Source organism: Athene noctua, chromosome 4 (assembly GCF_965140245.1).
Source record: "Athene noctua chromosome 4, bAthNoc1.hap1.1, whole genome shotgun sequence".
In the NCBI taxonomy this organism is placed as follows: Eukaryota; Metazoa; Chordata; class Aves; order Strigiformes; family Strigidae; genus Athene; species Athene noctua.
In genome coordinates this window covers 67,805,817-67,877,905 of record NC_134040.1, presented here as the reverse complement: position 1 = coordinate 67,877,905, position 72,089 = coordinate 67,805,817, and the positions used below count along the sequence as shown (strand labels likewise).

The 72,089-nt window shown below is 38.1% G+C and overlaps 1 protein-coding gene across 4 annotated transcripts; it reads left to right on the top strand.

The window, feature by feature from the left end:
- The first annotated feature begins 34,281 nt into the window (after positions 1-34,281).
- Positions 34,282-57,974, top strand: MAP9 (microtubule associated protein 9). 4 transcript variants are annotated; one of them, XM_074905657.1, is made up of 14 exons: positions 34,282-34,528; positions 35,496-35,592; positions 36,831-37,256; positions 39,512-39,588; positions 39,969-40,080; positions 42,392-42,645; positions 43,468-43,526; positions 44,070-44,235; positions 45,323-45,412; positions 46,124-46,285; positions 46,728-46,873; positions 47,591-47,723; positions 49,764-49,773; positions 53,420-57,974. In XM_074905657.1, the coding sequence occupies exons 1-14, from the start codon at positions 34,472-34,474 to the stop codon at positions 53,530-53,532; spliced, it is 1,902 nt and encodes a 633-aa protein (XP_074761758.1). In that variant the 5' UTR covers positions 34,282-34,471; the 3' UTR covers positions 53,533-57,974. The 4 variants fall into 4 exon arrangements, with proteins under 4 accessions (XP_074761758.1, XP_074761759.1, XP_074761762.1 ...); XM_074905658.1 differs by lacking the exons at positions 39,512-39,588; positions 39,969-40,080; positions 49,764-49,773 and having other exon boundaries at positions 53,410-57,974; XM_074905661.1 differs by lacking the exons at positions 39,512-39,588; positions 39,969-40,080; positions 49,764-49,773; positions 53,420-57,974 and having other exon boundaries at positions 46,728-46,940; positions 47,591-47,724.
- Positions 57,975-72,089: the final 14,115 nt, after the last annotated feature.

Here is a 72,089-nt window from a genome sequence, read left to right as displayed (position 1 = left end):
TTTCCTTTCCACAAAAAGAAGGGGTGAGTCTTCTCAGAATGTAAAGCGTGATTCACCCCCACGACCACATACCTTATTCTCATGATCTTTTCTCTCTCCTCTCCCACAGTATCAGTAAGGGGATGACTTTTACTTCTTACTGATCACCTATAGCATTCAATTCGTACCTTTATCTCAGAGGAATTTAGTATTCAGAATTAACATTATTCCTGGAAAAAAAGAGCCTGGTGGTAATAACAGCAGTAATGTTTTATTCAGTACAGACTCATATGTAGATAAAGATACACCTACAGTTAATCCAACTGTCTTTTTATTTTTACTGTTACATGCATTGTTAGTTTTCCGTTCAGCTGGCAAAGTAGCAATCATAATCTACACATTACTGAGAAAGTGAAAGTTTTTATCTTCTATAACATTGTTTTATATGTTTGCTTTAACATAGATTTCAAGCCTTTTTGGAAGCAAGAGGCTTCTTGAAACCCTGTGAGCAGACCAACTGCTATTACACAAACTCATACACATAACAGAGTACAAAGCCCTGTATCTCAAAAGAGATAATTAAATTAATCACTGGAGACTATTGTAGCAAGTAGGAGTCTCTGGCTGCAACCAGTCTCATCTCCAGATATGCTCATATATCAGCTTCATGGACACTGCTTCCATAATATTGTTATGATGGCTCTATTTGTTGTTCCCATTTATGCATTCAAAGATCAAATAGCTTCTGAAGCTACTAAGTTTATAAAAAAATTTCCTGTACTTAATCTTATGCATATGTTTGAGATGTCTGCCAAAAAGAAGCGCATCAGATGCAGCACAGATTAGTTTAGAGCCATCTATTAAGCCTAACCAGTGGGGGCAGTTCAACAGCATCCTTTCAAACAATGGCTGAGATGCCACAGGCATAGAAGGCAGGAATTGATTGTTCAGTTGAACTTATTAGCTGGATTTTGGGTACCAAAGGTGTACCCAAGGGGAAAAATGCCACCCAGCAAGAGTCCTTTGAAGAAAACAAGGGATAAAGAGATGATTCATCTATCTCTGGTGCATCTCCCAGGAAGGCCCAGCCTTGGGGATGGATGAGGCTCTGGGAGCTCCTTGAGGCTCATGTCACAGACCTCTCTCTTGACCATAATCCCCATTCAGAGGGAATGAGCAGAAATGATTTCTCAACTTCACACTCTCTTCCCATCTTTTGTCTGGAAATGTTAGCTGGGGACAAAGTCTGAACTTCATTAAACATTTACAGTATTTTCAAACTGTACATCTGATAGCACTTAATTCATATCACAATAGCCAAACCTTAACAGAGGTTGCTATTATTATATAAAATTGCTATTATTACCCATTTACAATGTATTTTTAAAGAACGTATTGCTCTGACAACTGTGAAATGATTATCCATGTAAAACAAGATGAGGATAATGAGGGATTAAGAAAGATTTGATAACAGTCCTGTCCTTCTCTTACTTGGTCCTGAAACTGATTTCTCATGTACAGTGGCAGTAGTAGAACTGTAACACTGCCCATGTAGAGCAAATAAAACTGGGACAAGTTCACCATACTGTTCAATCTACTTTAAACATGATTTTTTGACACTACCACAAGCAAGTAGTTTAACCGTGAGGAAACTCACCTGCATTGATTCTTGCATTTATTTTTTTTATTTATTGCAAAAGACAAGAAAACATTAATGTTGAAAAAAATCAAGACATAAAATTTGTAGGAAATTCTTAAGGAGATTAAAGCTTTAGGTGAAGTCTCACTCATTTTATGTACAATACAAAGCTGTACAGAAAAGGTCTGTGTCTAAACCAGACTTACTCAACTATGTAAAACCCCACCAATATAATTTTACAAGTTTTCTGTCCCTACATATTCCTGGTTTTAATTACCATTTTAGTGTTCATATGAATTTTCGTTTTCCACACACTTCAGAAAGATCTTAAAAAGATCATTTCAGCAAATGAAAAGTAAAAAATACATAAATCAGTCTAATGGGATATAGAAAGCCATAATCTTTGGAATTCCACACTCAATTTAATTTCTAATTTTTTGAGATAGAAGTTCGTAATTTTTAAATAAATTGAAGGTTTGTAGATTTCCTCTTGTTTAGAAAGTTCTGCTTTGCACTCTAATTCAGAAAGGTTTTTTAAATTAATTTCTATGATTACTTTCAATCATCTCTATTAAAAATGGTCTTAATTTCTTCAAGAAAATAAAAAGATAAGAAGAATGGGAATTTTTACGACTTTTTGCCAGTATTTATTAGTCTGTGTCACTAGTAGACTACAGATTATATATAGTGCTTTTTAACTTCAGAATCACAGAATCGTCTAGGTTGGAAAAGACCTTGAAGATTATCCAGTCCAACCATTAACCTAACACTGACAGTTCCCAACTATACCGTATCCTAAGCGCTATGTGAACCCAACTCTTAAACACCTCCAGGGATGGGGACTCCACCACTGACCTGGGCAGCCCATTCCAATGCCTAACAACCCTTTCTGGAAAGAAATACTTCCTAATATCCTGTATAAACCTTCCCTGGCTCAACTTGAGGCCATTCCCTCTTGTACTATTGCTTATTACTTGGTTAAAGAGGCTCATCCCCAGCTCTCTGCACCCTCCTTTCAGGTAGCTGTAGAGGGCGATGAGGTCTCCCCTCAGCCTCCTCTTCTCCAGACTAAACCCCCCCAGTTCCCTCAGCCACTCCTCATAGGACCTGTGCTCCAGACCCTGCACCAGCTCCGTTGCCCTTCTCTGGACACGCTCGAGTCATTCAATGTCCTTTTTGGAGTGAGGGGCCCAAAACTGAACACAGGAATCAAGGGGCGGCCTCCCCAGTGCCGAGTACAGGGGTCAGATCCCTTCCCTGTCCCTGCTGGCCACGCTGTTGCTGACACAAGCCAGGATGCCATTGGCCTTCTTGGCCCCCTGGGCACACTGCTGGCTCCTGTTCAGCCGGCTGTCAATCAACACCCCCAGGTCCCTCTCTGACTGGCAGCTCTCCAGCCACTCCTCCCCAAGCCTGCAGCGCTGCTGGGGGTTGTTGTGGCCCAAGGGCAGCCCCCGGCATTTGCCCTTATTGAAACTCCTCCAGTTGGCCTCAGCCCATGGCTCCAGCCTGTCCAGGTCTCTCTGCAGAGCCTCCCTGCCCTCGAGCAGATCAACACTCCCACCCAGCTTGGGGTCATCTGCAAACTGACTGAGGGTGCACTCGATCCCCTCGTCTAGATCATCAATAAAGATGTTAAACAGGAGTGGCCCCAAAACCCAGCCCTGGGGGACACCACTCATGACCGGCCACCAACTGGATTTCACTCTGTTCACCACAACTCTTTGGGCCCGGCCATCCAGACAGCAGGAAAGAAGGGAAAGAAGAACTCCAAATTGTTAATTCACAGACATTTCGTTTCAAGTTTTGCATACTCTTCTGACACATGATTATTCTGTGATATATTAAAATGTAAGTCCCTCCTCTTTTGCTTTTCTATAATTTAAATAATTACCCGAATAAAGCATGTGAATTATGGCTTTCACATTTCCCAGTTCAATCATGCTAATTTATCTTCTAGCAGAGAATTTCAAACAAAATTATTGTCTCAGTCTAAGACATGATGTTAATAAAAGATACTACTTCTTAGAAGGCATATTTCTTTGTCCAGACCACAAATTTTAAAAGCGGCTTGCCAGAAAAGAACAAAATCTGCTTTAGTTCTCCCACGTATGACAAGCACAGAATTTCTCTCACTCAGACTCATACAATGTCCTTTATACTCCTTCTCACTGAAAACCTTTCCAATTCTTCTGTGTCCTCACTGACCGCTGGTGCCATCACTTTCTTTAATGCTATTTAGGACACATTTACTTTGAAAACTGATCTTCCTAGCTTTGAAAATGTACATGAAGATCTCTGGTGTCTAATCAAAGCAAATGGAGAATACAGACTATTCTACACTATTTTTCTTTTTGCAAGAAAGGAAATCCTTTCATATGCTATACCCTGCTGACAAACCAGGCAATTTTAACTAAAATTTTAATAGAAAAAGGGCATGCAATTAAAAAAAAAAAAAAAAAAAAGAGTGAAAATGTTGAATGCATGTCAAAGGTTTTACACAGCATGAATTGTTCACGATTTAGAAAGAAAATCTCTTCAGATTTAGTTATCTGTTTGTCGGTATGTCTGGGAAAGCATGGCTGGGTCAGTTTTGAAAAGCTAAATATAAATATGAAATACCTGATGAAGTTTGCAAACTCATTTCTGCTTTTCGATTGCGGGGTGTGGAGGAGAGCTGTGATTTTTTTAAGGATTATATAGCTTCAAATCACAAAATTGTCTGCATTCTAACTTGGAATCTTAATCCAAAACTGTCCTGTCCTATGAGTTCTAAAGAGTGTTCACTGCAGGTATGTAAAAGAATGATTGAAATTTGCAGATAGGAAATGTGTTTTCGTCAGAGGCTAACAAGGTTCTATTTCTATCAGTAATACTATAATGAGAGAAAAGGCACATTAGAATTCCAGTTTTGGGATGGATTCATTACCCTCTCACAAGGAATTGGAGGGATATGCTCATTTATGCGTATCACGTGTAGGAACATTGTTTACTCTAGCCAGAACTATTAAGTTCCTAATCTCCATCTAAGGGATAAAAATCACTCTGTTCTATCCCACCACTTGGGAAAAACAAAAAACCAAAAGAAAAAATAGAAAGTGTAAGTTTTCAATGCAATACCAATGTTCTTCTCTAAAATAACATCTTATAATGGAAACAAATAATCTGCTTTAAATGATATTGAGATAATTGCAAGTGGCAGAGACAGGGCTAACATTTTTTTTAATCTCTATATTCAGTGGAACATAGACATAGACTATTCTGGCTGCAGACTCTACAGCAATGCAAGAGGATTTATCACAGGCTGCTTCTCTCACAATGACAGAAGGAAACTAATTTACCTTTTGAAATAGTGTGGCCCAGAGATGCAAAGCAAGCAGCAAAGAGACAAACACATTTTGTTTTCAGATGATGCTGGAGTAAGTTATATTAGGAAAAAAAAAAAAAAAAAAAAGCAAATAAACCCCAGAAGGACCAGATGCTAAAAATACCATGATCTCTTATTTTCCTTCCACTGTTACCTGACATTAAAGCATGATCTGTTGTCCTCTTGTTTGCTTGGGCATCATTTAATCTCTGCATTTTGCTTATTCACACTCCTTCCAAGCAAAGCAGGCTCTGGACTGTACAGAAGCTTCCATTTATGTTGCTTATATTTGTGTCAGTTTTAACCTTTCTTCACAGTGTATTGCTGTACTTCTGCCCAAAGATAGCAAAGACTGATGTGTTTCCTTCATCACCTTTGCTCTTTTAGAAGAGTTTCACCTAACATTCTGTATTTTGATTGAGAATGAATTCAAAGCGCAAGTGAAAGTTGTGTTAATATTCTATCAGCTTTGTGTATTAATTCTAGACATAACTTGAACTTCCCATGGAGAGAGAACTGCCTTCTCCTGACTGTACCATTGACACTGCAATAAATGGTGCACATGCAATTCTTGCAGTGGAGCTTGGCGCAGCTGCCAGCAGCCTCACTTCTTCTGCAACAGGAATCACTGTGGCAGCTTCAGTGTGATGGCATGTCCAATTTCATACAGCCCCCAGCTCCTCCTTTAGTACAACATTTTTGTCTGAGACACAGTTTCTATTGAGGTACTTGTTACCTCAGAAAATCACTCTTCTCCTACATTCTTTTACAACACCACAATGAGGTTGACCTACCTACAGAAAACCTGATATGTTTGCATTTTAAAATGGAATCTATCTGTATTTGTATTTATTTCTTAGTTTCTTAAAACATTGATTATTCTTTTGACTTTTGCTCTTAGGAATTATCTTCTTTTTGTTGATTTTTGTTGTTGTTGTTGTTGTTGTTGTTGTTTTTTGTTTTGTTTTGTTTTTTGTTATCCTCAGCTTTGCTCACATCTTCTTCCATACTAGGAACATTAGATCCTGAAACTAACACTGGGCCTGATCCTGTCACTGAATAGTAAAATCAGAGTTAAGAAGAATGGAAAAAATCATATTATCATACTTTATCCTAAAAGCAATACAACTGAGGCAAATGGAAGCAGGCAGCGTTCTTCTCCAGTGTAAGCTCAAGTGAAACTTATTTGCTTTTCATGTCAATTTTAATTTAAATTCTTTAATTTAATTGTAATTTTCATTCCTTTCTACTTTCTGAATTCTTGTTAAAGAGTCACTTGTAGAAAAGAAAGCATGTCCTGCATGTTTAATTAATACATGGAGATAAAGGCATCATGCATGTATCCACAAGAAAACAGTTTCGGACACTGAGGGGAAGGCAGAAGCAGACTTTACTATTAACATTTTGGCAGAAACTTAAGATGAGACTTTAAGCTCAACTCAAATGTTTATTTTTAGAGGACACGTAATACAAAGTCTGAACTTATATGATGAGTGAGAAATAATTTTCAAAAGCCTGAAATTTTCCTCAGATTTTTTTTTTTTTTTTTTTTTTACAGGACACCTCAGAAGCATGTATAGGAACACTCAACATCAAAAATGTGAGAGAAATATCTAGTGAAAGAACATCAGCCATTAATTGACTCAAGTATCACATAACTGGGCAATGTACAGAGAAGGCATTCAGCAGCCTTAGGTAATCTCGGGAGAACTGGAGCCAACACCTTACACACAGTAGGAAAAACAATATTTTAAAGTAAGCACTGACTTCTAATGACGAGTGCACTGTGTGTCAGGTGTGTCAGTGGTGAAAATACAAGTCTGTGAGATGAACACAAGATCACATACCCTATAAAATGAAATGGCCTTTTAAAACAAATCAAATTCTGTCCTAGGCAGAATGATAAACAAAAGGGAGAGCTCCAAGCTGAAAGTAACCAATATTTGGTGTTAGAAGATCTATTTTTAATCTTCCTTCTGACCACATTTTGTAAATATGCTAAAAGATAGTGCAGAGGAATGGAAAACAATTCCAATTCCCTTAGACCAACAGTAATGATTTAATTAAAAATATTCCAAATGGCCCCCAAATCCAAGAGTGGACTGGGAAAAAACTAACTGCATCCTATTCTCTAACTCACTAGGGTCTCCAGCAGTGCTGAGACCAAAATTTAAAGGCTTACTTAGTCCTTCTGGATCTCTGGGCTTTCAGCTTTTTCCTCATGGAAGCCATTCCTCTTTTTATTCATCTGGCAACAAATGGGACTGTGTTTTGATATTTCTTTTTACTTTTCATTACTATTCCTGTGTCTGGAGTCTCCACGTACTGTAAAACTCTAAGAAGTTTTTAATTTTTAGATCATGTTCAGAATATTGTTCTATGTTCTCCGCAGAAGAAGTTTTCTACCCCACAGTGCAAATTCCAAATTGGAAGCAATATGAATTATTTCTGAATGCACCATCCTGCTTTCTTAAAAAGCTAGGGCTTTTAGCTTTACCATGGAAGTTAAACAACCAAAAATTCAGCCTTTTATCCCAGGTATTTATAAGTGCTAAGGACAAAATCAGTAAAGCCTCAACTTGATCCCAGATATATTATGTAAATATGGATTAGTTCCATTCCTATGGATTTGCTCCATGGATTGTATGGATTTGCTCCATTAGCATAAGTGAGACAGTATACTCACAAGAACATTTTTTTCCATATATTAATTTCCATTGTCGGTCATCAAGATGAAATGTTATATCTCTGAAATCAGCCTGTCACTTATATAATTTGAAAACCTACTTACTATAGAGCTTGCAAGCAAACTACTCCTACACACATGCACTCCTAGTCAAGTTAACCCTCAAGTCAATGAATATTTAATTTTGACATTATTTTCAGCATCTCATCTCTCCACAGTAAGTGTCTACTGGATTATAACATAGCTGATATGGTGTTAAATTCTTTGAGGCACAAGAGAAGTAAAAAGGCCTACAGAGCAATTACTTATTGAATACAGAATGCCTGAGTCCAAAGATAAAAAGGCTTTGTCAAGTGGTGAAATGCAGGCAGAAGGTAAGGAGAGAGAAACTTAGAACAGACATAAAACGTTATTGCCCACTTTGACAGCAGCACTAAAAGAGGGCTAGTAAGGAAATTAAAGCACTGGACGCCACTATAATACATTATGAACAGATCAATAGCATGAAATGTCACATGTATCTTCTTTCCAACATTTTCAATAACTAAACATTGACCTTTATGAAGAGGTACAGAGCTGTGAGAAATAATCTGATTCATTTTGGCTAATGCTATAAACCTAAAAGCATAAAAAAGAAAAGCCAAGCCAAGAGATATTACTTACATTCTAAATAAGCTAAAGGCTTTCCTTTGCTAAAAATGCTGACTTTTCAGAAGTGTAGCAGACTCCTACAATCTCCATTGGACAGTTCAAATTGTCAGTAGTATCGGGGGGGGGGGGGGGGAGGGGGGCAGAAAAAAATATCTGTGTCAAAATTACTGTTCCAGCACTATCAAAGCATTTTATGAAAATCTCTTTGTCTAATGAACATTTTACTGGTACACTTCCTCACATCTAGGTTCAAATTTTAACCAGAGAATGTGTCAGTCCTTAGACTAACCAAGAATGCTCCCATAAATTCAAATTATTTCTTTGTGTCAGGCAGAGGAGTGGTTTGAGAATGCCTCATTTCTCACCTGACTGGCCTACCCATCTCTTGCTTACACTGAACTGGGGCTCTCCCCTCTTCCTCCATGACCTCCAAATGGAGTCCCCTCCAAAATTTCAAAACCTCAGAATTTTTCTGTGATCAAATTATTTTCTAAGCAACCCCACTGCTACTGTACATAGGCTTGAGGACCAAGAGTAAACTGCTAGATTAAATATAAAATGGTGTTTCCACTAGTTCAGTGTAAAAATATTTGAGACTGAAAACACTAATAACTACAGCAGGGAACAATAGGATGTTCCTGCATTGCTGGGATTAGTGGTCTTAAGTTCCCTGTTGACAGTATTCTCTGTGTTTCTCTAAAATGTTATGAACCACAGTAAGCAAGTGAGAAGAAGAACAAAGAAGTACCTCTTTGTTTCCATCTGACTGCAATGGTTGACTATGAAACTCATGCAGCTCCTTAAGAAAAGCATGTCTTGCAAATAGCAGTGTATTTAAAGGATTTCTAAAAGGATTTAGAAAACTAATTTAAATCAGGCACATTCCAGCTAGGTTTTGTGTTTGGTTTTGTGTCTGCTTAGGGAGGAGGTTTATTTATACTATTATTTTGAATCTATTATTGATGTATTAGCTGCCCATGTGATGAATAGCATCTCAGGGAAGAGCTGATTCTGGGTCTGAAGAAGACATACAAAGCTAGATATCCATCTGTGCAGAAATCTGATTGTTGGGATTTATAGTAATAGCATCTTTCCTTACCAAATATTTTCCGTGAGGCTGTAATTCCATATGTTATTGCACAGTACAGCAAGATAAAACCTTTACAGTATAGAAATCAACATAGATCAACTGTGAAAAATAGCAGCAATTATAGCAAAAGTGGTAGTTAGATAAAACCAGACTATTCTCTTGTGCATTCACACATGACCCAAGACTGAAATCCAGCTCAATTATTTCTAGGTTTCCAGAAAAAAATGTTGAGGGAATGTGTCTAAAAAAAGACTACAGGTTGCTTTCTGTTGTAATACTTTGAATTGTTTTACTTTTCTTCAGAGAGGTACACTGCTTACACACAAGGCAATAGTATATGCTGGAGAGGGTAGTATCTGATGCTATAGCTTACACAAAAAGAAAATGTTCTCTCTTTCCATTCCTCTTTTAGCTAGCCAGGACAGCCACATATTTTATGGGTATCAAGCAGGAATACTGGAAGTATGATAGAAGCAGTGGCTTCTGAATTTCAACTGAAAACTTTTCAAGTCAGGAAAACCAGCTCCCAGCACCACTCTGAAAGAGCTGTAGTATGAAAGTAAGACCCAATATTATCTTAAGACCCAATATAGCCTAGCTGATGATATTTTTTCTGGGTTTGGGTTTTTTTTTTTTTGAAGTGGAATTTCAGTTTTACATGCCAAAGAAGATGGGTTGCTGATTAAAGTTGTTTGATCACATATCAGCAGACTGAGGACCTCCCACAGCCTGCTCTAACTGCTCCCTCACTTTCTCAAATGCATGTCTTTACTATTTTGACTTCATCTGTATCCTTGTATAATAAAAATGAAGTAATTTGTCTGGTATGTATTTATATCACTATGATACCAGTCCTCTGTTTTCACAAATTGATTTTCAGTGTGTCATTTCCATGTATGTTACCCTATTGCACATTCCAAATCTACCCCAAAATAATTATGATGATAGCTCGTCCTAATATAGAGCTGAAACTACATTCCTAACATGAATCTGCTTTTTAATTTCTTTGAAAACAGTAATACAGCGATGTAGTTGGCTGGTACTTTAATAATGCTACACACAACATCTGTCCAAAAGAAAAATTCATGTTAGAATAATTAACAATACATGTTGTGACTCATTAGGATCAGCACATGAAACTACTGCTGCTGGCGACATAAGTAACACACACAAGGCAAAGACCTGTCACTTCCTCTAATCACAGGAGGGGGGGACATGACATCTCTGATGATCACAAAGTACTTTCTCAATTTAAATTTAGTACTCAATGTTGATTGAAAGGTTTTCCACTTCAATCTTACTTAATCAGATAAAAAGACTTGGTACCGTGTGTATGAGGCAGTATCTATGACTCATGGTAAACTGCTTCTTAACAGAATGAATGTAGAACGCAGTTCTCACACAAAAAGGAGGAAATTATGTTTGTAACTACACCATTCCTTGAAAAATAGCAAGGTTCATCATAAACCACATAATGAAATAGTATCATACATTTTTATCATACATAACAAAATAGTGCAAACGTATGATACATTTTTATTAAAATGACCAGAGACTTATTGAAGGCAGCCAAAAACTATCCCTTTTTGAGGAGGCAAAATGAAATAGAAATAAAAAGGTAAATGTAACTTCCTCCAAAATTTCAAAATATTATGTGAAAGAAGGCATTATTATAATTTGTATAGTTTATGTGTATGTACAGTTCTTAGGATTGTATGAACAGTCAGCTCACTATCTAACCGGTTATTCAGCCTCACAGCAATCATGTCTATTTGGTTGCAAGACAGATGTTAAATTTTTACACACATAGTTTTGTTGCACAAATATTAGCCTGGGTTTCTTGCTGTAGAGGACTGAGGTCATGTCTACACCAGAAAGTTCTCCTGGCAGGACTTTGGGTTGATTACAGCTTGTACACATTGCACTGGAAGGACAGATACGTACTTGCTGAACTGCCTTTGCTAGTGCCAAGCATCCTCCCCTTAAAAGCCCGTTTTGGCAAAAGATATGTATGCACACATTCCATTGACCCTAGCAACTCTGCTGAGCGCAGTTCCTCAGGGACATCTTGAAGTGTGCTGTGGGATATCAACAAGGAGCTCAGGTTTTAATTCTCGTAATTGCCATTCTTCCAGTCCACTATGTTTTTCCCATTCTTTGACATTCACGTTTCTGTTTAAGATTTTTTATGATGCTTTTTCATTTTTCTGTTCAATCTTTCAATCATAAATAAGGCCCCAGAGAGATAGGTAGCATACCAGAGCCTGCTCACAGACAAAAACTCCCCACAGACTCTACTCCCAAGGTAGCCAGGGAAGCTGTGGTAGACACCAGGTGGAGTGGCCGATAGCAACAGTGCATGAAAAGGGCAAGGTGTCCTAGACTTTTGATGATCCTGCACAACAGAGCAGCAGGAAGCAAGAGTGAAAGAAGGTGCCATGTTCTACTGCGGTACAAATCCAGGAAAATTACCAGTGACCCCAAATTTCACGAAGGTTGAAATGTCCTCTGGCACAGAGACACTGGTGACAGCAGATGGAGATCATTCATTTGCCACCCCTTAGCCCAGATGCTGATTCACTGGGAGCAAGAAGGGCCAGGGAGTTTACAGCAGATATAATCCCTCCCTTAGCACTGTTACACAGGCTCAATCTGCTCTGGCATAGCACGATATCCTCACAGCTGTATGAATGCACAGCCTTCCTCTTTTTTTAATATCCAAAATTTGGCTCTGGCCAGGATAGTTATCAGAGGTTAATGAGGTTGTGGCTGGAAAGCCCAGCATGGGAACAGATTGTCAGTCAGGTGTGCCAGGACTGTGGCAACAGAACAACAAGCAGATTTGAAATGATGGGACACTTGAATTTTGGAAGAGGAGAAAGTGTGGTGCATAACCCAATCTGACTCACCACATTGTGCCTCTGAGTACATAGGAACAGAGGGCTGAAGACTTCCTCATTCAGAGGTTTTCACACCGTATTTCACAGTCTTTGATTCATTCCTTTTCCAGTAATTTGTGCTGTTGCGTTCTGAAACTCTCTAAAATTTTAGTATCCACAAGCTGTGGTAAGACGTTCTACAAATTTCTGGGAAATTGCCTATGGAACTACATTAATGAGTTTGCTTTGAACAGGTAACTAATTTAATCTGATGCTTATTATATTTTATAGTGAAGGAGACAGCAAGAAATTGCTTGCCATTTGCTGTTTCATGGCCATGTGGGACCTCATAGTCTTCTATGGTAGCACCCGCAGTTACACAATGCAGATGCTTCATGAACAGCATTCACTAGGTGGGGAAGGTATGCGATGCTGCAGCCTTGTAAATATAAAGTCTTTTCCAACAAAAGCAATAGGAATACAATTATGAGACCTACATTTGTGGATTTAAATGCTGATTTTAGACAACCATGTGCTTCTTTGGTTTATACTGATTAGCAATGGAGAACTGATTGCCTTTTTTCTCAACAGGGACAACAAAGCTGTTAAATGTGTACCAAACACTGAAAAATCCTGGCAGTGACTCACGGCTAGCCTGAACTGTAATGAGTAAGTATTCTTATTATTGCTACTGTACATTATGTTTTCAATAATACTCATGGAGTGAAAACTAGCTGGACGGAGGAGTGAAGTGTAAGGACTGCTAATTTTGAATAACCTGTCACAATTAGAAGAGCTCAGCAAGGCTGTAAAGATCCCTTTAACAGTCAATCAGAACTGCACAGCACGCTGCTTTTGTCTAGTTGCTTGCATAGTGGGCTTGGATTTGGATTCTTCATAATTTGTAAATCCCTGTTATGAACAGGGTAGAGGGGATGTTCAAGCGTGTAAACATGTATACATAGGAATGTCATACTCATTAGCTAGTTCATGATTTGAAAACAAAGTTATATCAAATTGTGATAAACAATGTGAAAACAGCAATACACTTCAGAGCTTATGAACTTGAACCTTAATACTTTTAAAAAAAAAAACCTTAGTCACACTAAGATGTGTGTGAAGTGTTTTCTGACACATCCTGTATTTTTTCCCACAAGTGAGTGTATGTTTCCTCCTAGCTATTTGTCTTATCCATGGAAGTCCTGTTACACATTTCCTAGACCTCCCGCAGCTTTCACCATTCTAATAGTTGTCTTGTATTTTCTGCTGTTCTTCAGCCATGCTGTACATTAACCCTTTGTGCTTCTCCTCAGACCCAAGCATGCTCAGCCATTGTACCATGCACTCCCGCTGATCCCTACTGTTACACTTAAGGCACTGGCGATGTAAGGTGCCCTGATTTTTCTGATTTTCTTTTCCTAATCAAGGGCAATTAGTAGGGCGCTCTGACCTTGCAAAAGGCAAATATGCACATTGAATAAAATATCAAGTGAGGAAAAATAAAACCGCCTTGGTGAAAATTTGAAAAGGCTTAGATTTTCTTCAGGGCTGTTCCACAATTCAAGCCATCACAAACCTGAAGGCACCCCTGAGAGCCTTCATGAGAGGTGTTTGTGGCAAGCAAAAGGACTCTCGGGGTCACTGGAGACACACTGGCACCAGACTACTGAAACAGTAGTGGGAGATGAGCACTGACTGCTGCCTGTAGTTGCGCTATTCAAGGCCCGAGTGTGGGTTCTTGCCATGGATCCTGTGAAGCATTGTACAGCCCAGATCTATGTGTTTTGGAGTCCTCCTGGTTATCAGAAACATTAATGTCACCTTCCCTCTCCTGAATAAATTCATCATTACTGGGTGCTGCCAGGAATCATTCCTTGTGGTCAGAAAGGCTGTCCTCTCTCACTTGTGTCAGCTGGGATCCAAACACAGATGGAAGCTTTATGGTAGCCAGAAATGGTAAATTCTGGAGGGAAGCAACAGATAATCCTTTGCCCTTCTTAATCTAACTGTGCTACTGAAACAGCTGATGTTGTCCTTGCTTGCTAAGAATTAAGCTGCTTGCAGAGGTAATTTTACTTTTTAGACAGAAATCTGGTTTAACCAACAAGAACTTTAGCCAAAAACTTTACAGTGCAAGCTAAATTTGACTAATGTTTATAAAAATTACTGCAAAAAGTCACCATCTTAAAGTACAAGCACAAAATTGAATTATTTACCATGCTGTAGATCACAACTGATCCTCTAACGATGCGCTTTGATTAGAAAGACATTGTGTGTTCTGAAGACAATATTTCAAGTGTTTCTTGATTTTTCTTTTTGTGAAGACTAGATATAATAGAAAAACAATCACATCAACACTAAACTGTGGAGTAAATACTGTAAACAATTAGCAAATCAACACTTTTATTTGTTTTACATGATAATGCCCACAACAAAATGTGACCTTTTGGGAATGTTGTTCAGAAAAACACTTGAGGGAGGTATCCTGCCAATGATAGCAGTATCAGCAAACAGCAACAATAACACATATGCATTTACATAATTAGGATAATTGGCTTTATTTCTTAATACACAGTTTTATTCTTATGGATTAATTGACAGGGTAAACATTCATGGTACCTTAAAATACTCAACCCTTGTTAATCTCAATGTATCTTCTTGGACTTCACCAAATATGTAAATGTCTACCACAACCTCACCGAAGTAATTGCTAAATTGAGCTTTTGATAATCTGGAAGTATTATTATTTCAGCTTCTGCTCTCCTACAGTTTCATCAGTCAGTTTCCTGGTGTACTCCATCACCTTCTGGCCTCTTTCTAATGCAACAATCCACTGCTTGGACTTCTGCTTCTATTTTTCTTCCTGCTTGCTGATGCAGTGATTAACCACCCAGTCTAATCTCTGATTTATAAATGTGTTAGGTAGCCCACAGTCAAGGAGATGAGGCAGTGAAAAGGACTTCCAGGGGAAATTAAATAAACTTGGAATTTATCCATCTTTAGAAAACAGTGTAGTCTCTTAATGTCTATTATCCCAAAGAGTTTTTATGGCAATAGTTCATCCTATGTGCTCTCCTACCTTTTTCTGAAAAAAAAAAAAAAAAAAAAAAAAGTAAAAATAAATACAAGCAAAATAATGATGTCAATAAACTTACCAGAAAAAGAAGGATACCACCTGACTTCAAGCAGAAATTAACTTTGAGCAGAAATTTCTTCAAGAAAGAAGAGAAACTCATTAAGCCCATTAGGAACTTTGCAATTAAGAAGTGATTTTACACAGAAGGTGCCCCCACAGTATGACATTACAAAATCCAAAGAATTTACAGGCAGGGAGAAGATGCATAGACATGAGGTTTTAAAGCAGAACCAAGACAGTTGGCAGACAGAAGAAAAAATACCAAAGCTTTCTGTAAATATTCTGGACCTGATATAGGCATCAGTGCAAATCAGTCTTATTCCCTTGAATTTACTGGAACTATATTATTTACAACAGTTTAGTGTGACTCCATATGCCCCTTTTGCTGTAATTGGATGGCTAAGAAAAGAATAAGGGGGCTGCTTACTGATAAGATTAAACAAGAGCCATGTTTTTTTCTAAGTCATATGGGACAATAATCATGTCTTTTTTTCTGTGTGACTCTATGTTCAGCCTTTCTTTGGCTAGCAAGTGGCACGTCAGCCTTTGCAAAGGTGCTTCTGCCAGTGCCTGATGTTGTAACGAGATTTTACCAGAGGAAAAAGAAAGGCTCATTAGCATCCTTTTGAAATTTCTGACATGCACACACATACAAACCAATTTTGACAAAACATTGTACAGTCTACTTCTGGTTCAAAACATCTCTAGGCTTTACTAATAAGGCTCTGACTTCAAGAGTACCTGCACTCTATTTTCGTTCCTACCACATACTTATGCTTTATTTTTCCATTCTTGTTAAGCATTAGACTGTGACAAGAAGGTGCAACATCCAACAGAGCTTGGTTTTGTTTCCTTTCAAAATTCCTATTTGGAACTTTATTAAGAGGGGCTTGGTTTTACTTGCTAGTTTTGTAATTCTGACTGACAGCTGGGGTGACTTTATGATCCTCAGCACCCACATGCATATTTCCAGTTATGCATCAGTACACTTAACTGATAGAGATGCACTTTTAAACTGAATCATTTTGAGTTCCTCCCTCATCCCCATACACAAAATACTACCTGTATATATGCTCTCCCCCTCCTACAGAGAGATAAAGAGGCTTAATCTTCTCCTGGGCTCTGCATGATCTTCTTTTATCTCCTTAGCTGTGTTCCATATAATGAAAGTGACATCACAGGGTGGCTTTTTGCCTCTTTCCACATTACTTCCAAATTAATTAATGTCCTAAGTTTAGAATGTTTAGAAGGATATTAAATTTTACTTGGCAATTTTAGTTTGCATACATCATTTTTATCTTTTTCTTGGGATGCATATTTTTAGATCAGTGACCTTTTGGATGTATGATTCATGCTGATTTAATTTTTTCCAGCTGGTACATTTTCACTTAAGCTGATACAAATGCGGTCAAACTGATACATTTGCAGTGAAACCAGCCATTACACACCTGTTCTCACAGGTTTTTTTATTGGAAATAAATAGATTTTATCTTCTTCTATTCTCTATTTTTTTCCCAACACGTCTACAATAACCTTTCAGGAAAAAAAAAAAAATATATTAAAAAAGACCAGGAGCTATCTCAGATCAGGTAACTTAACACTATTTAATTTATCATGGAACTGTTAAAAGTCAAGCACAACTTCTATTTATTAATGCAAGTAACTAAGTAGATTCAATATTCTGTGCATCCATCAGACTGCAGTAAGATCTGCAAAAGTGATTTTGTGATTCCTTGGATTGTAATCTACACACATATGGTTCTTAGACCCACTATCAAGAATATTAACAAGCATGTCCACCAGCAGCTGCTCATTCAAAAAAAATAAATTTCATAGCATGTTATTTGTCCACTGAGAAGCAGACAGGATGAGTTTCTTTCACAGAGGCTATATGTAGAGTGTGGGAGCAAAGAGCATTTCCATGCTTACACAATCAGGCATGTGTCCTTTCTGCATTCTTATCTTGTTATGAGAAAAAAGTTACCTTACCATTTGCAGCCCTCTTCACCTTCCTGAAATTCTCCTTTTCCCCTACAAAACCCACACAGACACATAGACTCACTCAGGGTTTTGAGAGTTTGATTCACCCTTAACCTTTGGAGGAGGGACCGGCTTCACTTCCATATTACCTCTATATTCAGAAAGATACCTCTCTACTCCTACATTTTCTGTATAAAAAGGGGAATTATAAATAGTAGCCTGGAAAAAATAAATAAAACTGTAACAGGACTCTGAAAATGAAGGCCTTGGGAAAAAAAAATGGGGCCTCTTGGTTCAAGTACAAAGGCAACATCAAACTTCACAATCATATTACGTGCAAAATGTGAGGAGAGAAAAACAGCCAACAAAGTTTTTAAACTTTGACCCTCGCTGACGTCTTAATGTAACCTGCAGCAAGTAGCAAAATCTGTAAGGAAGTAGCAAGCCAAGGTACCAGGCAAAAAAATGTACAGATATTGCTGATATAAGTGGATCTTTCAAACTGGCACTTAAATGTGCTTTAAATATTTCTGTTTGCAGTTATATTAACAGTATTCTATATAGTGGATTTTTTCCTAATGTTCTCTAAAGTGAGTGCAATCTTCTTAATGGTTTTGTATTTATGATAAACTGTTGTTGTCTGACATGCTTAGGTTTGTCCATTACATATTCTATGTGATCCATAAGCTCAACAAGAAGATTAAAGTACAGACACCCACTGCAGCCATGACATAAATTGTGTGTCTTTTTGGAGGACAAATATTAAATATTTGTCCTCCAAAATAAAGAAAAACGGTATTAAATAGTTTTACTATAAAGCTTTCCAGATGTTGAGCTCATGGAGATGAGTCTAAATCCACAAAGTGTTGATATTATTTTCTGTGAAACACTATTAGGAATGCTGAAAGATCTGGTTATATAAAACAAAGAATAATCAGAAAATACTCTGTAAATGCATCAAAGAGATCAGCTGGCCATTATTTGGGAGGTTGCTATTATTTGTTGTCGGTGAAATATTTCTGAAAATGTTACACACACACTCAGATTTTGTATGTACTATCAGGATATAGGCAATAGCGCTAGCAACAGAGGCAATAGGCAATAGATATAACAAGTATTTAGTTACTTGTTAATACCTAACTTCCATTAGCTACAGTACCAAAGAAAATATAGATGCGTTCTTCTGGGGAGCAGAATCTGCCCCCTCTTATTTGAGAGATCACTCACATGCTATAAATAGTGAGTATCCAATATAAATAGTTTGCTAACCATCTACAATCTGAATTTTTCTGAAAAAATTATTCAACAAATACTGATGAATAATGGTTACACATGTAGAAAATATGTAGAAAACATGTAGAATTAGTTTGCACATACTTATACACAAAACCCCCATGCAATTTCAAAAAGTGTTGGGCCAGATTCCCCTGTCATTCTTGCTTATGTGAGTGTTCATTTCTTCCACAGATTTTCTGCTCACATCTGTGGGATCACCTTCAAAGTGAACAGGTAACAGAAATGGCATTAATTTTTAGCAGAACAGAAGAGTTAGTGGAGAAAAAGTAGCCATCTTTTGTGGTAGTAATAATAGTTGCTTCTGACTTCAACTCTGAGCTCACACTGCCCTGCATCACGAAAAGCCTTTATGCAATCAGTGTTATCATATTCATGCAAAATCAAAACAGGTAGCGTAATGCAATAATTTAGATTAGAAGGGACTTCCAGATGTCATATAGTCCAAACACCTGCTCAAAACAGGATCCAACTTCAAAAGTTAGGCCAGGTTGATGTTATATCAGGTCAAAATAGTAAATAACCTGGTGACCACAATCATAATTGTCTTCTGATACTTTAAAGTTATATCAATTACTAAATGCTTCCAAATACAATTTAAACCACATAAGAGTGTTTATTTGAATGATTGTAAGTTTTGCAGCTTGCTTTTATCACTTTTATCAAGACTGATTAATCATTGGCCCTTCTCATAGAGATATTTAATCTTGGTTCTCAACCTTAACAATTAAAAAGCACAAAGTTTGTCTGTTGAATGTGTTCAAGAGGGCTTCAGTATGGACAAGGCCAAGCATCTTAACAAAAGCATTGCCTAATAGAAGAAAAGGGCTAAAAGCATAGAGTAAATACTAGGGCAATATCTTGGACTCTTAACACTGAGCTTTCAGGCTCCATGTTCTTTAAAAATCCTAGAGACTTATATATTATTTCAGGAGTAAAGTGCAATTAAAATGTAGGAGTGGAATGAAAATAAAGAGAGATCTCCACTATGCAAATGTAGCATCATAATAGTAGTAGCAGCCTGAGACTGGTGCAGATTAGAACTGTATTTGGTATATAACTTATAAGAAAGATGGAACTCTAGAAAGTAATGAACTACAGTAAAACACATCAGCTAATAAAGAAGCGATCGCAACATTAGTATGAATGTCCCACAATGATTGTTGCTGAAACCACTAACACGAAAAACTTTTCAATAAAACATTTTTCAGATGGTAATACAAACGGCAGATATTTTATATTTGCATTGATATTATACGTAGTTTACTAACTGAGAGAATTGATGCTTTGTGAATTCTATGTGAGGCTAATTTAATAAATTAGAATTTCTGCCATGAAATCTAAACTGGAGTCTGAATTCTGCTGAGCTAAATCATTCCAAATTAATTAATCAGTAGCCCTTCAAGTAATGATTCTAACTAACAGATTAGGCCACAGAGATCATTGCTTTACCAGACACTTATGCAATTGTTTGCTGCACACTGGGGAAAAGGGCTCTGCAGGGTTGCTGCAGACCCCCAGCACAGATGAACGGGAGGAAGTGAAACAGTTTGAGTGCAAGGGAGCATTTTCCTCCTAGCAGTCCCTCAGAGGTAGAGTGATAACTGAATGTCTTCCCAGTCTGGTCTGAGGCTAGTACAGCAACACATTACTGATTGCTATTGCTTAATTACAAATCGATCAGTAACAGTCAAGATAACTGTGTTGGTAAGTGACAGCATTTAGCTCTTAGAAAAAAACTTGGGGTCAGCTGACAAGCTTCTTGCTCATATGAAGTTTCAAAGGTTGTTTCACCAGAACGAATGAGAGAACTAACTTCAGTCATGCATCTTTCAATCTTTGGTGTTCAGAGTACACAGAAAATATTTTCATGTTTCCAGAATGCAAAAATATATGCTGATGATAGAAGAGTTTCCAGTGGGTGAAAATAAAATATCGGCATTTGTCACTACTGTAGTTTAGCGATTTGTGTCTGATCAGGGATTAGAAACGCACAGTAAGGACCTCACAGCCATTACAGCTTCATCCCCCTGCATTCCATGTGAAATGGTTTAGATGCTATTATTCCTGGATTAAAGCAAAAAATGCGTAACGACAGATCACAACTGAGGAAGCAAAATACGCAATTTTCTATATCTGGAGTAAATAGCGGAATTTATGTCTGGCAAGAGAGACATTTCTCTTTCTCATGTTCATATGAAATCTTACATTGCAGTTCTGTTTGTGGTCACATTAAAATAATATCCCTTTATAGGAAAAGTTTCAAATAGAATTGAAAAAGAAAGGTGCTGATTTTTGTGTCCTGAGTTTTCAGTCCTGTTTAGGGTCTTTGGCTTCTGTTTGCAATCAGTTTGTTGGAGAGCTGTTGAAATCCAGCTATGCATTTTTATCACTGAAATAGTAAAAGTAACTTCCTGAGCTAGCAGAAAATTAATGGGAAATGTGCCTAAATCACAGTGCTTTAATAATAATTTTAAGGACTAAACTTCTCCTTGTTTTCTGTGGACAGTCAGCAAGAAGTGTTCCTGCTCTCCTAAACCTTGCATCGTGGTTCCTCCACTCCTAGTACAAATGAACTCTGTGTAAATAGCAATATTCAAAAAAACGGTGAGAAGGTGTAGGACAAGAGTCACTCCACAGGTCATTAGAAGAAGAATCCATTGAGGGCTATTAAATATAAGTAGAAAGCCGTTACTCATAACTCAGGAACCTTTTGAGCTACACACAGCTATAGAGTGAGAAAACTTTCTGAGGAAATATCACCATACGCTTGCTGTGTTTCTTCAGTGCTATCGGCGACTGAGGCAGGATGTTGAAGTAGATAGACCTTTCATATAATCTGCTATTCATACATTTTTGTTACCTCAACTGCATTAAATGACATGGACAGTGGTGAAGAGTGTGCAACTAGTAAAATACTAGAATTTACAAGATCACAAATGAAGTCTGTTATCCCTTACCACACGTGAATCCACCGTAAAGATCAAAACTGAAAATCAGTTCAAGATCCAATATTCAGTTTTGCCAGCATAAATAGATCGGAATTAAATAAAACTCATATTGCTAAATGGATAGAGCAAGCAGTTCAATTTCTCACACTCCAAATCCAGAAGGTTAAGTGTTTTGCCTGTAAGGATGTTTTAAAAGACTGATGTGTTTATTCCTTCCAAGCCCAGCAAGTATGTTTCGAAAAAGGACATTCTGGAAAGAAATACAGGTTATAAATATAGTGCACGGTGATTATCTTTTGTGACAGGTGGACAGAAACTCAGTTACCAACAGTATTTACCTTTAAGATTTGAGAAGGTGTTTTTGTGTGTGTTTCATTAACGGAAGATCTGTAAAGAGTGTTGAGGGTTTTGATTTTTAAAACAAAAAATGTAAACTTGTCATTAATTTAGAAAGGCAGCAGCATCTAGTCAGATGCTTCTGATTAATTCTACAAAGGCATGACCTCCTTAACCTCTCTCTGACGTTCAGTTCCCAGAAGAAAAGCTAAGCCTTATGGCAAAATCTTCATAAGAAAAAAATGGCTGCAAGACCTAAAACCCTGCATGGAATAACAAGGCAACAGTGGAAAGAGTTGTTTGTTAAAGGCAAATGTTCTGTTCCTCAGTTCACATGATCTCAGTAATACACTCTGACATCCTGTGCTATAGGAGCAGATGCCTAAACTTGCCAAAAGGCAGTAAGACAACACATTTCTGCACTTTGCCCATTAGTAAGAACAGTCTTATTATTTAACACAGGTAGAGTTCCTGTGCATCAGCTGCACCTTGTCTTTTGGAAGGAATGCAGTTCTGATCCACAGTCCTTATTTAAAATAGAAAACAGTGAAGCAATTATGACTTTACATAAACGCGGTTTCTCTGTGGACCACAGCCAATTACCAGTAATTAGCAGAGAGGATGTACCTGTCAGTATCTTCCTTTATTATAGGTTATTTGAAAAATTGATGAAAGGATGCCTCCGTTTTAAGTGCTGACCACCTCCAAAACTTCATTTCCTTACGAAAGCCATTGCTAAAACTCATGGAAAAATGACAAAACACTGTTCAGTGCTTAGAGGTTTCTTGCAGTAACTGGGATCTCTGCCTTATGGGAATAATTTTGCAAACACTCTTGTCACAGATAATGAGCAAACAAATGTTTGCTTAGACCCTGGGTATGTTTTTATAGCAGTCATATAACCCTAAGGGGTCCCTTTCATCTGCAGAACCAAGGTTTTATAATTTATTTCCTTTCTTAAGCTGATTACTGTATCTAACCTAGGAAACAAAAGTATTATACTTTATTCAAAGACTTCACCTGGATGCTGGCAAAATGTTTATTAGATATTTGCCATAAAATTAAGGAGCAGAATTAACATAATTTAAATTAGATTCTTCTTAGCCATTGACTGCATTTATGACTGCCAAAAACATGAATCTTAGAAGTGTGTATATTCCACCAGTCCTCCTTAATAGGCTGTACATTCATCATCGCTTCAATATAACTTTAGACTGCAGACATAACAAGAACCTTTAGCACATCATCATATCTTTTCTCACTCCATTAAAAGAAAGGAGAAAGGATCTTGGATATCTGAAACCTGGTTTCTAAGTACAAATCTCTACTCTTCAAAAATATACTGTAACATTACAAATCTTTCTAAGTAAGTGAGAGTTACAAAGTAATAAAGGGTATAGGAGAAAAATTAAATTAAAAGGGATTAAATTAAAAGTGCTACATCCGAGTTCAACACACTTGGATGATTCTTTGTGGAACATGTTATGCTTTTTGTCCCATGTGAAAGGAAGCCAAAGCTAATTTTAGAACATAGCACTGGGCAAGCAAATAAATCAAGCTTTGCACTGCTGAATTCTCACATCTGCAAATTAACAACTATTTGTTAGTGTAGACTCTTCTGTGACAACAAAACAATACCAAATGTAAGTACAGTTGCTTATTTTAGGATAAGAAGATGTAATCCAAAAGGAAATGTCCACTTCACAAGAATTCATAGCCGTGGGCTAAATCATCACACACAGAAGTGTGCATTAGAAGGAAAGCATTAGCTCTGTATGTAACACTGCAAAAGCCCACTCACAGTATCTGTGCAAAACCTGTGTATACAGCATATGATTTCAGCACTGGAAATAAATTCTCAAATACCGACGCTGACATATAATTATATCCTGTATATTAGACATGTAGTACAATGTGCATTCAGTAATCTGTATACATACAGATCATACAAAAAATAATATATAAGTGTACACATGATTATGTGTGTGCATGTATGTGTAAGAGAGAGAAACAGAGGGAAAAACATGCCAATAGTCTTCCAAACAGAAACCTTCCCAGAAGATAACACTACAGTTCCCATGTAATGAAACTGTGAAAAAAATACACCCATTGCACACCCAAGAACCTGTAGTATAGAAATGGTGCAGTCAGTTCGATATGTGCAAGCCAGGTTGATTAGCAGACTATTTGAACATTCAAACTGAAAGATTAGTTTAGGCAATCACATTGGCCAGTAGTCTGCATGGTTCATTCAGTTGGAAAAATTGGTGTCAGACTAAATTTTCTTCTGTTTGCCAGCAGTAACCATGTTCAAGCAGAAATGGAAAAACACTACAACATCAAAAACCATCCAAATGTGTGTGGAGTCTGGTTTTGAGGCTAAGTACTGTACTATGCAGTGCATTTTTTAATGTTCATTTCAGCAGTCTGCTGTAGGGCTCATTTTCCCTCATTTAAAAGGCAGACTTGCTGCTAATTCACTTGGCTGTTTGCAAGAATCACTCATTAACGGCAACAACACACTCTGAACACCTGAAATCCTTTATAATGTCACCAGCACTGGTATTACAGACAGGGAAAGGCACCACCTGAAAATCAGGGCCAGCTGATTTTTCTCTCCTCACTTTGAAGAACTGGAGCTCACCTATAATTTTAACTCTCTATTTTATTCTTTAGCTTTGTTTCTGTTTACTTGGCTATTATCTCTCAAGTGTAAGTAGGGTGGCACCATAAATTTGAGGGATGATTCTCATTACAGAACATTGCAGGATTACTGCAGCTTTTTTTCAAATTAATGCATTTAGCACCAAGCCAAAAGAACAAAACACAACCATGCCACCCTGCCACTCACAATCATACTCAGGTGCTTTACTCCATTGATATAAATGTTTAAATACCTTTCTGGATTTTTTTTTTTTTCTACATTTTGCTTTTGACTGCAACACAGGATAGCTTTCTCTAGCCATGTAGCTTCTAGTAAAAAGGAGGTCAGCTGCTAGATACATATGCAGAATTATCAACAGGATTTTTACAACATGCAGGGAAGTCTCTACAGTCCTGATTTCATCAGTCTTTTTATCCGTATTAGACAAGATTAAAGCTAGCTAAGATGGCTAGCAGAGGAGGTGCTGAATTGTATAAGGGCACCATTTGACTTGGGACTGCCCTTCTGCCCTCACTTAACAACTTCGCTGTACTAAATCTGGACCTGGCTATAAAACCATTCATTACACAGCATGAAGCTACAGATAAAAGAGGAGAACTCAATACCTGAAGACTGTGTTCTCACTGAAAGAATACAATGGTAAAGAATTAGAAAAACCCTCAGCATTGCCCAATCTCTGCCCCTTCATGGATCATTATAGTCCTGCTGCTAAAGTCAGTAGTGCAGAATTAGGTCACCACTGAATACTTTAAATATCTCAAATGCACAGATTAGCATATATGAAAACCACTGCCTTTTATTGCACTGAATCCAGTTTGCTTAAGCATGCATAATGGACATTGTACTGCTGGATATTTTCCTCTTTCTTTCAATGAGCTAAATGCTCATTAGATTGTATGAAAAAAGAAGAAAAACCCCAGGACTTTTACAAGGATCTTCTTTCAACACTTCTTTATGGCCACATAAATTAGAACATTTGAAGGAAACGGAAAGGTTTTGGTAGATCCCCACTGATTTCCAAGGATCTGTTGGTGATTTTGGAGAGAAAATGAAAAACAAAAAGTAGATAGTACTGGAAAAAATCCCATTAGATCTGTAATAGGTACTATGGTCCAGTAAGCCACCAGCATCCATCAGTGCTGCCGCTGCTCAAAAGCCAGTGTGAACTGTGCTTCTTATCAGCAGTGCCTGAGTGACACGGTGTTTCCCTAGATAATCTGGAAATACAGTTAGCATGTTTTATTTGAATTATGAGTTAAATAACTGTGTGTTTGGAAGAAAACAAACAGAAGAAGAGAAAAAAAGGCAAGTCTTGTCTAAGAAAAACAGCACAACCCATTTAGCAATTTACTGCAACACAAATGGGTCTCTCACATCATTAGCAAAAAGTTTTTGAAACGTTTCAACTTTGAAACACTGCATGAAAAGATCAGCATGCAATCACTCCTTCATCTTGATCTGCTTTCCATTATACTTCTACAGGAAAAAAAAAACATTTTGACACAAGACAAAATGCAGTTCCCAGCTGTATTTTGTCATGAAATGGCTTTCATAGCTCACAGCTCTACTATCAGGAAAAGATTCTCAGCAGCTGGGTAAATACATTCTGCTTTGTTGATGTTGCCTGTTAATTTTGCATCTAAAGCTTGCCAACATTATAGAACTATAAAGCTTCAGAAAATACCATTGGTGGGAAGTGCAGTTGCTATACGATGGATAATTCATAGGCAACAGATGAAAAGGATCATGCTGGTTCCTCTCATGAAGTATTTCAGGATCTATTTGCAATACAGAGAGTTCAGTGATTAACTAGATAGGTAGGCAGGTGCTTAGATAGATATTGTAGTACAAATGTGTGTGTATGTGTATATAGGCTTACTGCTGGTTTTTATTAGTAAATTTTAACCTCAGAAGAGTTTCAGCATCAGCCACTGTCACTTTATAGGTACAAGTATTAAAACTAAGAAAGAAATTTAAAATGGTGAAGAAAGCTCACGCTACAAATGGTCTTCCAGATATGGCCTTCAGTTTTAAAATACCATTTTCAGGTATTAATCTTTGTAAATGCTTGTGTGTTGGTTTTGTACTTAGAAATGTTTGCACACACCTCAGACATTTAGAACTTATGGCATAAGGTATTGCTGGCAGGAGATATCAGCATTACTGCTGACTGAATTTACATCAGAAATGGAAACAGCACAGCTGTTAACGTGATCCTACAGTACTGAAGCTAAATAGCTCTCCTGCCCACTTCCCCAAACAGCCTGGGCGGATCTATGTAACTGAAAATGCAATTTACATCAGCTAATCTGAATCTATGCATGCATGAAAATGTGCTTAGAAGAGGCACATTCCCTTTCCTTAAGAGTACACAGTCAAAAATACTCTGACACAAACAGCTCAGTTATTCCCTTCCACTTGCTCTGTGCTGTTTCCTGCCCACCGTGTCCAGCCCAGCTCCCTTCTTCACTGAGATGCCATTTCTTTTTCCCCTACTCCTCCTGCGCTCCGCAAGAGCCCCTCCTGAGAGAGGTTGGACACTCAGACCCTCTCCCACCCTCCATGTGTTTCTGGCCCACCCATTAGCTCCTGTTTGGTATTTTCCTCTAACAAAACAGGCTGATGAGCCCTGGCACAGAGAACCAGTCTTAGGGCAGCTTTAGATAATCCCCTAAACCAATGAGTAATCAATTTGAAAAATAAGTAGTAAATGTAAGGAAAGATCACTTGAAGCACAGATTTGGGCTCATGACATTTGCCGTTAAACCAAAGCTAAGTAATCTTAGCAGCTGCAAAATTTCAATTCAGTTACAGGGGCTATAAACTAAGTCATAAGGCGGAAGGAAGGAAACATGGAGAACAAGAAAAGATGAACTGTTAAGCTGCTTTTGCAAATACAGAGTTCGATTCAGTGTTCCAGATTACTAACTTGGATTATTTGCTTCCAAGTGCTGGGGTTAATCAACGCTTTCCCTTAACAAGTCTGAATGAAATGTTCTTTCCATAGCTCTTGTAGAGATGACATAAAAGTATACAACAATATTAATAATAGGGAAAGTCAATATAATCCTTAATCCACAAGAAAGTATCATACAGTAGCATGGTCTCCATAGGAACTACACAAAATCTGGAGTTTGTATTTTTCAGGTCTCTCTGGTGTTACCACTGTAGAGCTCAACCTGCAGTCCCTGACATAACCAGTGGATGTGTGTTGACTGGCCTAGAAAGAGGAAAAGGGTGTATAAGTGTTCTCCCTTAATATGGTTCGCTCTCAAATGTGCAGCTGAGTGCAGTCTATCTGAAGCTAAGGGAAACCAGGACTCCAATCTACATGATAGTCAGTGATCTACCCATTTATATCCTAAATAGAAAATAGGACACATCCAACTAGGTGCTACAGTCATCTCTACATTTCTCCAGGAGTGAGTCTGATGTAGCTTTCCCTACTATGTTATCATAAGCACATACCTTGTCTGTAGTGTATGCATAAAAAATGTCATTCAACAGCTCCTTTACTAAACAAACCACAAAGGGCAGCTGTTAGTAAGTGGCCAAACCTTTTATCAAGCACTGAAATACCATGGATGTTCTTTAGATCTTTCTGATTCTTGTGCAGCACTGCCTCTGATGGGTACAAGTTTTCAGCTGGGATGCCTGCATTTTCTTGACTGGTTAAGGGCACAAGTTAGTGAAAAACAGAGATGTTAGAAATTATTCAAAATCATAACACCATAGAATTTTTTCATGCCTTTGTGTCACTAGCACAGCTCCTGAGTCTTATCTCTACATATAGAAAATGGAAATTATAATTCCCTCTCTCAGCAGTGTAGCAGGGAGAACAGATTACTCCCTTGAAGACTAGGAAGCCCTCAGATATTGTAGCAGTGAGGTTCTTATAGGTCTACTGACAGACAAGCCAATACATTCAAAAAATATAAAAAATATTATCTTACATGGTCACTTATAAATTAAAAAAGATTAAGCAATACAGTCAGTGTGCTCCCAACGGGCCTTAGTTTTGTTACACTTACTCAAGTAAAGTAATTGTACATTTTTACTTGCTGAAGCTACTTGCACAGTAAAGTTCTATCTTCATTAGGATAATGGTAACAAAATCAGACTTGGCAGCTCTATTTTCCTTTGAATCTTCCTGCCCTAGTGTAACTAGAATAGCACTGAAAATTAAAAGGAGACAAGGGAGGAATAGAGACATAAAGAGCAAGAGCAGACATTATTATTGTCAGTGAGAATTAGTCACTCAATCTTTCTGACCACAAAGCAATTTAATTTGGCCTTTTACTGCATCCATTTTCTCTGATTAATTTTAATGATGTCAGACTTCTTGTCCCTTGGGGCCGGAAGGCTGCGGGACGTTGTCCAAGTCTTTAACCCAAGGTCCTGGTCCGCCTCTCTGGTGATCCTGCAGGTGGAAGCAGTGTTATTCCTCTCTGTGAAATGTGCCACAACATTAAAGGCCCGAGTTACTGCTGAGCACTTAACAGCTGTTGGCTTTTCCTGACAGCACTAATACAATATTAGACATAGAGATGTTTCGACAGGGAGAGATGTTTAATGAAATTGCAGGTCTGCAAGGTTTCTAGCGAAGATGTTTATTCAACCAGAGCTCACATCTGCAAGACTTTAAAAGAATAATTTATCTATATACAAAACTTTCCAGTAGCTTGAGTCATTTGCACACAAAATTACTCCACTTGACGTGAAAAGGTTTGCATTTCTGACTCCCCTTACAGGAAGTCTGATCTGCTGTCACCAACACATACAAGATTTGTGTGTTTGAGAAGTTCATTGTCTGTTACTATGGCCAAGCACAGCCCCAAGACAGCTGTGTCTCATTCCTGCATGTTCCAGTGCTTTTCCTTAAAATCACATCAAGTACTATTAACAAAATAAAAGGCAGGTTAAAAAATAAAGCTTAAAATAACTTTAAAAAAGAAAGGACCCCTTTTTTCGCCTTTTTTTTTTTTTTCTTTTTCTTTTTGGATATCTACCTCCATCTGCTGCTTCTAAGTCTAATGCTCAGGAATAAATTAACCAGTCAAGAATACATGTATTCTTCATAAACTGCTATATAAATTAAGTTGTCATGAATTTATTCAGCTTAATCGGCCCATTCTTTTGCCTCAGTTTTGTAGTCTGTTCCTTCAGCATCTATGTTTATTCCTATATATATATTAAAACTATCAAATTCAAGTTCCCTGGTAATATGCCTGAGAGCAAGAATCTACTGTGGAGCTTGCATACCTCCTTATCCTGACAGCATCTTCTATAACTACTTTCAAAACAGGATCAGGATGTAAAAGTGAGAGGGTGAATTTGATGACAACATGGATTTTCACCCAATTTCCATGACAGCACATTTTATGGATATTACTATGTTCAATGCGTTAAGAATGCATTACTGCAAATTTAGCTGCTCTCTTCTGGAAACATGGTAGGAAACCACTGAATATAGTTCCAATAAACAAAAAAATATTTTGTTTTCATATCATTAGACTTTCTACAGGAATGAATAATGAAGAAAAGGTCAAGTTAGATTTTAAACTGATGTTTCAATCTGACAGTTCTTCACAAGAACCCAGTGGTTAAAAACATAGTTATTTTGTAATCTATTGGAATATAATCCCTTTTCTCTATGTAGTGAGGACCAAACTGCTGTGTTAATCACTGAATAATGACATTTCTTTTAAGAAAAATAAGAATGAAGAAATTCATATTTTTATCCTGAAAAATGGTTTACTATGTAAATAAAGTTATAAATATTCAAATCCAGCCACCTAAAGACTGTATCGTAGTACAAATGCAAAAAAAAAGGGGGGAAAAATACATTAGCGTACTCAGCTTTGGTATCTCCTTACTCTTACCCACTTAGCTGTTCAAACCGAGCATTAGTTTAGCCATTGTTCTTTGTTTAGAAAAAAAAAAATCAGATGGTCAAGAAATATACCTAAATCTGTCTTTCCAGAAGTGACTGAGAGGTACAAAAAGATATTTTTAGAAGGAAAAACATGTATTTCAGCTCTTGCAGGAGCAGCTGTGGAATAATCCAGGGATACTGGTAGAGGACCGTCAATATGAATTAAGTTAATTAAGGTGAGTTGTCAAATCCCTCCCAGTTACACTGGCAATGTCATGGTTTGAACAGATTGTTCTCTGAGAAAGAATGACATTTACTCAAAATAGTATAGGTGAGGTGAACAAAAGGCTGAAGTACTGTTGTGTATTCTCTACAGTGGTGGGTGGCTGGTTTTGCAATTACCCCAGACCAATTTTAAACTGGTTTAAGCTCCTTTGGGCCTCTGAGTAGCTGAGGTGGCACAGCATGCACTGCAGGCTGCAAACACACCAGGGAAACCACCCAGCTTTTTCTGTGCTTAGACTATGCTGAATGTTTTCCCAACACAGCGATGCTGCTCTCACCATCTGAGACAGCAAAGCCGAAGCTCAGCTCAGACAGGTCTATACTGGATCACTTGCAGGTGAAGGCATGTGACTTCCCTGGCACATCTAACCCTAATGGCATAAAGTTGATTATATTTCTGTTTTTATTTCCAGACAAGCAAAAAAAGAACATTATATTTTGGCAGGACAGGCATAGCCACACAAAATGTCATACATTGTAATAGACTATTTCATATGAACTCGGTGCAAAATGTGATGATTAATTTTTCATGTTTGTGCTTAAAAATGTCTGGGAGAGTGACCCACAGGTAGAAGATCTCATTGTTTAAAACTGAAGAAGCTACTTGACCCATTGACTGTGTTACTCTGCTAAACCAATAGATATGCAAAATCCAATGGCCAGATGCTCTGGTAGCTAGATGTCCAGTTCCCATTAGAGAAATAGTCATTATGAGTGGACACCCTTGCAAACAACACCAAAAATCACTTTGTACAGGAATGTACACCAACTTGGGCATTTTGTCATGCCGTTACATCTCCTTTCAAGTATAACTTCTGACTTTGGGAAGGAATACCAAAGCAAGGAGAACACCATTTCTCTCCAGTAAGGGGTTTTATATATTTTGATTTAAGGTAACTTATGGTATATGGTAATTTTTCATCTGTGTCTGTCATTTGTTCAGAAGAAATTCTGAATCCAATTTTACGAACCCTAGCCACATGAATAAAATAAACCACTTCTGGAAGTCGTTTATATGCATATGAGCTAGCCATCTGAAAACATCATCATACCCGACTGCTTTCTGAATGTAATGTCATTCTTGCAGATTGGAATTACTTTGCATTGTGATGCATGTTTTAAAAAGCTTTTTTTTAAGGTTCTGGGCATGGCAGAGGTTAACACACATTTGGGCAGCAGAATTAAATGTTACCTCCTAGTTTAGCCAAATTAACATAATTGCTGGGATTATTTAGAGTATTTTTCTTAAAGCTTCTTGTATAGTTGAGAAAGAATAACTTCACCTTCAAATATACATTTCCTTGTCCAGTTCATACATGTGATATATTCACCAGTTATTAATTAAAAGAATATGTTAATGCTCATTTTCATGCCATAAAATCTTCTGCTTTTTGTCCTCAATAAACTATATTTTTTTTGTTAAGCAAGACTCTTAAAAACCTTTATATTTCTACTCAGTGTATACTATATTCATATTTAGACATAAATCCCATTTACCTCAGTGGGTCTCGATGGGATTTTTGCCTGAGGTAACACTAGAAGATGCAGATCTGATGCATCTTCTTGATGCGTTTTGACAAAAACATCTTCACACATTTTAAGTTCTTCAGTGCTGACATCATCGATCCCTTTTTTTCACATCCTACCAACTCAGTGGACTGAATATTTAATAATAGAGGTGATATGGGGCCCCATTGTCTGACTCATATAAATAACATAATAATTTAAACCAAATCTTCTTCCTTCTCTATTGTGCATGCAAGGCTGGAAAATTTATCTAAATGAATACAAGGTCTTTAAAAAAATCCCATATACATGAGAGATAATGTAAAAGAAGCTAGAATAAAATGGACATTTAAAAAAAAAAAAATGAACCAAAGTTTTAATGTTAAAATATTTTGCTGCCACCTTCTGGAATTTCATAAAATGTGCATCTCAGTTGTTTGTAACGGGCATAATCTAGCCTTCAACAGCAATTGCTAACATTATTACAGAAAAAGCATACATATATTTCTTCTTTATTACTTTTTAAATTCTGAACAATTATGTCCAATTTCAACTTCCACAGAGAGATGGAATAGCACAGATTCACATTTAAGGCTTTCATATGTGAATAAAATAGAGGAAAAAAAATTGTGCATCACGCATAACTCTCTACAAATGCCACGAAAAATCAGCACATCAAGCATAATCTGGTCATAAAGAAATACAGGTAAACAAAGCAAGGAGCTGCTCACAGATGATACATAAATATAATCATTCACAATTATTTGTTACTTTAAATCCAAGGTTATTTCTTCTTAGAACTCAGGGCCTCTTTCCCACAGGTGTTTTGTGGCCTTTGCGTAACTGCACTCTTTTAAAAATACAACTCTACATAAATAAACAAGAGGCAAACAAGTCCTAAGGCTCTGGGCTCTGTCCTACATAGTCTCTCCTTGTTCCTGTCAGGGAGATTTTCTTCTGCACAACTTGTGAAAACATAATGCATTTGGGGGAAGATTAATATATGCAAATATAACACCAGTACAGAGAGCGTGTCAGAAGTTCTTTATTATCACTAAGACAACTGGAGCACTAGTCTTATTTTAGAAAAGAAGCAATCAGAAGCATTTGAACTGGGGAAAGAACAGAAGTGTCTGTATCTGTACATGGTCCTGAAGTCAGCACTTGTCTTCTGATGCACGAGGTCAATATCCCCAGAGCATCCTAGGGTTTGGGCACCTCCATCACCCCTCACACAGGGGACAGAGGACCTCTAGGACAGCCAGCTTTGCAGGCACCCAAGCTGCTTAGCAAGCTGTCACCTGGGTTGATGCTCACCAGGCATCTTGCACAACTACCTTTTGGGGAAATAAAAATCAGAGTATTAGGAGGTGCAAGCACCAGGTGATTTACTTCTACGCCACTATCATATGCCTTCACCTCTAAAAGTTTGTTTAAATTACCACACTGGTGCTATGATTTTTTTTTTTTTTTCCCCACAAAGCACTAAAATGAATTTATTCCTTATGGAGAGTGTTGTCGATGTCAGCACTCAAATCCCAAGTGGGAAGTTTTGGACAATTACCTGACTCTTAAAGAGCGGGGTTGATGAACCTGTGTCAGCCCTGTCTTTGGCTTGGCAAGCCCTGAGTGGCACAGAAATATACTATATATACATTTTGTGAGAAGAGGTATGTGGGTTATATGTAGAATATGGGGACAAATAATAAATCTCATTGACTTCAGCTGGTTTCTGCAAAGCACAGGTGAAGTCTGACTTTGGCCCAGGTAAGAACGTTGTTTTGGCGGTGACGGAAGGCCCCAATTCTGACACACAGCCGTGCCTGTCCTCGGCTGCACCCTAAAGTCTGCGCGCCCGGTCACGGCAACCGGAGCCCTCGGGGTCTGGGCTGGGAGGCGGATGCTCAGCGGTGTCAGAGGTAGGGTCAGAGCGCAGCCGCTACCGGGGCCCGCCGGCCTGCTGCCGCGGCCTGAAGGAGGCGGCGCTCCGCCGGCAGGTCCCGGGCCGCCGCCGCCCGCCCTTTACCCGGTCTCTCCTGCGCGGCGGAGTTGCCGGGCGACGGGCGGAGCCGTGGCTCTCGGGGGAGCCGTGGCTCTCGGAGGGCCGGCTGGCGGCCGGAGGCGCTGCCCGGCGGGAGCGGGAGGCCGCCACCATGTCGGGGGCAGGCGGCGGCGGCCGGCGGGCGGTGAGGCGGCGCAGCGCGGCGGAGGTGAGCGGGGGCGGCGGCAGGCCGCGGGCGGGGGCCTGCCTGTGGGCCGGGGAACGGCGCGGCGGCCTCTGGCTGCGGCTGCGAATACAGTCACTTGCTGTTAAAGACTGCACGCCCAAAAAAGCAGATTTGCTGTCGAAATTAAAACCGGGAATGAGGTCTCCTTCTGCGTGGGCGCTAGAAGCTGCTCCCCGTGCATAACCTGGGGAGCAGTTGCTGTAAGGCGTGAGGAACCTGACCTCCCTGTTCCTGGTAGTCCTGAAAAATGGCTCTGGCTAATGGACCAGCAGCGGCCGACAGCAGGTGCCTCGGGAAGAGGGTAAGGCCCATGTCAAACAACCTGCTCTCAAGCCTTCAGTGGTTTGTGGCTCTAGGTCTTCCAATCTGGAGAGACTGCTGCATTTTGTAATGTATTTTAATCTATAAGTAAGGCCACTTGCATTCAGAGCCCATGTAAACGTGTGCCTGTGATGTCCTGCAGCAAAGAGTCCAGAGTATCAGTGGCCACTTACATGAAGTCCGTCCATTGTTTTGGGCCTGCCACCTGCTTCAGGTTCTTGTACTGCAGCAGTCAGTGATGAGGTAGTCCCTGCTCACCACCTCTGCCACGGATGACTGTACAGACCTTTTTGTTGTACTCTTGCCAATCAAAACATATAAAAGGGGGAGAATATGTCACATGATACGGGGTCATTATTGCCAGAGAGATCTGCAAGATAAATTTCTTATGAAGAGGAAATATAAATTAATATGTGGAGGGGTTTTTTTAAACACAGAAAAATTGGGAAAGTTATGATAGAGTGAAAACACTGTATTTTACTTATCCTTCACAGTAATGTTCAGTTAAACAGGTTAATCTCTGTTGCTCAGTTTTACTGTTGTTCTGTGTGGGAGGGGGGAATTAGTGCTGAAATTGAGGAAGTGAATCTTCCTTTCTGTATAAGAGTTATTTGTGAAACCATTTCAGGATAAGCCCCAAGAAGCAAATTCTGCTCATGCATCAAGAGAGCAAACAGCTGAATACTCAGACGACTTTGAAAGTGACGAAGATGACATGATAAATGGTAAGACAGACTTAAATCTTTTTCTTTGTGTTCTTTCTGTCCTCAACAAATTGCTACATCACAGACAATTTTTGTGGGTCAATATGTTTTAATGTTCCAAGACTTCATATTTTAACAACTTCTGGATCACTTAGTCCTCCTCTTCCAAGTTAGGAGCAGAAGTTGGTGGTGGTGCCAGCCTCCTAGTCCAGACAGTCTGTGCTGTTTCCTGCAGTTCTGGTGCCCAGGTTTACTCCTTAGCTATGTAGTTTACTCTACACCTGGATGAAACAGTAGCACACAGTACTGTCAGTGAAAGTGGATATGGACAGAGAGAAAGGCATGTTGTTGTCTTACTGTTTTCCCAGTCTGGACAATCACTGGGCTGCAGGACACAGGGCAGAACAAACCAGGAACAGGTTTGAGCTGGCTCTTATTCTTGGGCCAAGATGTGCTTGATATTTGGTAATGTTTATGTTTAGTCTGATGAGGTGAGCCGAATAGCTCTTCTTCCTCCTGGTATGATGCTGCATGTCAAGGAAAATAAGAATCTTAAATATCATGATGTATTTTTTAAAGGGCTTCCTCTGTGTCCTGTTTTTCATTCACATATGAAACATCTTTTAAAAGTTCATGGGATGCTTTAATTTTCCTTTCCTGACAAGATTTAGAAAAGAAGTCCTTTGTCATTAAATATGTTACTCGACTATCATGACATTCTTTTGTCATCTTCCGCGAGCATTTGAGCTCTGAAATAAAGTCAGTTAGAAATAACAGGCTACAGGAAGATAAAAATATTTTTGTTAAACATGTGAATGTTAGCATTGGAGCAGATAAATCCTTCAAGTATCTTTTAGTAGATTTCAGATGGAACAGAAGTGAAGAGAATAGAAGGGGAGGATGAATTCTGATAACCAAACATGCCTAGCTTTGCTGTTGTCTTGCTTCTACTTCTTATGGTATTGGAAATGGTTTTTTAGAAGGAATTTAAATTGCATGACAGGTAAGAATTAACCAGTGAATATTTGAATTGTTTGCTTTAGATTGGATCCATGGAAACAGATGACAGGAAAGGAAGTAGAATAAGGATGTAATTTCATGACTTTGCAGAGATCAGAGGTGCAGAAAGAGAAATGCTCAGAGATTTAAGTCAGGAGAGTGTTACATGAAAAATACTTCTAAATTATAGAAGATAGAGTTTCTCTGTCCTATTTTTTTCCACTTGTCTCAAATGGAAGTTGATGATGTGCTATTTTCAGGTATGGGGGAAGAATTTAATGAAAGTAATTCAGGTGCTGAAAGCACTAAGAAGTCAGTTGCTGCTGAGAGTCCTCTATCCGATGATGATGCTTCACAAAAAACAGATCCAAAAAATGAAGCTGCTGATGATGTGACTTTATCCTTTCATGAAAAGAAGCTTCAGCAAATAATGCTTTTAGAAAGTGAAAACATACAGGATGACAGAAAAGATAGCGAAGAAGAATGTTTGGAAAGTCGAGATGAGAGTGATGACAGAAAAAATAATGAAGAGTGTTCAGCTGCTGAAGAAGTGCCATGTGATAATAGTGAAAGTGACCCTTGTAACTACTTGCCTATTCATGAAGTACAGACAAAAAGAAATCAAGAGGAAAACAAACCGATACCAAAGCTACGGGTGCACAAAACAATAAATGCTTCAGCATCAGGTGAAAAGAAGACATTTGAATGTTGTTGTTGTACTTGCTTAGCCATATTACAGTATTTTAAAATGTTATAATTTGGGTTATTTTCAGTATCAGCTGCTTTGGCTTGCAGGAAATTTATTCAATATTCTTCTAAAAATACGTGTTTTGATAACCTCCAGCTGCCAGAGGGTAAACTGAACCAGTGTGGGCCAAGTAGCAGGAGGTTCATGTTTGCCTTTTCCTTTCAGGAGATAAAAAACAGCTGTTTGGGTAACTAAAGTTCAGCATTCCATCAATACATGTCTGGAAGGTGTGGGAGGACTACAGAGTTGCCTTCTCTGTGTGTGCATAGTGCAGAAAGCCATAATGACACAGTGTCCACAGCATCCTTGCACCCTTTAATGAGAAGGTCCTCAACCAGTCATCCCTTCTCTGTGACCAGTGAAGTTGGACCACAGTGTTCACAAATAAAGTGTCGAGGTTGCGATGCTGAGACATCATGGTGCTGTAATGTAACAGAATGTCAGAAAACAAGCTGTAACCAAAACGTTTATGAATGGTAGACTTCTCACCATCACAAAGTTAAAATTTCAAATGACCTTTTACTTTGAAGATGCTGAGCCAGTTTGGATGTATAGTCAAACATGAAAAAACGTGAACTTTAGTAAGAACAGTTTAATTCCTTTTTAATAGGCAAAGTGTAAGCTGGAATTCTGCTAGTTGACTATATGTGCTTTTACAAATTTAAAATGTCGAAAGAGGTCAGATTTTATGTGCTTCATAATATGACAATAATTTGTCCTGTTTGGTGTTGAGAGAAATTTATGGCTGTGATGGAAAATTACAACTTTGAGTTGATAGAGCATGATTAGTGATAACAGCTTCTTTTCTTCTTTCCACATGATGGCACCAAAGTGCCAGATATTTGCTTGTGCCGCTGGGCACTGCAGATGTCTTTCCTGACCAGTATGCCTGTGGAGTTTGAGAGTGGCAGAAAAAATTTGAAGTACTCCTTTTCTTCATGTGAATCTAAGTAATACTGTGATACTAGCTTATTGTCTTCAATAGTCAACCATTGTAAATTTTCTTATGTTAAAAAAATTGATCTGTATCCAACAGAGGAGGTGACTATCCAGAGACTAATCAGCGTTTTCTGCTCCTTTGATTTCTCTTGTGATTTAGTGCATGGCTAAACTGTCAGTGTACTTGTAGGAATATCGTTGTGACCTCTTAGGTGTCTAAACTTCACAATAACTGTATAATTAGACTTTAGGCAGATGAGTGTGCTGGATAGGCATGGTGATTCTCCCATTTCCTGTGACAGATTTGTATGAACTAGGATTTAAGAAATGCTTTCATGCTAATGTGAAGAATTAGATAAGCATTCCTCTGTGGAATACATAAAAAGGCGGCAGGTAGAAAGCCATTGTATGGCTTGATCTTGTTGGTGGTAGGGCAGGGGGAAGGAAAGATGAAGAAGATAGGATTACTAAGCAGGAGGAAGGTGAAGAGCCAGAGGGTAGAAATCTGTAAGAAGTTGCATGGTGGTTCTGCTGCCCAGTGGCTGCCTTAGGGAGGGAACAGAGACATCACTGAAGAGGCTAGAAAATACACTGAAAGGCCTCCCCTTTGCATTTCGCATGATGTGTCCTCCTACCCGGCCTTGTTCTGTTCTGCACCATGCAGAGAGGCAGTCTTCCCGTTGTATCTTTGCTAGTGGAGAACTGGACAAGCAGAATAGCAAGAAGGTTTTCTTTACGACAGTGCTGTGTTACATACATGCTCTTTTCTGTAGTTATGAAAACTCTGTCTCTCTAATTGCAGATAAGCCCTTGAGTGTAGTTTCAATATATACAGAGATAATAAGTGGAAAAAATAAGTTAATAGAATGTCTATGTAGAGATTATATTAGAAGCTTTAAAACTTCCATTACTTGCTGTAAAAGTGGCTGTAACTGTTTATATAGCTGCTTGTATATGGCCTCACTGTGTTAAGAAAGCTATGCTATTATTTAAATAGCTATTTAACTGAAAATACTTTGTTGAATCTATCTTGGCAAAACAGTGTTCCAGGATAAAATGTCTTTAACTAGACATAACTGAAGTGATAGTGTTTATTTTCAGCTGATAATATCAGCATTTCTTTGTTAGATAGCTGTTATAAACGATCACCTCATCCAAGAAGTATTTTGAGAAAATGTGATCCTGTGGAAAATAATGAGCTTAATAGGTCAGAAGGAACAATAGCTTCTAGAAACGGATTTTCTTTGTTTTCAGCACCATCATCCCTAACTACTCTGAATGTCCAAGCTATGCCCAAGAAAAAACTGCTTGATGAAAGCCCTGGTCCTGAAGTAAGAGAGGATATGTATTGATTTTTTTTTTTTTTTTTTTTTACCATCTACATTGGAAACTTTAGAAACTAACTTTTACTTAGATGGCAATATTTTGGGGAAGAAAAATAGGACAAAAATATGAGTGGGGAAAAAAATGTCTTTGCCAGTAGTATTCTTATGATGAAGGCCAGATAAGTGAACATAATTTCTTTTTCTTTTGTGATGGCTTGCAGCCTTACATGCTGATGGATTTTTATTTCTCCAAATGTAAAACAAGAATTACACTTTTCGTAGAGAATTCTGAACAAACATTCTGTCAAAGTGTTATAAAGTCAAGTCAAATTACACTGATGTGTTACAAATTGCTCACTTGTTTATTTGTCACTCTCTGATCTAAGGGTCCATGGCTAGAAAGTACTTCACCACAATTTTCCATAAATTTTACTTCCCACAATGAAAGATCTGGGGACTCCAATTTACTGATGTGTGGAGAAACACCACCTGTAAAAGGTAGAACTTAAATACGTACACTCAGACAAATGTTACCATTTATACCTTAGTAGTATCTAATGGTCCAATACAAGTTTTCTTAAAATCAATGACATTCTTAATTTCCTTTCTATTCTCTTTTAGTATCTTTCTCATGCCTTAGTGTCTCCTCCTGTTCTGGTTTTGAGAATGGCCCAGTCTCATGCTTGCGGTTATGTCCACATACAGTATTATCCCAAGTACTGAGAAATGTGGCCCTAGAGGTATCCCAGAAATGGAGTGGAACGGATTAAAGTTTGGGCTAAATTTCACTTTTGTACTTTGACTTACGTCATTGTCTAAGCATCTTTGAGACTTAAAACAAGTCCATTTTGCAATCAATATGACTAGGGTGAACCTTTTACTTCTTCCTGCACCTTTTCTACAAAGTTTAATACAAACTAAGTAATGTTTTTCTTTTTTTTTTTTTTTATTTGTAAATACCTAACAGTTCTTAGAAGATGTGCAGACCCTTTAAGAAATATCACGTATGTGGACATCTCAGCAGTATGCATTGAATTTATCTTTCACAGTCCCCTTTTTCAACTGGTTACAAAACATCCATGGACCCCAGATTAAAAAACACTGGAATAGACCGTTAGACACCTTTTTTTTTAATTTGCTAAGGGAATCATGCTGGGGGGTAATTTGCTCTGTGCAGGACTGTAATGTGTAACATAGTCTGTGGGATGCAGCAAGAAGTCTATACACTGCAGCCTAATGAGATAAAACATAGGGCTTGGCTTGAATAATTTAGTGTAGAAAGGTGAATAAAAGTAGAAAACACAGGCAATTTACTGAGTAGTAAATAAGAAATATGCTTAGATCTGTGTTTAATTGCAGTTCTTTTTTATATTTTGCTGAGACCTTGGGTTTGAAAATTTGTTTGGTATAGCTTGATGTTTTAAAACATCATTAATGAAATAATGTCGTGGGAGAGTTTGTGCGGGGAAAAGGATATAAGCATCAGTGTACTGGAATGGGTAGATTCTCCCAAGTGCAGGGACAACATAAGAGGAAGAGAATAATAAAGGTGGTGTTGTCAGGACAAAGGAGAACCTAGAAACAACAATGATACAGAGTCTTCAGTGAAAAGTGGAGGAGAAGGAATTGGAAAAGATTGTTTAAATATGATGCTGAAATGTGCAGTATAAGAATTCCAAGCAGACCAATCAAACTTGTATAGCTTGAACTGTCAGGAAAGAAATTAGGATAATAATAATGTTGGGTTTTATGTGGCATTTCTCAGCTAGCCATGGGAGGGTTAGTATTTTGTATCCGTTTTGCAAATGGAGCCAAACTGACTTGTGCGTGAAGTTCATGCAACAGAGTGCTTGCAGTCAGCAGTAAATCTGCTGTCACCAGTGTCCTGTGCACTGAGTGCTGCAGCTTAATCAGAATTGTACAGTTTATATACAGTTGTACTCACTAGGAAGTGTGAAGTAAAATATGAAAGTTTACATATCCACAGAGGATAGGAAATGGTTCATATAAATTCAGAATTCTTGTCACCTTGAATTTATCTTCATCTCTGTAAATCTAGGTTAAATGTCTTAGATTATCAGCACTGATATTCCTTTCTTCAGGTAACTTGAAGTTAATCTCTAATCCACAACTTATATTTCTTTTAAGAATTCCATCAGAAAATTGTGGAAGAGTGTAGTTTGGAGTTTACCATGACCTTTTTTGGTTTGTGTCTGAATTGTTTTACAAATTTAGGTCTCTGCATTCATGGCTGTTCAGATCTGATAAAAATATTTTTTTTTAAGTATTATTAATAAAGTGTTTCATAAATGACAATTTCACCACTTAGGCATACATTTAAATTGAGGTGATGTGTTGTTTAAATCCCCACCTCAGAATCTTTCCATTATTTTCTTGTGTGACCCACATGCCTGAAAAACACAAAGTGGTTTTTGCTACCCAAATCGTTGTACAGACTTCATTATTAGTTTGCTAAATGTCAGAAGAGCTCTTGCTGTGATTGCAGTGGCTCTTGCTTTTGGTTTCCGCACTAGAACCATGTTTGGGTGGTAGGGCAGATGGGAAGTTTTGCCTTTGTCATGATCTCACATTCTGTAACATTAATTAAAACTTCAGTTGCTACTCCAGTCTTACATTTAAATACAAGTGAATATTTTCTCATTAGTCCATATAGTTCTTAGAAAGAAGTACACAGAAAATACATTGTATCAAATTTAGTAATATGTTTCATAAACAGGTGTCTTTAGTACAGAAATAACAATGTTCAGAAACAATGAAATTGTCCACTCAATCTTTTTTCTCCTGTTAGATCAAGATGAGATGATCAGCACCAGTGACTTGAAACTGGAGGACAATAATAGAAAATCCCCTTCTGTGACAGAAGTAACGATGACCACAGTATATGAGAAAACAAAGAAATTAGAAAAGTCACCAGTTGACAGTTCAGATGAAACACTGAAAATAGTGGAGGGGCAAATAGTAACTGATACAATACGGGAGGTGTCAGTGAATGATCCGTCTGAGTGTGGGGAGGCAAAGAACACTTCAAAAGACTCTGTCAAGGTATTGTGCATTTTTACCATTGGTTGGAACAGTGACCTAGAAGTACAGTGAAAAGTGTCATGAAGTTGCTGTTGGTACCTTAAATGTGTAGAACTCTGTAAAGCTGACAATTTACCCCTGGCTTCTAGAGCTGAGGCTCTTACAAATTCTGTACAGCTTTATGGAAGACTTTACACAAACCATTTTTAAATAAACCAGATATAGGTGTTGAAATGTGTGTTTTCCAGTCTTAAGCAAATACCCTTATCCAAGTAAAAATGTCAGATCTCTGCTGTGAAGTTAACTGAATTGCAATGAGCAGCGTATGTTGGCGGAGGATGGAATCCCTGGTGTGACTTCAGTAATGGATAAGATACAAAGCACTTTAAGCTTTATTGCAAGAAAGAAAATATGTGGATATATATATAATTGTTAAAGCTAAATATTAAGAACAGTTAAAAGTGTATTGGTATAATAACAAGGCTGGGTTCTTTTTATTCCTTTGTATTTCTAAACTATGGACTATATTTTTATATAATATAAAGATACATTTCTAGGTGCCATTCCAAAAAGGTACATTCTGAAAGTTTGGTTGGTTGGTTGGTTTGGGTTTTTTTTTTTTTAAACTTTCTTACCCTGTACTGAACCCTTTCTATATTAGTGGCTTTCTTGCATATTTTTCTGCCACCACAGAATCACAGAACATCTCAAGTTAGAAGGGACCCATAAAGATCATCAAGTCCAATTCCCAACATCCTTGTTAGTTTGTAAAAATCTGTTTCATCCTTATCTAGTCCTGTTGCTTGAGAGACTATAATTTTATTTTTCTTCTGTGTTTCTTAGAAACTGAGTGAAACAAAGGAGAGAGTTTTACAAAACCCAAAAGCTTCTTTATCTGACAGGTAAGAGAAAGACACTGTGTATCATAGTCTGCAGAGTGTAAGGTGCATGTAAATGCCGTGGCAGTGCTGCTTCACTCTTGTTTTCTGTCAGCATTGTCTTCACTCTTGACAACTTCTGTTCATCTGTGGAAAACAGTTTAGTAGATGTGGCATATTTTTATAACCCTTGTTCAGGGTTAGATCAGATCCGACGTCCAAGTCTTTTGCCAATGTCTATGATGAGTGCATGCTGCTGGATCCACAAGTGAATCCAGTCCATATTGTCATTATAGGACTTAAGCTGCTTTGTAGATGAAAGTGTAAGGAATTTGTAAACTTTCTTGTGCTGGATTTGTAGAGTAGTGCCTTGTTTTGACAATAATGAAGCCCTCAGAAGAAAACAGGCTTATTCCTCCTTTCCTTTTCCCCTGTCCTCAGCCAAGTGCATGTAAAAACAGAATCGCATAACTTTTGGTATACACAGAAATAAAAGGAACACCACTTGATACCAGCTACAATAGATGGAAAGATTGTTGATATGTTTGTGTCTTGGTATTTTTATAGATCTCTGTCTTCTGCGCACTTAAAGAAAAAGGCAAAAGCTGTTCCACCAGGTACACCTGTATCATCTCAATATCTGGGATCATTAAAGGTGTTGGAAAATAAACGCACGCAGAAGAACGGTACAGAATTTGACAAAGCAGATAGTTTACAAGCAGCTGTTTACCAGGTAGATCTTAAAAATAAACAAATAAAAAATGAACAAAACCATGAACAAACAAAACTATGTATATAAAGGTCCTGTTACAGGAGTCAACACCTTATTTTTTTGAAATCGGTATTCCTGAGTATATTCCTTGCATATGCTTAGAGGTGTAATAATCCTTTTATTCTGTTGGTTACACTTTTTCATCAAATTAAAACTAAAAAGCTGATGAGAGGGGCATGCCATGGTTCATAATTTGTGTCAAACTGTTTGCAGGCAAAGAGAATATTTTCCTATATTTCTACTTCTTCCTTAACATAAGGAAGTGTGTAAAGTTTCTTTTCCTGATATGTTCTATTCAGTCAGCATTCAGGAAAAGTGGAACCAAGTCTAGTATTCTCTCCAGAAGGTTAATCTATTTGGATTCTGTGTAGAATTTCACAACAATTAGTTTGTGGGTTCCCATAGATTTTTGCTACTAATCTGTGTGAGAACTTTCATTAACAGATGCTGTTCATATTGGCAGGTGGTTTTAATACTTGTTACAGTTCTGGAACAAAATTTAGAACCTCAAATCCATATTTATATCATCTCCATAATTTTTAAAGGTAAAATAGGCTTCATTTAGGACACTTCTGTCTCTAAGCAGCATACCAAATATATAATTCAATCTTGCAAATTTAAGTCTGATTCTGCAAATGGCTCATAACACTTTAAGTCTCACTCTTCCTAGTTGGATTTTATTCTCTTTAATTATAGGTATTTGCAAGAGAGACAATAAATGTAAAGAATATTCCTATATACCAAGTGATAAGAATCTTTATTCCATTTTTCTTCTTCATTTTTTTTCTAATGTTTCTTGTTTTCTTGAATATTTTTGTTAAAGATCCTTAAGCTTTTTTATATTTTGTAGCTATGACTTCTGAACCTTAGATTTTTTTGATCACAGTGTTTGTGTGATCACAGCTTAGTCTTCTACATGGGATAATTTAAGTAGCACATGAAGAATTAAGAGTAATTTTGGTGGTCATTATGGTTGTTTTTACAGAACATTTTAATTACACCTTAAAAAGACTTTAAAAGTCTAAAAGTCTCCTAATGATTCTTACAGAATTGGTTGGAAAAGAAAAGGGTCTTTCTATTGGAATTAAAGAGAACTGAAAAGAAGAAAGCTGAAAATCTAAGGAACAATGCTGAAGAGGTTTGTTTATGTTCTTGTTTAAAAAGGCGACAAACGGTAATTCTTTGAAGTATGCTTACCTATGCTTTCTGCCTAATTACATCGCTCTGCTGTTTTAAGGCATCTGTTTTTCTCTAAATAGCATACAGTGAGTTGAAACAGTAAAGGGCATGTCCCACTTGTTATGCTTGCTGCAAAAGGGGTGTGGTTGATGCTTCCATCCACATTTACATAAGGTATGTTAAAAGTGTGCTGCTTAGATTAATTTTCAGCTTTCTTTAAAAAGACTTTGAGATGCTCAACCCATCAGGTATTAAATTTTGATTTGTCATCTGTTAGAAAATGAGTTTGCTCCCTACCTCAAGAGATGCTTATTTACAGAGGACTGTATTTTAAATAGTACCATACACAATTCCTAGATTTGGCTTTTAAGTATTTAATATGTTTTGCTTCTAGGCATTTAACATGTATTTCATATTCTCCTAAACATATTTTGCATGAGTAGTATGTCTCATTTGGTTAAGTTAAATTAAAAATGAGTATAGGAAAGAAATGCTCTATATAGTTCAAATTTAATTTTGAGCATTACTTGGCATGTTGTGTGCAAATCAGTTTCCATTTCTTTATTGCTCCATTTAATCCTACATTTGATAATAAGTTTAAAGCATACTATTTCAGTTATAGTTTTATATTTAAATGTATTTTAAATGTAGACCGTTATTTTCAATCTAGAAAGAAGCTGTTAAAAGAGAGGAAGCAGTTGCATCTTTTGAAGCCTGGAAAAAAAAGAAAGGAAGAGAAGCAAAGAAGTTAAGTGAAAAAAAGAAGCTTGAGGAACTTAAGAGAGAGAAAGCAGCAGAACAGAATGAGGAAAAAGCAGAAGCAGCACAGAAGGTGTGATTGGAAATATGTACATAAATGCGTATTGGATGTGATTCAAGAAATTGTTGAGAATAATTTTGATTAATCCAGCAAGAGGTGGGAATGAATTAGATTCTAAAATCTGAACGTGGTTAACTTTTGAAGAAAGCTCATATTAGATTCTGTTCTGTTGGAAGTATCTAATGTTTACATTTGCACACAAACAGGCATTTTTCCGTATTTGGATTCTATTAACTGAATGTAAAATAAACTCCATATAAATATGTTGGCAATGAACTGTTACTTACTGGGAAAAAGAATATAATTCTTTTTAGGTATAGTGATACGCACTTCTGATGAATGCTACAAACAAATATTCTAAAATTTGAATGTGTAGAAATTATAAAAAATAATAAGCAGAGTATTGACAAGAAGGTGAGGGGTAACATTTCTAATGAATCTGTGTTTTCTTTAGGCATTCGAAAAATGGAAAGAAAGAAAAGTGGAATATTTAAGAGAACAAATCAGAAAGGAAAAACAGTCTGAAAGAATCAGGAGGAAAAAAGAAGAGGAACTGGTTGCAGAGAAGAGGAGAGACAGCATGTCAGCAGTTGAAAAATGGTGCTGCCCCACTGGGTTTTGGAATATCATAGTTTACCAAATCTTTGCTTACAGATGCAATAGATCTGTGAGTGCCTGATGTGCTTTTAATTGGGACACAGTGGCGTGCTTGGGATCAGGTGCTTCAGTCCCAATGGAGAACAAGTATAACAATGAGAACAAGCTGTAGAGCTTCTTTCAGTTTAGTGACTTATATGCCTTCCCCCTCAAAAGGCTACGCAGAGATACTGCAACTGACAAAGTAAGGTTCAATGAGTAGTATAATGTCTTATGTGATTAGTCTCACGCTTCATTACTAAGCCATAGGAAGGAAGGTAAGTCTTTATCTTAAAAGTTTTGTGGAATACAATATATGAATGTAGATGTAGTCAGAAGCAAATGACATGTCTGCTGAAGAAATTCATTCTTAGTTTTACAAGCCAAGAGTTCTCACAGACCATGTGCAACTTACTATTACCCACAGAAACTTTGAATCTCATTTTTTATATGATACTAAATGAAGAGGAAAGTAGTACAGAAAAGGTGATGCTGTAATAGAATAGTAGGTTCATTTATACATTCGTTACATAATATATAAAGGTGGATTTCAAAGATTTTAAAATAATGTATTCTTGATCTTTTATTAAACACGTAAAATATCTCTTTTCACCCAATTTAGTTATTAGTCACAGATGCAGCATTAGTCTGTTACATGATGATCTCCTTCTCACTACACAGGAATGAAAGGAAGGAAGAATATATAAAACAGAAGAAAATAGAAAAAATTGTAGAGAGAAGAAACCAAGAAATACAACAGGCAAAGAAGGAAGAAAAAAGTAAAAAGGCTATGGAGGAATATGAAAGATGGCTGGTATTTATTTTTTTTTTCACTTTGTCAAAACAAAAAAGATTAGTAATGAGTGTGTAAACTTTTGTATTGTAATACTCATGGTTTTTCATGCTGCTATGAGAGAGGCCAGATGATGGCAGTATTACATAGCTAGTCCCCCAAAATTCATGAGCAAATTGATGATAAAATATGGTGGGCTTGATATTTAGCATACATGGAAAATGTATTCTCCCTACCTACATGTCATAGAGTTTTAAATTTCATAGTTTTCATTTTTTGACATTCGGTGTCAGGAGCAACCATCTCTGAAAGGCCCTCACAAAACCTGCAAAGCCAGGCAGCATCAGCAGCTGCAGCAATGAGTGCATATACATTCAAGGAGTATTTAAAGTGGAGACTTGCATACCTTAAAATTGATAAAAGCACTTGTAATGAGGTTTGAGATTATCTCCATTTACAAGAAAGGGTGGAACTCTCATGCTCCCAATTATATTTTTCCTACAACAGTGTACTTTGGTCACAGTTGTTAAGCAGTAAACTAATCTAGTATTCTAGTCCCTGCAGTAAGGCATGGTTGGTTTTTTCCTTGCTACAGGAAAGACAAATGAGAAGATCACTAATATTCTTAGCATACGTTGTTTTCTTAGACATGTGACTTGCTACTTAAAGAAGAACCTACATTTTTCATCCTCACGCTGTGACCCATTCATCATACTGTCTTTCACAGTTTCCTTAGTCTGAGAGTGTTTCTTCTATTGTTTCTCTTCCTTGTGATTTCTGGCATGCATCCTGTACATACAGTCTCTGTTGCCATTTGTAAGAATTGGATCTTGCAACTCAGCTGGCCTAATGTCCTTACAGAGATGCATTTGTACTGTCAATAGCTTAAAGTCTTTTCCAGAGTATCTAGTGGGTTTTCTGTTTAGGTTTGGTTGGTTGGTTGGTTTTTGGTGGGAAAGGGATAGATAAGAACTGAGGCAGGCAGATATGTGGGTGTGAGACAGATCTTACAAGGACAATAATCCTTTACTTGCCTAACTCAAAAATATGCAGTTAGGCAAGAGCCTGCATGTTTTCCCTTCTCTCTATTTTCAAACCTTTTTAGTTTTAGGCTTAAGTCTTTTAAGATCTTCTTTGACCTGATCTCCTGTTGAAATACCTCTGATCTGTGTAATCATTAGTAAGAACTGTTTTCTCTGGTCCCCTTTATCAAGTGATATCCAGTTCAGTTTTGTCAAACAATTAATGTCTTATCTTAGATTATTTCTTGCTTAGTTGATATTCCTGGTTCCCAAGGAAGGAAGTACTATACTTTGAGTAGTAGCTAACACTCTGTCTTGGTATGGCTTGCTTACTGAGGCTGTCCTCAGTTAGCATAGTTGAACCAAAGCATGCATGCTACCTCTTACTGTACATTTAACTTCTTTGCCCTTGGACTCTGTAGGAAGGTAAAAAAATTATCCCTTTTTTTGGAAATGAAATCTGCTGCTTCACACAGACTCTCCTGTTCAAATTCCTGAGGTCATCCCTTCACTTCAGTGGGTTTATTAATACAAATTTCAGTAGTTGGAGGAATGACCAGACCTAAATGGATATACATGTGCCTACCTGAGAGGAGCATGTACACTTTGAAAAATAAACAGGTGTTGGAAGATGTGATAGGTTCTGCATTGGTTGGCACAGGTACCTCTAAAATTATCTCATTTTCAGTGTCTGTCTGCAGGTGTTGACTGATGTGTCTCATGCTCATTCTTCACATTTTACTTTCTGAAACTGTTCTGGGGTTTGCAGCTGACATACCTTTATTTGAGAAGGTGTATTGGGCAATGGCTCTGTCATCGTGTTTGGCCCAAATATTATCTGGCTTTGTGTAGTAATAGAGAAAATACACACCTTCAGTGAACTGCAGGAGAGAAACACCAGTAAATTTGTCAATTTATTATCAAGGGAACTAAAATGATATCTGCCTACAGGTAGATAAACAGGGATCAACTCTGAGAGAGCAGAATTGTGGAAGTCTCTGAACCATATTATTTCAGATAAGAGGATCTTTGTATGAAGGGAAATAAGAGTAACATAATGGGAGATACTCTAATATCTTTTAACGTTCACCAGAAATAAATGTGTAAATTCATCCTCAGCTTTCCTGAACCAGGTGTTGACCATAATGCATGGGTAAAACAGACATAAAAATCTTCTTTTTACTTCTAAAATATAAGAAACATCTGCTTTTATGTTAATGGGAATTCTGTTCCTTATACTTTTAGAGATCATTGTGTGAATGTTTGGTAACATAAGTGCATAGAGAAGATTTACTTTTTAAGCATTAAAATAAATACCCTGAAAAAGGCTATTCACACTTGTGAAATACTACATAAAAAGGATAATCTTCAGATGAGGAACTTTACTATTGCTGAGAAAATTTAAGCTTCTGAGTTTTTTGTTTCTTTCATAGTATTTGCCTCTTGCTACTCACCGAGTACTCTTCAAGCCAGTCTAAATGATGTGCTTGATAAATGATCATTTTATACTTTAATATGTACTACCAGTATCTGATGCTTGTCATTGACGTGCACCTATTCTGAGGAGTAGAACTTGGAGAAGAATCATGTAGAAAGTTCATCACGACAGATCAGTGTAGTTTCCGTTATTTTTGAGCTAGAAATCTTGATACCTGTTTTCTGTAGAGAAAAGTGAGTATCCTACATATGTTCTCCATTTTATGTGGTAAACATTAACCTAGTATGAGTTGAAGACAAGTAAGGCTGCTCGCAGATAATTCTTGAACATTCATCAGTATAGTAAGGTTAAGTGCCCTAGAATAATTTTACCTTAAGGTTGAGCATGCTCAACATATCTTTTTGCCATTCTAAAGCTGTTTAAAAACATCAGTAAATGATGTACTGGATGAGTCTTATGGTTTTCTTGCTTTTCTGGGTTAGAAACAGCTGACATGGGTTATTCATGTGGTTTAATAAGATCTATCTGAAAATACTTTCTATATTGGAATTTTAATCTCCTGAAATTGCAATATGTTTAGAAATAAGGCTGTTATTGCTATTCCTCTTAAATGTTGTAAGGCTTCTGTACTATCTAAAATTCAATTATTATATAGCAGTCTTACTGCTAAAGAATGTGATCTTTGCAGAATTTTGTAAGTGAAAAATGTATTCATCTTACTAGGCTATTGAGTAGGAAAGTTCCACGGAGAAATCAAGCCATACAATCGAGTTGATCTAGTGTATGACAAGCTACAGTTATTGCTTTAATCTTTCACTGTTTCTGTTACTTTTCTCCTTTTAGTGCAAATAACATCTTGTTTATTATTTTAGGGAAGATTTATATCAGTTATGTCTTGTGAGAATGTGGACTGTCGTTAGGACTAGAACATAAAAAGCTTTCTGTGTGTTGAAGGCAGGGAAGAAGCCAGTAATTCTTCATGTCAAATTTATTCTTTTGAAAACCAGTTAAATTAACTCAAGACTCTTTCCTTGCCACTGGGATTCATTCATGAAAATTGAATCTTCAAACCCAAACATTCAAAGCTGAGACATGATTAAAAAATCCAGAGCAACTTTAGTTCCCTGTCTGGGTCAGTGTATGCTTTATCTTTGGTTTGGGGTTTTCATACATGAGTCTGTTGTGTAACATGTACTCTGTAAAGAGTACTTTAAAAAACATGAAATACATACTTTTCTTTGTAACATGTTTTCTCCAATAATTGCCAATACTACTACAATAAGTCCTCTATTTTTAAAGAGTTTTCAATTACCTGCCCTGTTGTGTCTTTGACTGTCAAATACAGATTCAGATTCTAAGATTTCTAGAATGTGATTGATTTTTGTAAAAATAAATTGTCTGGATGTGTCCAAATACTCGAAAACAGCAACATGAATCATACATGTGTTCCATTATAGATCACATTCTTCCCAAGCTCATCTGTCTTCTTGCACATATCTTGTCTTTTTTGAAAAATATCACTGATAATGCAGACTCCTTTCCCCTTAGCGTACTAACCAGGTCCCGTTAAGAATTCCTGAAAAAAATATCTTGAACTTGTTCAAAAAACCCAAAGCCACCAGTTATGTTCATCCAAGGAAGATTGTTATGGAAGGAGAAAGAAAGCTAAAGTGTGAAATGACACAGATGAGCCAGAATCTTACAGTGCTACAAGCCCAGTTTCTCCCGGTTGCTTGATATAATTCAGAAAGATACATTTTGTACAGAGAGATAATGTTTTTTTTATTAGACTAACTATGACGAACTTTTGTATCACTTGTTTTAGTAAATGGCATTACTTCCCCATGCAAACCTTGCCTTGCTTTTAATCAGCTTTGCTAGTAATATAACATGAAATAATTGTGTGTTTATTTAGTCAGAGCAGGCATTCCTAACTGAATTGGATCTTCAGATTTATGTTAGCAAAGACCTAAATGGCACAGATTAAAGTCATATTGATATGGCTGATGTTTTAGTGCATGTTATGCTTTTTAAAATTATACATATCACATGTATAGCTGCATGAGTGCGGTTTTACTGCTGCATACGTGGGAAACAAGAAAATTTCCACTCAATCTCCCTTTTCTACAATAATGCTTGTACCCACCTTGATGGTGGTTTTAAGCCTGCATATCCGCATTGCTTCTTTACTACCAGTGATGTGTACGCCAGCTGTTAGTCCTAGGAGTGAGGGCACTGTTCACGTGCCAGAAAGTCAGCTGCTCAGCCACCTTTTACCCACCTGTCAGGTGGGGCTTTGTAAGTTATGCTCTGGTACATAATGTCAAACTAGGCTCCTCCAAGAGAGAAACTACTTTAAGTCGGTAAGTGGTGTGCTCGAGCAGGGATGATACAAGGAAAATTTGCACCTATAAAGAACTCTCCAGTGTACTAAATTGCTCATGCAGATGCACCCTTACATGCTGGTTCTCACATGGTGAAATGGCAGTCATCTTTGCAAAGAAGAATGTTTGTTTTATATAGACCAGAATTCAAAAATAATTATAAATAATTGGAAATTATTTTTTGAATGATGGGTCTCTTGAAAATCATCAGTTAATCAGGCACAAAAAGAATATTGCAAGCATCTTGCTTATTCATCATCATCCTAACCACCCATTGCTGTTTGAAACAACAGAAAATATCATCAGAACCTTGCAGTGCTTATAATGTTAGATATTTGTATATAATTAAATTGTTTAATTCCCAGTTTGTTCCAATACAGGGCAAGTGTGATTTAATAAGCACAGAAAGTTAAAGATGCATCAATGTTCTCATATAATGAGAACAACATATTTAGCATTGTGATTTAGATATCGTCTTAAAGCAAAGAAGTAATTAAGATGAGACTGATTATATACAAGACAAATACAGTACCTAATCCACTAGGCCTTTTTTGGGGCTTTTCGTTTAAATAACACACAAAACCAGCCCATCCTTGAGACGGTCACTGTAATCATAAATGACATCAAATGTGCAGCCTCTTGGGTTGCATTGTGCAGTGTGTGTGCCTGAATCCCTAAAAGGGATGCACTAAGCTCTGAAAGGCTAATCGCCATTGCATGTTAACTTTCCATTTTACACAAGAAAGGTATAACAATAATTGTCATTTTTCTGTTGGTAGAGTTGGGGGTTTTGTGAGAGGTTGGTTTTTTTTTTTGAGGGGGTGGGTGATTTGGGTTTTTTTGACACATCTTTTTATTCTCAGGAAAAGAAAGAGAGGAGAGAGCAGCTTGAGAAGAAGAAGAAGAATTTGCAGGCTGTCCATGGGAATGAAGTCCTTTCTCCCTGGAGTCCACCTGGCAAAGTCACATATTCAAGGAATTACTGAGCAGTCTATTGCCTTCTGTGAGAAAAGATGATCCACATTCTGACGATAGCTCGTCGTTATTTCAATAACAGCTGATTTTCACTGAAAAGCATTATAGATGTTGCATCCTTTCTTTTTGGTTTATTTGATCTCTGCAGTTTAAAGATTGGTTGTCCCTTTCCACTGCTTTAGAAAATGTACTAATTTTTGTAATTCCTCATTTAACTTAGTTTTGCTGAATCCTGTGTTACTTTGTTCCTTTTTGGTGAAAGTGTATGTTCAGAATACCTAAGGCTGGACTCTCGCATTTTTTTTTTTTCACACAATAAGCAGCAGAATGGTTGCTTTTAAGTTACTAGGCCACACTGCTGGGGAGTTAAGTCTGGAAGAAATGCTTTGGGTGAGGGGATGATGTGCAGGGAGATGTTGGCTCTCTTGTGATAGGAAGAAGACAAAAGGCTAAGCAGTATAGTAGGGGGACTTCATTTTTGTACATGAAGAGGCAAGCTAGAGGGAACATAAAATTCTTAGATTATGTTACATTATGAAATATAAAAATAGCTTTTAAATTAAAACTGCATCGAGCAGAAAGAAGATTTCATGGGGCCAAAACCAGCCATGTGATGGTACAAAAGAGACTAGAATCCATATAGTGTAAAATGATCCAGGACTAAGCTGGACTGTAGCTGTTAATTCCATTTCAGGTCTTCATATACATTCCTTAGATTTCCTGCTTCCTACAGGAAACTGTTTTTAGAGGCATGTTTTTCAGTTCACGTAAAATCTTACATAAAAACTGCAAGGGCAGAACAGCGGTACTCCTATGAGGCAAGCTTAGACACTGAAAATTATTTTTTTGGGACCTTAATTTAAAGGCTTCTGTGGTGTTTTTTACATGATCAAGTAAATCCTTCCCAAACCTGTTTTCATCATTGCTAATGAGCTAGTTGCTGAGGTACATGATTAAAATTTCTTCTGTTTTTTCATGGCTATTGTCTCGCTATTTTGGAAACAATGGCAAGACTATGTATCTTTAGAGATCTTCAAATCTCATTTGCCTGCTGTCTAATCTCAAGCTGTTACTTATGTTTGTATTTCCTTATTTGAATTTTTATAATCACTCCAGATCAGACTTGCTCCTCGAGTATGTATACTTAAAAAAACCCCGCAAAAACAACATCACCGACCAAGAAGTAAAAAAACTTAGTCTTTAAATTATAGATGTATTTTCTGAATTGAGAATCTTGCTCCTATTTAGACTGACAGCCCCTTTGGGAAGTCAAAGAAATGTGTGAGAAGTAGACTCGCCTTTTTCACTTGAGTCCTGCGCTGTTCATAAATCACTGAGATACTCTTGAATTCTGCATTTCATGTAACACTGGGGCATCTCCTCAGGAAAGAAAAAACACAAGACCAGCAAACGGATTAATTTCTTTGGTTTCCTGATGTTTCTTGCCTGGTTTTTAACATTTTATGAGAGCCAGTGAAAATTTATAGACATTTGTTTTGGCCATAACTGTTTCTATTACCAGAATGCTGTTCAGGTGAAATTTACTGCTGGCATGTATGTAAAATTTATGTATGTAAGAGTGAAATCAGAAGGATATCTGTTCTGTCTCATTGTTGAATATGGTCCTGTTCATTATTGTTAGTATGAACTGTAGTTCTGTGAATTCCTAATTCAGACCTTTTGCAGAGTTTATGACAGGCATAAGCAGATGCTAGAAAGAAAAGATAAATTTGTTAGAACCAGTAGATAGTGGTGTAATTACCATAATTAACCTAATTTCTATTAATAAGTGTAGGGGAAGGCTTGTAAAATGTACGATATTTTTGTTGCATATGATCTGTTGACAGCAGTCAAGAATTATTTGCTAATCTTGAGAATAATGGTGAGGTTTCACTAGTAGTTGTGGTGCTGGATTTGTGTACCGCCGAATCATCTGACAGGTCAGATTTGATCTATTGTGAGGAATGGTTGCAGATTTGATACAGCTTCTAGATTATTAAGTATTTTTATTGCAGGATCAGGTTTGAGTTATATTGTCTGGTATTTCACATTATATGTCTCAACTTCTAGTTGCCTTTCATGTACCTTGTTCATGGTAGCCCTATTGTGTACTGACATTTTTGAGCACGTCTCCACTGATCCTGCCTCTTGCTTTAAGTTCTGTTTCTTCCTCAAAGGACAACTGTACTGGACCTGGCTTTTATTCTTTTCTTTGCTTCTAGCCTTCTGTCACTGGGCCACTCACCCAGAAATGTTGTGGCTGGAAATTTGTGTTCCACCAAAAAGTCTGGAGAAACTAGGGACATTTATGACACTCTGATGGTTTGACCTTGCCTAAATGCCAGGTACCCAGCAAGTCACTCTGTCACTTCCCCCCCTTCCCCCTTTTTTTTCAACAGGGCAAAAAGGGGAAAGAAAATAAGATAGGAAAAAAACCAGCCTCTTATGGGTAAAACAAAAGCAGTTTTAATATAAGCAAAGTGAAGCAAAGGTCACGGAAGCAAAAAGAAAACAGATAAACACACTTATTCTCTACTTTCTATGAAGAGGCGATGTTGGGCCTTCTTAGGGAGCAGGACTCCAATACATATAGTGGTTGCCTTGGAGGACCAAGGGTGACAGCCACCACCCCACCCCCGTCCTCCTTTCTCCCAGGTTTATACTTGAGCAGACGTCACATGGTCTGGAATATCCCTTTGGTCGGTTCGGGTCAGCTGTCCTGGTTGTGTCCCCTCCCAAGATCTTGCCCCCCCTGTCCCACTGGGGGAAATGTTGGAAAGAGCCTTGGTGCTGCGTAAGCCCTGCTCAGCAGTAGCCACAACACCAGGGTGCTATCAACACCCTGCCAGCTCCCAGCATAAAACACAGCACTGTGAGGCTGCTGTAGGGGAAAACCAATTCTAGCTCAGCCAGACCCAGTACAGACACCCACCCTTTGATTATATACAGTCTGCAGGTAATGCACACTTGATGTCATCCAGTGGACCTTAATGAAAGTAGTGACCTTTTTGCCCCTTCTGTGAGACTCGGATTTGTGCCAATACATCACTCGGATGCTGAACTTCTGGGTAGGGCAGCATTCATACAAGTTCGTGCTAAGCAGCTCTTCTTTTTTCATCTGGGAGCAGGAGATTAGTCAAGAAGGGGAGAGGGCAGGAGAGAGGCTAGAGCTCTCAGAAGCACCCTGACACCTGCAGTCTGCTCTTGCAGAGCCCCTGGAGTCTGGCTGTGTTCTAGGCCATTGGTGTTTTTTCTTGTAGGCTCTTCATAGTAGTACCCATGCTGAGGTTCCTGCACTGCAGCATTCCAGTGCATTGCATTATCAGAGAAGTTCCCAGTTAGGGAATCCTGCACATGAGCTTTTTTGTAGAAATCCAGATTTTTATCTGGCTTAAGCCAGGCTATAGCACAGATATTACAGAGAAGTGAGTATGGGGCTTTCATAAACCCTGGGTCTGGCTCTGGCTGTTACCTTGTGGCAGGTTGGGCATTTTTTTCAGCAGTAGTGGTATCACAATGACTGTATTGACATCCAAAAAGAAAGAATCCACTGCAGACAGAAACTTTGAAGAAGTTGAGAAGATGCCCAGCTAGGGCACCTTCAGTGGGCATTTGAAGAGGTAGAGTAAAATTACAGATAGCAGCAGGAGAGGTAGCAGCATTGCAGCATGGGCAGAATGCGACAGAACTACCAACTCAAAATTGTCCCACCTAAATTTTATGGAAAAATTTCCGAACAAATTTGGGCTAAAGCAGTGATGTGCATCATTGGTCATCTAGGCTTCTAGTAGTTGGAGGCTTGAATTCAGGTTTAGTGAATTCATAGCTATAGTATCATGGGACGATGAGATGTGTGGCAGACAGCGGAGAGCGCTGTGCAGCTGTCATGGTCAGATCAGGAGAGTCTGAGGCAAAGCATGCAGCCTGTCAGAAACAAATCCTCTGGATCTTTATTTTTGCAGTGTCAGGATAGAGCAAGTAAGGTAAGTCCCTATGCTGACATGCCTAGAGTTGAGGGGTGCAAATTAAAAGTGTGGTAGGGGTAGTGACAGAGCTAGAAAAAGGTTTGTCATGTGCCTGTGACTAAACTGAATACAGTATCCTTACTGGATTTAAGCCTCAAGATGATTGGATGAAAAATTTTTGACAGAAGTGGGAAGATACAGGTGACATCTTTCAGAGGAGTGATATACATGGCGCTCACATAAATTCACAACTTTTCAATTAGAAAAAGATGCCGAAGGTCTGTAGACATGGGAAAACAGGTGATAAAACTGTGTGTTTAACTTTTATAGTAAAATTTTAGAGCTTTGTCTAATTTTACATTATAAAAACTTGTACATGTTACAGCATGATGCAAATGTAAAAAATAGAGCTGAGAAATATGAACATATGCACATTTATAAAAAAGTACATGTATCTGTATAAATCCTGTTAATATGTTTATTGATGACAGAGGGAAAGTATTTTGTGTTTAATAAAGTATATTTTAGTATATGTCCTCAATGTTTTCATCAGATCCCAGGATACAAATCTTTAAATAAGGCTTTAATGCATGTAAATGAACTAGAGAAGTGTCCCTAAGCACAAGCTATTCTTTTGTTATTGTTAATGTGATGAGCAGGCAGAGAATTGTATCTCACTGAAGTCGGAGCTTCTGGCACTTCAGCTCTCTCCTCCAGCTCATCGACACTCACTTTTGCTGCCACACCGATGCCAACAAACATTTAAGGAAGGCAGGGGGTTCCAAGTAATAACCTGAAAGATGTTCAGTATCATATTTTTTTTTCCAAAGTATTTCATTCAGGCATTATGTTGTTGCATTGGTGCACTAAAGGGCAGGTTCATGATGAATAATTTTCTATCTCGATTCTCATTCTCGGTAAGAAAGATTGAACGCTGTTCTCCTTTACATCTTCTCTTTCTTTCATATTCACAAAATACTAGGTCATCTTACCTAGTCTGTGTAGCATGGACTGCTGTGCTTCACTTGGTTAATTGTGTGTTGAACTGAATTGCTTGAGTCTGACTAACAGAGATGGACTAGTTGGGGTTGTGAATGCTGATGTCAGCCTTGACTACAAGTCAAGAGCTGGACTTGCTCCAGTATGTCCGTATCTTTCTTGCACTGGGGAACTCAAAATTGAACACGGTGCTCTAGATGCAGTCTTGAACTCAGCTGCAGTCTCACACATGCCAAATAGAGGGGAACAATTGCTTCCATCAACCTGCTAAATACAGTCTTGCTAATAGAGCCCACAATGTTGTTGGCACTCTTTGCTGTAAGAGCCCATGGCTGGCTTACCTTCCACTTCTTGTTCTCTGGTACCCCTAGGTCCTTTCCTGCAAAGCTGCTTTCTATCTTGTTGGGGTTCAGCCCATACTTTTGCATGGGGTTATTTGGCGCTTGGTGCAGGACTGACTTTGCCTTTGTTGAACTTAAAGGTTCCCATCAGCCCACTTCTCCAGCTCCCTCGGAGACACCCTACATGGTTCCACGGACATAGCTATGTCCATTAAGCTGAAGTGCTCCCCTATTCTGTCTTCCTCTTCAGTGCCTGAGGGCAGACCTCACCAGTGAAAAAACAGAAAAAAGGCAAAAAAAGGCGTCAAGTACCTCAGACTTTTCCATGTCGTGTGTCACTAAGTCACCTGCCCGCTGAGCAGCAGGACCACGTTTTTCTTTCACTGTCAATGTACTTACAAAAATCCCTCTTGTTGCCCTTCAAGTCCCATATGAGCTTTAACTCCTGCTGAGCTTTGGCTTTCCTAAATCCTTCAGTGCTCACTCAAGTAATGTCTCTATATTGCTCCTGACTGGCAAGTACGCTCCACCATCTGCGTGCTTGCTTACTGTCTGAACTCAGGCAGGACAGCCTTGTTCATGCACACTGGCTGCCTGCCACACTTGCTCAACTACCCACATGTCAGAATGGACTGTTCGTGTTCTCTGACAAGGATGTTCTCAAAAGTCAACCAACTCTCCTGGGTCCCTTTGCTCTCCAAGGCAGTCTCCTGTGAGATCTTGCCAAGCAGATCCGTGAACAAGCCATCATCTTCTCTCCTGAAGGCCAGGGTTGTTGTTCTACTATTTATCTTGCCTGCTTTTTACAGGATTAAAAGCTTCACAGTCTGAGAGTCATGGCTGCCAGGTGGCTATCTGTCAGTTTTCTCAACCCAGACAAGTTCATCCCTGTAACCAGACAATAACTAAGCTTGAGTCCCAAGCACCTCTTAGGTCATCAGCCCTTCCACCTTCACATTTCTACTGAACCATTGGCTTTTAAGAAATTTCTAACATTTTGATAACATTTATTGGTTAGATTTTCCCCCAATAGATAAAGTAATTGCAAAACTCTCACCTTGTTATTTCAGCCTGGGGTATGGAGGAGTCTGCTCATATTAGCAGACTGCATTCAGGCAGTTAAACTGTGTTTTCAACATAGCACATAATTTTAGCAACTACACTCAAAAGAGAAGTGTTAATAAAAGTCCTTCATATTGCAAGGGTTTTTTCTACTGCTATTACCTTTATGAATAGTCCTTTTCTGTGATGCTTTTGTTTCTGAGTAGATTCAGACTAGAAAAGTTGAAAGATTTTTCATTAATTCTTCATTTAAGTAACCCATTATAGGTTAATCGTTTTTCATGAATATAAATATATATTCATTTTCATGACTATAAACTGGGTTGTCCAGTCCTTGATGATAACAAATGATAGGAGGATAACATTGTTTTCAAGCATCATTAACTCACAACAAGTGAAATAGGATGTTCCACCATTTAACTGTTGTAGTGCCCGGGTGTAGCATAGATATTAACAATATTACCCTAGTTGCCTTATATTTTCCTTTGCACATTTTAACACGGTGTAATATACTGAGAATTCATCCCCATATGTTGTTTTCTAACAAAATAATTAAGGAAAAACAACAGGAAAAAAATTGTAGAGGAAGGGAAAATATTAAAGTCGTCCTCAATCTATTTCATTTTCTTGAAGAAGCACTTGCGGAGTCATGGAGAATAAATGACATTTTGGGAAAAAAACTTTCTTAGCTACCCTGAATTCCTATGCGCTTCTTAGCACTGCTAATCTTGAAGTGTAACGAGGGTGTGCAGTGGCTATTTAGCACCTAGTCTAACACACTGGCCATGAAACCCTGCAGGTGGGCAGGACAACTGCTCCCATCCTGAAGGGCTTCTGGGGTACCTCTGGGTTGCAAGTTCTGCTCCCTGATGCAGGCAGGATGGTATCTGCTCTTCTCACCCCCTACCAGAACTATCTTTTCAGTGACAGCTGTAGGCAAAATCGGAGCAGCAGTTAAGTCAGCCAATAACTAACCACTGCAGATAACTTTATAAACTTCCCAGATTTGACTTCTGTCTAAGCAGACCCTTGCTGATACAATTTTTATTGCTTAGATCATCTACTACTGAAGGGAAATGTCTTTAATTGAAATGGGAGCAGGAAAGATTTATATTGCAAAAGCTGAGGGAGCAAAATTAAGACATTCAGGCTTTTATTTAAATATTTTTTTGGCTGTCATAGTGAAATAGAGGGTACTAGTGAGAAAATAAAAGCAATCAGTACTGTCACTATTAAATTTACCATTTGTAGAAACATCAGTGTTTATGAACATGGTGCTGGATACTGCATAAGCAAAATGGAAAGATGACTTGCCACAGAAGGCTCCCCATCCCAGAAAACATGTAATAGAGATTTAGAGATTTAGTCAAAAGCACAAGGAGAATGAAGATGGTCTTGGAAAGGCAGCAGCGTTTTCAGAACAGCAGCCATAGCACAGTTCAGTTGTATCAACAGCTCCTGGCACTTTGATTTCACAGTCCACCAGCTAGTGTCCTTGCTTGCTATCTTGCCTTCAGCAGACAAAGCCAATGTGCTCATTCTCCCATTGACTCTTCTGTTGACTATGTTGTCAAACATCCTCTGGTTTCCTTTCTTCTGATGTATCAAATTTCCAGTCTTTCTTGCTTAAGACACCAAATAATTCTGTCCATTCTTGCTGTCATACAGCACCTCCAAAAGAGATCAATCTACTCAAAGAATGAATCTGCCATCAGTATTGCTGTACAATTTGAAAGTATTATTATAGCATTAAACCCTAACACCAGTTTGATACTTATTTTCCCTTAAACAGATGGTAGTGCATCAAGCTGTTAAATTTCACTGCAGCAAAAATGACATTCTGCTTAAAAGTTTCTATTCCTCATGTGAATCAACAAAATGTAGGAACACTGCGTTAGAGAAATGCTCTTTGCAAATGGCTATGCATTTGTAACCTATCCAAAGCAAGGGCTCATGATCACTAGAAAGAGGGGTTATGTGCAAATAATATCAGGGCAATGACAGTTGGAAACGACAGGATTAATAACTGAAGGCTCAATGTAGCAAGTAAACGCTAAGTGTTTCATAAAGCCTGTCTACTGATTTGCAAGTCAAATACCCTTTACACTATTTTCTTTATGATTCACTTTCACCTTTTCTCATGCAGATACTTGTTTTAAATAACCATGTGAGCAGGTTAAAGCAGTCATAAGAGAAAGAGCCAGGAGAGTTTTACCTGTACATGCAATCCTTGCTGTCAGTCTGTGAGCTGCATGTAGAAGTAAACTTATAAAATGGGCATGGATGCAAAACAGAAGTTGCTACAAAAATTTAGCTGGCAAGACTGTACTACTTGAAATTATTGCCACAAGGGAAGGAAATGAAGTGTGCCAGCCTGCAGCCTGGGCTCAGATGCCACTGGACCTGGTTTTCTGCAGAGTTGTGCCATTGGGTTCATATAAAGGTGTCCTGGCCCCTTGGACAGAACTGTGATGACATCCTGAGCTCATGGACTGTCTCCCCACTGATGGGGTAAAACAGAGCAAGGACAAGACTGGCCAGTGGGGTGTTGTAGGGGTTTCACTCTTTGTTATAGGCTGGATGTCTCTTTTCTGACCTACCAAAGTTTGGGAAAATGCATTTGAAAAATCTTCTGCCCAAAGGTGCCAGGACAGGACTTATTGTGGGCAGAATGTATTATAGTCATGGCTGACAAGACTATGTTTTCAACAATTTAAACATTTATTCCTTTAAAAAATGGGTAATCTGTTGCCACAGTAAAACACTCCATGGGCAGTAAGTGAGTCTACTCATCTTTAGCAAAACACACAGCCAAGAATTAGCACACACATCTTTATTGCTCTTGTATGAGGCCTAGATTGACCTTGAATACTGCTAAGAATACTTAACGGAAAAAGCAAGTATTGTTCTTAGGGCCACACTTAAAATCTTAGCAGGTCAAGGAGAGATCCATCCTGTCTCATGTATCCTGAACTCCAGCTCTATAACGCAAATCATCTGAAACTTCCCAGAGATTTCACTTGTATTCATGACCAGCCATACCTGGAATAAATTAGAGCACTGTTCATGGATAGCATGACACATTTGATGCACAAGGTAATCGTTAAAGAGATCCTCCCAATGTCCCATGGGAACAGGTTACAGTTCTTATCCCCCGTATTAGACTGATGGAGTTTCTCAACCCTGAGTCACAACCAAATCAGAGGTCAGAAAACATGAATACTTAATTCCCAGACCTGCATTGTCTCCTGCAGACATTGCTGTTTTTCTTACAAAGTTTTAGCTGTGCAAGTATCATTTTAAAGGCTTCAGGTTCTGCCAAGTCAATTTACTGTGTTGTTCCCTATGCCCATCACAGTCTTTGGTTGTTGAGGAGAATGGGAACAGATATTATTTATACTGTGAGGCATTATACCTCAGATACAGATAGAGGCATGGAACTAAGCTCAGCAACCACCCCAGTGTGACCTGAAAGGTGCTCTAAGCACCAAATTCTGGAAGTCTTGTCAGTAGCCAAGGTGCCCCATGTCTATGAGAAAATTCAGTGCCTGAACATTAGCACTTAGTGTGCTGCAGATTCGTCAGGCTAGACAAGGTGACACTAATGGTATCATGCTCTACTATGGCTCACAAGATAAATTTGTGGAAATTTCCATGGAAAATGAGTGCTGGAGATAAACGCTAAATAGGGCAAGTAGAGAAAACCTGAAACTGTTCATTTCAGTGGACTGTTACCAGTGTGGCTGGCTAGACAGAGGCATACTGTGACTTGAGGTGAAAGTCCACAAATAGAAAGTACCTGAACATAACCAGAGGACACTGTTGAACCATCTGGCTTTGTGTTTGAGTGAAGTATGTATTTAAATGTTTTTGGGAAACAAACAACTACAGAGCAAGAGTCATAGGCTGCATTTCCCCTCCATCTAAACACATGAGAACACACCACCTTTTAAAGACAGTGATTCATGAAGCTGACAAGCACGATCCCCTACCATGCTCATTGTGGCATGGATGTCGGGGTGCCTCCTGTGGTGGGCACCTGACCAGCCTCCAGAACCACACACCCCTCACATGCAAAAGTTCTAGCAAAAAAGGGTACATTTTCACACTTTCTAGCACTTTCCTCTCTCCATTAATCTACCAGTTTTTTGCCCTGGCCATAGCATCATTGCACAAGCTTGCAAACAGCACGCACCCTTCCTGATGGCGAGCTGTAAAAGCATTCATTATACATTTATAACTACCCCCTCGCCGCCTCAGTGAACTGACAGTGCACAGCTGCCGGTGCAGCAGCACCTCAGGGATGGGGATGGAGCAAACATGATGGCAGCAGGGAGAGGCGGCTCGGCGCTTGGCAGAGCCTGCTGCAGTGACGCTTTCTGCTGGTAAGCATTGCTTCTGCTCAGTTACTTTTTTTCCTGAATTTCACCAGAAATGTTGGAGTATTTCTTGTGGTCACTGACCCCAATAAAACAGGTTTTTTGTCTGGCTCCAAACTTTCTGAATGCACTTGAAAAAAACCCTGACAAACTACATTACATTTCATTTCTGATATGGTATTCCGGCTTTTGGTCTCTCCTGGGAGCCAGACCCGTTGTAAATTATGGTAAATATTTCACTTGTATTGCATGTGGTCCATTACACAAAACCTTGTATGACCAGAGACCCAGGCTGACAGGACACAGGCAGTTGGCAGCTTTCCCAGGTGACTGCTCGAGCAGGACTAAGTGCTACTGCCAGCTGGTGCCCAACCAGTGAGGAACAAAACACTTTGGGCAGCTCAGTAAATCCAGATCCCATATTCAGTTGTGGATGGGGAATGTCTGTTTTGAATTAAACTCTCAAAATAGTTTAGTTTAATTCTTCTAAGGGGAAAAGCTTTAGAAATGTATGTTTCTGTATTATTTTTGTTGTCGTATTGCCATACAAGGTATGTTGCCTGATGTGGATGGTATGGGTTGTCACAGGAACAGGAGGAAATGTCCAAGGAACATGGGTGATGCCAGTGATGCATACAAGGGATGAGAAATGGAAGCTAATAGGAGGGGCTATTGAGGAGCAGATGTGAAAAGGATGGAGTGGAATTTGCAAGCTCTTTCTATTCATTCCCATCTATATTCTTTTCTGCTAGACACTTCTGCCAGCATTAAGGCTGTATATCTGGACATTGTAATTAGCAATAGCCTTGTATTTCTACATGGGTTTCCCTGATGGGAAATGCATGTTTATATGTTATTGCAAAAAGGCCATGAGTCAAGGATCCCTGTGGTGTTCCACCTGAATATATATAATTATTATTCAATTGGTGATCTTCCAGTGTGATTCCTGTATTTCAAAAAGAAAGCAAACAGATGGGAACAGGACACACAATCCATGGTAAAAACCTGGGAAGTGCTAGAAAGGAAATATGGTGGAGTAAATCTCACAATGAGCCTTGCCAGAGGGAGTACTTGCCATGAAAATACACAACTTAAAAAGAAAAATAAATGTAGCAACAAAGGAAGCATCAATTAAAAAAAATGTAGAAAAAATAAGAGAAAAACTGAATTCTAGTACCTAAACAAAAGCATGAAGAAAAGATTAAGATAAAAATGTTGGTATAATTAAAAAGGTGGGTGACAGAAAATGGATTGAACATGGCTAAGAAAATATTGGTTGCAGCTATCCACCCAACAACAAAAAGCCTTGAGGAAAGCTTGGATTGCCTGTGCTTGCTGGAGAAGCTATAGATAGTGGCTCTGAATGTTTATGTCTGCTCTCCAAAAATGGTATTATTGTAAGATTATTTCTGTTAATCATATGATATTCCATAATCTATTTTTGCTAGACATGGTACAGCAACTGTGATATCAGATGGTCATGATTTGACTGTGATGTTTAAATGTTCTCAAAAGTGAGGTTTTTTTGACTGTGTAACAGCAAGCTCAGAGTGAAATAGTCTTGTGGAAAATGCAGTTCAAACTGCTAAAAGCATGCTTTAAAATTCAAGCTAGTACTTGGCAATATTAAATTACGGCATAACACCCTGGAAACTGGCACTGCCACTTGAAAGTAGGATTCCAACTTGCTGAAGTGTTGTTTAATAGAAAGCCTTAAAACCAGAAAGATTAGAGAATCTTCACAGCCCGGGGAAGTTGTGTTCATCTGTGTAAAGTGTTTGGTAAAACATGGCCCAAGAGACAGTGTTCTCTTTTAAAGTGTTTTTTTACTCCAATGAGTAACTTACAAAGCAGGGGTACCTTGTGAAGAAATGGGAAGTCTCAGCATCTTTGCTCGAAATACGTCCTGGGTCTCAGTTCCAAAATGGACTTAGCTACTGAGGGATGAGTTCAGGCCACATCAGTGAAAAGGACTGAGCAGCGCCCTGTAAAGGTTAGTATCTGTGGCAGTATTTCCTTTGTCCTTTAGCTCTTCAAAGCAACTTGGAAGCTTCACATTAATCTTTAAATGTTTAATCGTGTCAGTCGTAATTGCATGGGCAATTTTCTCTGTGTGGATCATGCACATGCTGTTGCCACATAAAGATGTTTTGGTATGGGAACAGTAGACATGACGCCTTGTAGACATTGGGATGGAAACTGAGAATCTGCACTTCTCCAGGTGCCCCTCTCCCTCCTGCCCTGCATATTATTGGAGCTATTCAGTGGCAAAATTGAGCAGGTCAGGTTTCAGGTGGAAACCAAGACTCAGTGCACCTCAGCACATCCCTTTTTGACATTAAACGTGTCAATTTAGATGATGCTTTTCATTTAGAGTAGTTGAAGCAAATTATCTTCCAGTCTCTGCCTGCACGTTCAAGTGAGATATATTCATGTTGGTTTTGACTTTGCCATCATCTTCACTGCCTGTCACCCTACTGCCTCCAGCTGAAGTTACACACGCTGATCACTGATCCTGATGCTTAGCATAAAATAGCATGTACCTATGTGAAAAGGGCTGCACAACAACTTCATGTTTGCATTATCTATGTTAAAGCAGCAGAAAACTAAACTAATACAAATATCAGTTCTCAATGAAGTTCAGGTGGATACGTGGTATCACTGTCCAAGGGCACAAAGGTACACTTCTGACACCTTCCTACTTGATATACTTGTTGTCCTGCTGAAATAAAGACATTGATAATGTGCAAGTAAAATACTAACAGCATTTTTAATCTGGGTGAACTGGAGGTAATGAATATACCAGGTCATAGGAGATCCCAGGGTGACTGACTTGTCTGTTTCTCTATTCCAGTTAACCTCTAGAAAGATGCCTAAAAATAGTGCCAAAGCTATGAAAATAGCTACTTTTTAAAAGCTATTTCAGGGAAATATGAACATCAGGATGTAATTTCGAAGAGCTAGTTCCAACATGTATTATATTCTTTTAAATAAAATACAAACTAGTTACAACACCATTCTGAATGTTTGATTATGACTCTCTAGTAGAGGAAAACAAATATAAATGGTACCTTTAACACAAATACCAGATACTGGAACCTGTGCAGTTACAAACCCACAATTCCTACATGTGTAAAACCCACAATTCCTATACATTCTTACTAGCTTCTCTAGTCAGACTGTATGAGATAGTTGATGCTGTTTATCTGCCATATCTTCATTCTTAGTTGCAGTATTTAAAGTAAGAGCGGTACTTTATTCCACTTAGTGTCACATGAGCTTCAAAACATACATGTCTGTAGCCATTTCTAGCTAAAAAAATCAATAGCTTTAACCTGGATGACCTAATAGGAGAAAACCAAGAATCTAGAATAGGAAAAACCCAAGAATCTCATAATCCGTTCCACTCAGGTGTATCCAAGTGTTTTAGTCATTTGTGTGATCATTCTTACAAGGAAATCTTGCCAGAACATGCACATTACAAAAATACAAGAGGGATAATTGTGTCTGATTTTCTGATAGAGACAATCTGCCCAAATATTTCTGTACAGTGTAACCAAATAATTTAATTCCTAGTTCAATCTAATGGTTAATGATCCAGAACAAGAATTTTGTCCAACCATGTGTCTTCCCCTCAGTTCTCTTTTAGGAAGGCTTAGATGTGACTGACTGTCTGGAAGTTATTTATAAACCAGCATGTCCCTGTTTGTAAGTTTGAGAATAACTTGCTTTCTGTCATCTGATGAAGAGCAAAAGTTCTTCCTTTTGTAGCTCATGCTCTATTTGTTTCTAATCAGTCAAACAGAACAAGATTAAAGGGGGGGGAGTACAGTCATTAGTTTTATGGAAAGCTGTTCAAACTGCAGTAATAGAAATAGTAAAGGATCTAAGGGAGGGAATAAGAATATGAAAATAAAATGGGAAGCTCTTTCTACAGGGCAACGTTAAATGTTCTACCTGTGTTTGAAGAGGAGAAAAATGAATCAGAATTTGAGATGCTGGAGTCTAGCTAGTTAAGTATGTTTTGTTCAAATGCAAATGCCCATTTTACTGAAAAGCTGTCTTTCTAATTGCTATAGGGTGTTTAAAGCTACTCAGGATTCTTCAGACGGAAATTGAGGGCAATGATGAACTTGTGCTTACTGCCACGAATATTCCCTAACATTTCTGCCCTGCTGTTTCTTACTGGTCAATGTCTGGAGCTGGAGTGACTCTTGAATCCTGTTTTAAATCAGCAAGGAATTGGTTTTTTTTAAATTTATCTGCATATTAGAGCTCATTGCTCTTAGGTTCAGGTCATTTGATGTCCTGGCACCTGCAGATATGGACTCAGCAGTACTGAGCAGCACTGAGAAGCAATCCATAGAGCAGGCTGCATCTCAGAGCTTTCACAGACTACATAAAGGCCATATGGCACAGAATTATGGGAGCTATGGAGATATTCAGATTGTTCTCTAACACTTTGATATTCTCAAAATTCCCTCACCGTTTCTGTCTTACAAAAGATATTTCAAAGGTGGAGTTTAAAATGATTCCAGACTGGCTTGTATTATTTTTTTGATTCAGGCCACAGATTTCCAAACTGTGGCCCTATTTAAGAAAATTCTCTCTTTAGTAAATATCTCTGAAAAATCAAGTTACATTTTGAACAGTGCTTTCAACGAGTGATGCTATTTTGTAGAAATGTCAACATTATTAAACATTATATCCAGATGTTTATATTTTAAATCATTCTTATTGGTTTTATTTGCAAAAATCAGAAATATAGCACTCAATTCAATCTCTGGGGAGAGACGGAATTATAAAAGCACAACAAAACAGAAAGAAATGCAGTTTACGGTAAAGAAGTGACTTATTGTCCAATAATATGATCATTCTTATTGTTTGTTTCTTATTGTGTGGGGATTTTTATTTAGGTTAGACATGTTAGGGTCCTCCTTTCTGCTTACTTTGCTGTTCGCCATGTTAGAAGGATCAGTCCTGCTCTCACTGTTAATGTTGTGGTTCGCTATCAACTGACAGCTTAAATTTTTTGGAGGTCCTGCTGTCTCAGCCACGAGTCATACAAAGTATTTCAGCAGAGGTGATGTGTTGCAAATAATTTATATTCTGGCTCATCGCCAAGAAATACTAACTATGTATGCTGTTTTCTGGTCAAAGTCAGATTTTTACCAGGAGCAGTGATATATCTGCAGATGAGAAGGGGGTAGAGTCTTGCATTGTGTCACAGCTCATTCTTCAGGACTTTGTCATGATTTATATCATACAGGGTGACAGCGAGTTCAGGGAAGAACCGCAGTAGCTTCTGTCCTGGTTTTGGTACTCCTGTTTTATTTTTTGTTCCTCTCTGTCATCTCTCTTCTGGTTACTTTTTACTGTCAGAAATTCTTATTTCACCCCTTTTTTTTTTTTTCAGTTATCAGCTAAATCACTAAAATGACAGGTATCCAACTAGTTAATCCAAATAGTTAATGCTTACATTCATGTTTTTCTTGGGCTTCAGAATCATTTTTTTAACTGAGCAAGGACGATTTCAACCTCCACTCATTTTTCAAGCTATCTGTAGAAAGTAGATGTATAGTGAGTTATACCTGATCTATATCTGGAATTTTGTCTTCACAAAGACTTGCATTAGCAATAGTGTATGTTAAGCAGATCATAAATGTTTCCTGGAGAGGTGGGAAGATTTAAAACATGTTCCAAGGAGTCTTTGTCTGTATCAGTCTTTCAGAACACCACATCTCTGAAGTTGGCTGCTGAGCACACTGCAGTTATTTTTATTGCATCTTTTAGTTACAAAGAGAACCACAACAAATGAATCATAACGTTAAAATCAATGCCCATCAGTTATATGAAGGAAGACTTTGGGCAAAACTTGCCCTCTGTTAAGCTGTAGGAGAGCCCGATTTTCTCCCGCAGCCAGTGCTGGAGCGTGAGGTAGCTGCAGTGCTTACCTCTCTGCCTCTTCTTTCTCTGTCAGGTGGCCCCCACACCCTCTGCAGCAAGGTGTTCCCCAGGGCTTTGCAGAGCTGTGATGGGGAAGCAGGAGGAGGGTGAGGTCATGGAGGGGCAAGATCTCAAGGGTCTTCCTGCAGCTGCTGTGCTGCCCCTCATCTGCCTTTACTAGAGTGACTTGATGTCCTGTGTCACTGCACCCCATGTCATGTGACTGATGTAATCTGGAATTTAGATTGTTCTCCCCAACATACCCCGTGAGACCATGCCTTGCCATCATGTATGATGTTTCTGTAAGAGGCAAGGGAAAGAGGTTTACCTCATCTTTCTCATTCACATGGAAACATCTCTAGCCTTGTAAATAGAATGAGTCTAAATTTCCTATAGTAAAACACTGAAAATTAATTTCTCTTTATGTTCAGGTAATAGTGTGATACTTCACGAGTGTTCAAAGCTTAATGGAGCTTAGTCTTCTTTCTCATATTTGGGAGGGGGAGAACTTTTGTACATTGCAATAAAATGTAGCCATACAAAAGCAATCAAGTTATGAGTGCCAGGATAAATAAAAAATTATTCTTATTCACAGCCCTAGGATGATTGCATAAAATTATGTTCAATACTAGATTCAATCTTAAAGAATATACTAGTTAAGAAATCCTTTAAATGAGAATTTTACTGGGGGGAAAAAAAAAAAAAAAGCTCTTTATCAGAAAAATAATGAAACCTGATGCAAATCTGAAAATTACTGTGTATCCTTTTACTGTATGTAAAATATACAAAGGAGCAATTTCTAAGCCTCTGATGAATGATCCTTTCTGACCTTCTGAAATGCTTCTCTTTTGAATAAACACTTGAAACTATAGGTCATTTCTGAGAATTAGGATATACTGCTCTAGGTGCACTCATGAGTAATTAAATGATCTCTGCAAAATGGTTTGCCATGCTTCTGACTTATGTGTGGGAGTAAGTAAATGGCTCAGTGCACTGATAATGAGACAAAATTTTTATTACAGATTCTGTTTAAGTTTAGTTTTGAAACAGGCTGCATTCAACCATATACTCAAGGACTTTAAATGGATTCCAGACAGAAACCAGGTCTTACCCTGGTACATGTGTCCTAACTAGTAGGCTTCGACATTTTTCTGTTATGCTGTCTTAAACTTTCTAGTTAATAAATCCTTTGGCTCCTTTGGGTAGTTAAATAATGTGCTAATGGCAGGTAACCCCAGAAAGACCTCACAGATCTGAGTGAGGAAGAAAAAAAGACAGACAGTCTTCAATATAGATTACTCTTTTAAAACAAAGTAATTCCTCTAGAGAAAAAATAATCTGTGCATATGGGATGCTGAGCTCAAAACTGACAGTTGCAACTCCAGAAGGTGATGCTGAAGTTGCTAGTGCTCTGAAACCATAGGCAGGGGTGTACCCTCTGGCGGCACCAGTTCAACAGTGCTGGATGTTGGGATTATGATGGGAGTAGGCTGGATACCCAACAGCATCTCACACTGCTGCTGTGTTTACAAACTGTTAAACAAGTAGACACAACCTTCCAGCACTCTGTTGTTGAAGATTAGGATATGCTAGAGAGGGTGTAAAATCTGTATTTCCTATAACTTGTATATTTCTTTGTCTATAGATGACAATTTTCTCTGTATAACACCTGTATATAATCCCTGAGACACCATCAGGTATTGTGCATGGACCTAGGCTTCTAATAATCATGAGCCTGAACACTAGATAATACAGTAAGTAACTTCTAGGTGTCTAGATCCTTTCTGGCTGTATTTCATCATGTTGGTAATATTCAGTGATATATGTGAAGTGAGAACTGTTTTCCTCCGTCTTGAATCTTGCAGAGGCTTCCAGA

Bases quoted from the DNA above. Each gene is read 5' to 3' on its own strand.
- MAP9 (XM_074905657.1), top strand. From the start codon at position 34,472: ATGTCGGGGGCAGGCGGCGGCGGCCGGCGGGCGGTGAGGCGGCGCAGC. The intron at 43,527-44,069 runs GTAAGAGAAAGA...GTATTTTTATAG, and splicing joins AAAGCTTCTTTATCTGACAG to ATCTCTGTCTTCTGCGCACT. The intron at 46,286-46,727 runs GTGTGATTGGAA...TGTTTTCTTTAG, and splicing joins AAGCAGAAGCAGCACAGAAG to GCATTCGAAAAATGGAAAGA.